General features: G+C 43.0%; 1 protein-coding gene across 3 annotated transcripts; it reads left to right on the top strand.

Moving 5' to 3' along the window:
• The first annotated feature begins 37,658 nt into the window (after nt 1-37,658).
• On the top strand, nt 37,659-46,708 carry ZBTB18 (zinc finger and BTB domain containing 18). 3 transcript variants are annotated; one of them, XM_069234460.1, is made up of 2 exons: nt 37,659-38,237; nt 42,407-46,708. In XM_069234460.1, exon 2 carries the CDS (start codon nt 42,421-42,423, stop codon nt 43,987-43,989), a length of 1,569 nt encoding a protein of 522 aa, XP_069090561.1. In that variant the 5' UTR covers nt 37,659-38,237; nt 42,407-42,420; the 3' UTR covers nt 43,990-46,708. The 3 variants fall into 3 exon arrangements, with proteins under 3 accessions (XP_069090561.1, XP_069090562.1, XP_069090560.1); XM_069234461.1 differs by lacking the exon at nt 37,659-38,237 and adding an exon at nt 38,276-39,830; XM_069234459.1 differs by lacking the exon at nt 37,659-38,237 and adding an exon at nt 39,866-40,339.
• Nucleotides 46,709-72,089: the final 25,381 nt, after the last annotated feature.

Raw genomic sequence — 72,089 nt, 5'->3', positions numbered from 1 at the left:
TCTTTGGTGTTCCTGGTAGAGAAGCAGGAAGATAAAGGCTGGGAGTATCTGGAGCTCGGGTTCCATGGCGTCCTGATTCCTCGTGGGGTGTGTAGAGGTGAGCGTTTTCCCTTCCAAGTCGTGTTTCCGCCGTGTTTTTGTTTGCGGTGAATCCGCTCCGGAAAAGGTGGCGGATTGGCCTGTTGTAATACAGTGGGTGGAACCTTGTCTTCCGCCTGTCTGTTGCAGGTTACCGCCGCGGTGTTTGTTTGTACCGCCTTGGCGGTCGGAGTGTTAAAGTGGCTGTCTATGGTGGCAGTTTCCGTCATGGTCGTGATTCCAATTTTTTTACCACCGGCCTGTTGGCGGTTTTAACGCCGCTTTAACACCGACCGCCAGGGTTGTAATGACCCCCTAAATGCTTAACCTGGGATATCTGTGGCCTTAATGACAGATGTAAGGCACGCCATGTGCTAGCTTATCTCTAACAACATCAAATAGACATTTGCATGCTGCAAGAGTTGCATCTGACTGAAGGCACCATGATATGCTTGCGTAGGCTAGACTGAGGCATGCTATATAGCTTATTACTCCAACTACGCTCGGGAGTAGCTATCCTTAATTCAAAGGCCATGAGGTCGCAGAGATTCACTAGAGCGGTCCCGCCCAGGGACCGAGGACCACATTGAAGTACCCTCCCCATAATATTGCCCACAGTCCTATCATCTTGCCAGCTGCCATACCTCTGCAAAGAAGTAGGGGGTCATCTATATTTGGGCCGTACACTCAAATTAGTCTGATCCGAATGTCCATGTAGTGTCCCCGAGTGTAGTACATATCTACCCTGTTTTCACAGAAGACCTGACTTAAAAGCATGGACCTCTAAGGTTCAGTACCTTCCGCAAACGCTGCTCCAGTGCTACTGGAGTTGCACTCGCTGGATAGGGCTATGTGTGCTTTTGCTTGGTGTCTTCCATCTGGCGCTCTGCAGGATCAGGTGTTTTGAAAGGATGTCTGATCGGCTACAGCAGACTATTTTAAGTAAAACAAAGGGCCAGTATCCTCACAGTCCACTCAGCGGGAGGCCTTTAAGGTTGTCATACAGGGGTCTGCATTGAGGCAGGCGTGGGAGGTGCGGGTGCGGCGCGGCAAGCTGGGGTGTCTTGAAAGTGAGATTTGTGTATTAGAGCTTCACTACTTTGAGAATTGTTCTGAATCTCTCCTGGCAGAGATTAGAGGCAAGTTGGGGAAATACAAAAAGGCAGCCCAGAGGGAGGTCCACTACCTAGGCAAGAAGGCATCTGCCCGCGATATGGAGAAGGGGACAGAGCTGGTAAGAACTTAGCCAATCTCCTATGGAAGCCTTGAGGCAGTGATTATATTGTTGAGATAGATGATGACGAGCCGCGCAAACCCGTGGGAATGGAGGCTTACAGAGGGAAATGACTGCCTTTTTTTCCAAACTTTATACCCCTGCGCAAGATGCGTCACCTCTGGACCTCACCCCTTATGTTGATGTGGTGTAGCTGTTGTGGTTAGACAAGGATCGCCAGCGGTATATGGACGAGCCAGTCACTGAAGAGGAGACTTTTCAGGTCAAGAGGAAAGCGAGGGGGAGAGAGAGAGATGGGGGCAGGGGAAGATCCCAATGGCCAGGGGAAATCAGGAGAGTATGAAGATGGTAGCAACAGAGGCCATCCCTATGTATAACCTCTTCAGTCATCAGCTTTCAGCAACAGAACAACCTGTTTTGCCGACAGGTCATTCACTTGTGCCCTCCAGTGGGCGTTAAGGGTGCTATACTACAGTTTCTAAGAAAGACTAAACTCAAGCTATATTTTTGGTGGACAAGAAGATCTCTTTGAAGATAGTGTGTCAGGACCTAAAATAAGTCCACCCTTAGTCCCGTACAGCTGACATGCCCTCAGATGACCTTTTCTGCCCTCCCACAGATGACCATATCTGAGGAAGCGGTTCCTCGTAAATTGGAAACTATTTATAAGAAAAAGGGACACTTTAGAAACCAAATACCTTCTTACAAATTTAAAGATTTACAAAAACTCTCCCAGAATTAATCAGGCATAGGTAAGCCATCTGACAAGGGGGTAGGATTGTTTTTTTGTTTTTTTTGGCATCCTCATAAATAGCCATATGCAGACAAGATCAACCACATCAAATTCAGAACCAGGGTCTCAGCCTGGTGGACCACCTGGGGTCAGACAGCAAAAGGCCTTGGGGGGGGGCAGAGCTAATCCACCCCCAACTTCCAGGTTATTGGATCTTAAAGGCTTAATCATTGGACTCATACAAATACCAAGACTCAAGCCTAGTTATTTCCCACTGACCTCATGCCTACCGAGATAGTTCTTTAAAAAAATCAAAAAAGGGATCCCACATTCTAAGTGACCTGTCTGAGCCGTTACTACAGTCTAAATCAGAGATTCTCTTAACTGACAACAACCAATCCCTATGAGTGGGGGGGGAGAGCCTAGAGATCCACCTGATACATAGTTTCCGCCGGGCTGTCAGAAACCAAATAGAAAAAGAGATGCATCAAGGGCCTCTCCCATCTATCACACAGACTCCTCTCAGCGGTCTCGAATAACCCAAATACTACCACTGGAAGTTATCTCGCTAAGCCTATTTATAATAGATGAAATCGAGTTACACACTTGTTCCCAAAAAGTTTGGATCCCTGGGCACTGCCAGCAAAGATGTATATCATCTGCCTCCTCTAAATCACACTTTGGGCAGCTGCTCTTACCTTGGGAAATTATTTTAGCAAACTTTTTAGGGGTCCAATAGGCCCGATACATGGTGAACAAGTGGTTCCGTCGCGAAGGGGCAGATTTAACCACAGACCAGAGAATCTTCATAGAAGTCCGCCAGACATAAGGGAGATCAAGTGCAGGAAACACCAAGTCCCATCCCTCTGCAGAGGGTGGGCAAGATGCCTCTTCAGCTTGTATAAGTGCCCAATACCACTTGGAAACCTCTTTCTTTTGGCTCAATGGACCGGTAATTTCCTTCTCCCATCCTGTAGAACACCCAGCCTCAGGTTCTCCTTGCACCCATCCTTTAATATGCAGGTATTTAAACCTAGATAATTTAGCGTTGGTTACTTCAAATAGGGACTCCCAAAAGCTAACAAAGCCCCCACTAATTGTCCCCACTGCACAATTCCTCCCTCTATCAGTGGTTTAGCTAGTATATCCTGGAGACATATCGGAGTACCAGGAGAATTCCAGATTGGGGCCAACTCACTGTAATATGGGATACCCAATCTACTTCTTACTATATAGCAGATACTACAAGCATTAAAGAGAGTTTTAAGTCTAACCTTTTTGTGATACTTGGGATGGCCAAATTTATAAAGAAACTGCGTACCCTGGTCTCGGAAGCATCCTATCAGAGCCTGGAATCTGGAGGAGAGGTGTTCCTTATAAAGAAGTGATCTAACATTTTTCAGCTGGAATGCCCAGTAATAGAGTTGAAAATCCGGAAGTGCAATTCCCCCATCAAGCTTTTTCTTTCACAATTTTTTCCAAGCTATTCCCGTTTTTTTATAGGGCCAAATGAAGCTGACTAACACCCCCTGCAATTGCCTTAGCCATTCCTTTTTAAAAGACAGAGGGTTAGCATTAAAGATAAAGGTGAATTTTGGTAGTAACACCATCTTTATTAAGTTAGTTCTGCCTAGGATAGAGAGACGTAGATGGGACCATTGAAGGAGTAGCTTCTTTGTTTCCCTAAGATGATGCTCAAAGTTCACCTGGGCAATCTCTGCTAAATTCTTGGGGGTTGTGTGTGTGTATCAGAAGATCGTACGCATATAGAGCTTCCTTCAGGACCCAGCCGTGATAATGAAAAGGCGCAATTCTCTGGTCTGCCCTGATTCTCCTGGCCAGAGGCTCAATATAAAGATTAAAGAGAAGAGGGCAACCCTGTTGTGTCCCCCGTTCGATCTTAAAGTGAGGGGATAAGATACCATTAACCAGACCCCGAACTAATGGGGCCTTATAAATAGTTTTAATTGCATTAGGAAAATTGTCACCCAGGTTATTACGGTCCATACCCGCCTGCAAAAAGAGCCAGTTCACTCGGTCAAAAGCCTTGGCAGCATCGATTGTAGAGATCGTTAAAGGCTTATTATAGGTGGATGCAATATCAATTACAGCAACTAGATCATGGGTCAGATCCCCTAAATGTCGATTTCTCATAAAGCCCTTCTGGTTAACATGGACTAGATCACTGATCACTTTATCCAACCTCCGTGCCAACAGTTGTGCAAAAATGTTAATCATTATTAAGCAGAGAGATAGGTCTATAGGACTCACATTTTCTAGTATCTTTCTGTGGCTTTTGCATTAAAGTAATAATAGCTTCATTCCAGGAGGACGGAACCGGTGAAGAATCTATAAAGATCGAGTTCATTTGCTGAATCAGGATTTGGCGCAAGATCATCTTTCAGGAGTTTATATACTTCAGCAGGTATTCCGTCTGGACCGGGAGCCTTCCCATTTTTCAAACCAGCCATAACACTGTCTATCTCACAAGGGAGAAAGCATTGATTGAGGCTCAGCTTTTTAACTGAATCTAGCTTGGGAAGTGTGTCTCCCTTCAACCATTCTTGAATCGCCTCTGCTGAAATCACTGCGTCGTCTCTATATAGTCGAGAAAAGAACTTGACAAATTCTCCTATAATGTCTTGGTCTTCTGAGGAGGTTCTGCCAGTTTCGCCTAGTATCACTCCTTTAATCCTATTCATAATGTTATCAGACCTAGTCTTCCAAGCTAATAACTTGCCACAGCCTTCGCCATACTCAAAATGTGCCAGCTTGCTAGCTTCCCATCTACTCTTCACAATTGATTCTAGCAAGACCTCGAGTGAATTTTGGGCTTCCTGGATCTGATACTGCAGGTCTGCCTTCGTTGTTTGGTCCTGAGAGGATAGCCTTTGGGCTTGCAAAGTGTAAAGTTTATCCTCGAGAGTCTTTATTGTTATTCTGGTTCTCCTGGCTCTAAAGGCAGCATAGCAAATCAGTTTTACACTGATAAAGCCCTTATATGTTTCCCAAATCGTGGCTATTGAAGCAGAGCCTAAGTTGATCTAAAAAAAATCCTTGGAGTCCCTTTTCAACTTTAAAACAATATCTTCTCTCAAAAGGGAGCAATCTAGTGTCCATCTAGTGCAAGTACGAGAGACAGATAGACTTATAGCCAGCTGAACAACAGAGTGGTCCGAGAGATGGCTTGGCTGGTGGGAAACTACCATTAGGTTATTTTGAAGTTTAATGTCTATCAGAAAGAAGTCAATTCTGGAAGCATGCCCAAGCTTCTTATTCCAGAAAGTGAACTCCTTGGTTTGACCCATTCTGCTTCACCAAGGGTCAATCAGGCGAAAATGTTCCATCATATTGTGTCAGGAAACTCTCATGCTAGGTATACTGAAAGCCGGTCGAGGCGTAGACCTATCTAGGGAAGGATTAAGCAAAACAGTAAAGTCTCCGCCGGCAATTATTATGTTCTGAGCTCTTACGGTCAATTGCTCATAAAGATCCCTATGTGGGCCTGGATCATCCACGTTGGGACCATAATAGGATATTAAAGTTTATTGAAGCCCACCTAACTTAATATTTGCTAAGACCCATCTCTCCCTAGAGTCAGCACTTATGTCTGTCAGCTGACTTTGAACGTTATTCTTTACTATAATCGCAACCCCTTTCACATTGCAAGATTGATTAGTACAAGCAAAGTGGGGTATCCATCTTTGTGACTTAAGAATCCCCATCCACTCCTCATATCTTAAATGGGTCTCCTGCAGGAGAATGATCTGGCTATCAGACAATCTTAGGGATTCCAAGATTCTCCTTCTTCTACTGCTCACTCTAAGGCCATTCACATTCCAGGCCACAATTTTGAGTTTAACTATATCACCAGGGTGCACCATCATGTCTTACCCAGTTAATAAAAAAACTCGTCTGACCTCAACAGGTATACAATCGTGCAAGGACTCAATTTCTTTTTCTTTTTTTCCCCCATCTGCTCCCCACCCATTGTGACCTAAATTGAATCATTAAGGCAAATAGTGCTCTGCCCTTCCCCAAACCCTCCCTGGGGAACGCTCCTTGAAACCTTATTAGGTGGTTCATACTACCCTTAGGCCCCAACCCTCCGCAAACCGCTAGCTCTCCCCTTTTATCTGATTAATAAAAACCTTAGCTTCCTGGGGATCTCGAAAATTATACATTTTGTTTTTCCACATTACCCTCAAGGTGGCAGGAAACCTTAATTGTGGAGTAGCACCCAAAGACTTAAACTCTTGCATAGCCTTCCCCAGCTCCTAGTGTTGATCTGACATTGCCCTAGACATATTGGACCTTATTAGGAATGACCAGTCCTCATGCCGAAAACCTTGGACTTTGAGAGCTTCTGCCAGAATCAGTTCTTTTATTCGGTATGAGGCAAAATTAATCAGGACCTTTCTAGGTTTTTCCTTAGTAGGGTTCCTCTTGAAAGGGTCTCGGTGGACTTTCCGAGACCAGATCGTGGGTGGACACCGCCAGGATATGGTCTTTAATCAAGGATATTATAAAGTTTTTAATGTTGTCCCCTTCCATGCCTTCTGGAATATTCAGAATTCTGAGATTGTTTCTCCTTCAGTGATTTTCCAGAGACTCCAATTTCTCCCTTAGGTCCTTCTCACTTCGTTTCAGTGCTTGAACCTCATGAGAATTAAGCTCCACTTCTGCCTGTAAATGCCCCAATAGAGGATTTCATAGCTCCTAGTCTCTCCGTAAGATTAGTAATTTTCGCATCTAGACCATCGCAAAGCCCCTGGATTTTAGCTTAGTTAGATTCAGAGATCGCAAATTTGTCTCTAATTTCATTCAGTAACGACTGGAGGAGGGAATCTGTGCGTGCTACATTGGTTCTATCAGACTTTACCTCACACGGGAGCACAGAATCCCCCCCAGCTGTGTCCTGATTTATCTCCTGCATAACCAGAGAGTGCGGCGAAATCAGCAGAGGGTGTAGAGCTTCCACCAAGTTAGACATACTTGCAGGGTTGTTTACCAAAGAGGTGACTGTTGTCTGGGAAGCGCAGGGCTGGTCCAATATTTTAAAGAAAGACCTAAGGGAGGGGGTAACTTTTTGTCACCCGGAAGTAAAACTTGCAGTGATTTTAGCCTAAGGGGTTTGAAAGTCCTAAAAAGGCCCCCCCTCCCTCAATTCACAGGTCCGAAGGTATAGAAATGTTAGAAGTTTTACCTTTTGCCGCACGTTTACGTCTTGCCCCTGTTAGGGGATAATGCTGATGGGATTGCAGATGGAGCTGGGGGGGCCAAACCAGCCTTCAAGAGGGGCAACTTCTGCCCTCCTAGCCGTGTTATGGCCCCGGGCCCAGATTAGCGCCAGGGGGTCATGCAGGATAGCTGGTAGGGAAAGGCCTGACACGAGGGCAGCTCCCAGACATCGAAATCACCAAAAAGTAGCTGCTCCGAGGCTGGCTCGCCTCCTGGACCCTGATGCAAGCAGGGCAGAGCCGAAAGCAAGCCTATGCTGGCTCTGCTTCTGCTACCCCGGAAATTTAATCTGGCCGCTGCCCCTCCACACTTGTGGAGGGACCAGGCAGCCCGAATGCAGCGTGGGCACAACTGTAGGTCTGTCCCGATACGAGGAGCGCCCATCCGCCGTGCTTCAGGTAAGAATGAGGGGCAAAAGTAAAAAAAAAAAAAGGAGAAAATGCAAGAAGAGCCAGCAGCGTGTAGAGCGGAGAGCGGGGACCGCGGATGGCGCTCTAGCAATCCACCATGTTCCCTGCTGCTCTACTTCCCCAAGGGGGAGGGATTGTTGTGATGGATATGGCCAGGAAGCAATGAGCCAACCAGGTATTTCAGAATACTATCATCATCAGAAACAGGTAATCACCTCAGAGGCTTGAGATAACGTATGGAACACCCAAGCATTTAAATTTCTAAATAAAAAAAATATTCAAAAAATTCCAGCATTCTATTTGCTGGCTAAAGTTCATAAGGACTAGAACAATGCTCCAGGGAAAATGATTATATATGGTTGTGGATCTCTATTTGAACCAGTCTAGATCCATACACAGGACTCTATGGACTTCACCAAGAGATTCGAGGGGATGGAGTTTGATTCCTTCTAAGAGTTTTTTGTGACCTTGGACAGCCTTATATACCAACACCCCACTGGATGAGACCACAGCATTCATAGAGGAGGTTTCAGACAAAGACATATTGCCACATGATGTCCCCACAGGTAGACTGGCAGACTTGCAACTTTGTGTTTAAAGAACTCACTTTCAAAAAGGACCTTTCTTGCAGATAGATGGATGGCCATGAGTTATACCTTTGCCCAGAAATGTTGAACCTGTTTATGGCTTCATTTCAAACAGCCAAATGGTGCCCTTATACAGATGATATTTTTGCCATTTCATGTTTCCGAGAGTGACCTCAAAAATTGGTTAAAATATCAGTCAGCAGATTTTAAATTTACTATGACTGCTAATCACAACAAAATTTAATTTTGGGATATATCATGTTTGGAGGATGGTAGGTTGATGATGAGCATACACACCAAGCCCACAGATAGAAACACTCTCCTGCACTTCAGAAACAACCACCCCAGATCATTGAAAGAGAATCTCCCATTGAGAAACTTTTTGAGGATCCGCATGTATTGCTACATACACTACGTGCATGCGGCAGCACTACGTGCAAGGTAAACAGTGGTGCAGAGTGTGGACCATTGGCCTCTGCTTTCATTGGCCTTCGCTTCCATTTTGGTTCACGACTCCATTTTGTCGAGTCTGGTTCGGTGCGTAAGGCACTGTTCTGTGTTTTTCCACAAGCTTCGGCAAGCTGAAGGGTGGGGTGTTTTTCTGCTCAACTTCGCTCCATCTGCCTGGTACGAAGGGCGCTATTTACATTCCACGAGCTATCAGTTAGAACAACAGGGGGATGCGCCTGTACACAAGGAGGAATGCAAGCTTCACCTTGGAGTCTTCTCCTGGGAACTTGGCCCGTTCTGAGGAGACGTCTCGAAGGGTGAACAAGGTACCGCCGATTGCACAATTTGTAAAGGAGGGGGTCTTTTTCTAGAAAAGACTCCTGGGCGTTAGTAAATACTATAAAAGTTGGGGGCCTGGATGGGCTGGTTTAGGAACTCTCTTCTGGGTTGGACGCAACGCCAGGAGGACTGATTGTCCCGAACAGAGGCTCCCTGTGCTAGCTGATTTGGGTTCCCCAGCTTTGTGTACGGCGGAGGGATGCAGACGCTCTTTTCGGTGAAGCTTTTCAATTTATTAAGTGTATTGTGTGCGCGCGCGTAATATGTACTTATTCTTGCAGTCATTTTCATGCTATTGAGCATTGAAGTATATGGTGTGTGCGCGCGTAATATGCACTTATTCTTGCAGTCATTTTCATGCTATTGAGCATTGAGGTATATTGTGTGTGCTTGTATTATATGCACTTACTTTTGCAATTATTCACAGAGTGCTTATATCTTTATCATTATTCTCATGTTATTCTCCTGATGTATATATATATATATTAGTGTGGTTTAGTTTTGCTAGCTGAGAACTTGCCCCTTAAATAAACTTGATTATTCTACTTACGAAGGTGTTTGAGAGTGATTGCTTTACATTGTGCCTTAAAATATCCTGAAGTACATAGCTTTGATATTCTGAAGAGTAAAGCAGCACAAATTGGCGTAGTCGTTTGCAGGATTCGAGAAAAAAAAAGGGAAAATGCTTAATAAGATCAAAGCGAGCTCAAAAGCAGGTTCTCAGGTAGCAAATCCAGACATAGAAATACCGGGGTGGGAAACTGCCCCGTATAAACTTTTAGCTCAGGAATGGTCACGTTGTGCTGGTTTGTGTGAAAATTGGAATGCGTGTATGTTGAATGTGGAACCTGAAGATCTTCTTATATGTTTACGGAAAGTTTCAATTGACAAGGGAAGGGAGGTTTGTGCGTTGGGGAGGCGAGGCTGGATCTTGCTTTCTGCGTACCGAAAGTTGTATGAAAAATGTTTACAGTTACAAAAAGACCACGAGCAGCTGGAGAAGGAGTTAGTAGAAGCCCGAAATTCCTCTACCATGCTAGCTTGTCAAAATAAATTATTAAGTGATAAGTTGGAAATGTACCAACTGGTTGCAGAGAGAACGGCCGTTAGCGTAGCTAAATATAAACACAAGAAACGAAGAGGGAAAGTTAATAAAAAGAAGGTGCATTTAGCTATCTCTCAGGCAGGATTAGCCTTTGACCCTGAATTTTGGGATGGAAACATCTGGGATACCTCTGATTTTTCAGATGGGTCCGGGGGCGATGACTGCCAAGATGTTAGACAGGAGAAGACAGAGCGCAGGAATGTTGTCCGTGCGCAGCCCATATATCGGCGAAAGTTACAGCATAGCCCAGCTAATCCTGGAGGGGTGATATTGGATGCCCTGGAGGATTATACACAGCAAGAACTAAGTGATGTGATAGACAGATTTCGACAGAGGTCTGGGGAAACATTGCTTACGTGGTTGGTGCGGGTGCACGATATGGGGGGCCAGGGGGTCCAATTGGATCACGGCGACGCCCCGAGGCTTTGTGTGTTAAGTCCAGACCCGGTTATTCAAAATGAGTTTAGAACCTATCCAGGGAATGGTCCCATGACCAATTTGTTAGAGCTAGCTGCGCAAGGGTGTGCTCAGAAGTATCCGACAGAGTCAGACTGGCCGCCTAATGATAAACCTTGGTATACTTTGAGAGATGCAGTACAGAGATTGAAGGAAGAAGGGATGAAAACAGCTATCTTTATGGGTAATGCCCATGATTTGATGAATGGAATTTTAAGTGTGTCTGTGCGAAACCGGCTGATTAGGGCCGCTCCTCCTGCATATAAGCATGTCATCATGACTTTGTTAATTAATCAGACGGGTAACCCATTGTCTCAGGTGGTAGAAGCGGTGCGTGAGTTAAGTGATTTAGGAGAATGGGCTAAGCCAGAGAGGAATTCACGGTCTGAGAATCGTACTGATAACAACAGGGTGACAAGGCGAGACATGTTTCAGGCCTTGCTGCGAGATGGGGTGACCAGGAATGAAATTGATGGGATAAGCACCAAGGACATGTGGGAAATGTACCGCAAACGCGGTTTGGATAAAAAGGAGGGGAGCAGGAAAGGGAACAAAAAGGATAACAAAGTGGTGAACCAGAGAAAAGCAGGAGGGGAGGAGCGTGAGGGTGAAAAGAGAGAGAGAGGGAGAGAACCCCACAGTAGAGAGAGATCCCCAGAGGACGGAAATTGGGAGGAAGAGCACCGAAGCGCAGAGGGAACCCGGAGCAGGGAGAGAGACCGGGAACTGACAGGTTCTGGGAAAACTCGAGGAAGAGAGTGGGAGAGGGAGCTGGTAAGCTCAGAGAGGTTTCGAAGCAGAGACAGGGAGGAGGAGTTCCCTGAGAATTACCGCAAACTGTATCCAGATTTGACTTGGGCAGATTCTGATGTGCGCAGAGTGAAAATAGATTAGGAAATAGGCCAAACTCCGGTGCAGGGTTGGGCTCGCAAAGATAACAGACCTCATGTCAAAGTAGAAATTTATTGGAAACGTGGAAATGTTCAAAAAGTTCGAGCCCTCGTTGACACCGGAGCGGAGGCCACTTTGATTCATGGCAATCCAAGAAAATTCAGGGGACAGTACTTTACCATTACGGGATTGGCCGGAAAAGAAACCCCGGCAGTGCAGATAGTGGTTCCCATGAAAATAGGGGCACTTCCAAAGAGAGAATACACTGTCCTGATTGTGCCCATTCCCGAATACATTATTGGAATTGACATTTTGAAAGGGATGACCCTACATTTGGAAGATGGATGTTATCAATTTGGTTCCAAAAGATTTATATCAATAGCCGCCGCAAGGGTGGGGCTGTTGAAGATTCCTCCGGTAACACTTCCCCAAGCTACTAAGGTGATTCAAATGAAACAGTACAGAATACCGGGAGGACATGAGGAGATTAGCCAGACTATACATGATTTACTAGAGGCCGGGGTAATAGTTCCCATCACCACTGCGTGGAATAATGCCCTCTGGCCTGTTCGTAAAAGTGATAACAGTTGGAGGATTTGCATTGATTATCGCCAATTGAATAAACATACACCTCCTCTGACTGCAACGGTCCCAGACACCATTACCTTGATTGAGAACATACAGAAACACAGTGGGACTTGGTATGCAACCATTGACATTGCCAATGCCTTCTTTACGATACCAATAGCTACTGAGAGCCAGCCTCAGCTGGCATTCCAGTGGGCGGGGCGTCAGTACACCTTCTGTAGATTACCCATGGGGTATTTACATAGCCCCACTATCTGCCACCGGCTGGTGGCAGAGCATTTGGATGAAGTACCAGTGGTTCCTGGAGTGCAAATTTCTCACTATATAGATGACGTGATGATGCAGGGAGAGACGCAAGAACAGGTGCAAATTCAGCTAGACAGGGTGGTGGAACATTTGCAGAATCAAGGGTGGGAGATTAACCCCGAGAAAGTGCAGGGACCGTCTCAGAGCGTGAAATTTTTGGGCATTCAGTGGAATCAGGGACACAGAAAAGTGTTGCCAAAAGTGAAACAAAAGATTAAGGAATTCGCAGTACCGCGAAATCGGAAGGAAGCCCAGAGTTTTATTGGACTATTCGGGTATTGGAGACAACATATACCCCATTTGTCTCAGATTTTGGCCCCATTGTACAAAGTTACACGAAAGAAAAATGCGTTTGAATGGGGAGAGCAGGAGCAGCGCGCGTTTGAATTGCCGAAAGACGCCATTCAGCATGCTTTGGATTTGTGGCCGATTCGAGAGGGAGACATTGAGTTGAATGTGACAGTCCAGGGGCAGTATGCCAATTGGAGTTTATGGCAAAAACAAGGAAGAAAGAGGGTGCCCCTGGGATTTTGGACAAAGAAGTTACCTGAGGCAGGAGAGCGGTATACTCCCTTTGAGAAGCAGCTGCTGGCCTGCTATTGGGCCCTGGTTGATACTGAGCAAATTACACTGGGACACAATGTGATTTTAAGGCATGAAATTCCCATCATGCAGTGGGTGATGAGTTCCCCTAAAACTCATAGAATTGGACATGCGCAAGAAGCCAGCATTATAAAATGGAAATGGTATGTCCAGGACAGGGCACGAGCGGGTCCAAAAGGGACCGCCGTTTTGCATGAGCAGGTAGCGCAGGCTCCAGTGGAGAATTCCGAAATGTTGCATGATGTACCTTCAGTGTGTGAATCCCCAGTAGGGTGGGGCCAGCCGTTCGCAGACTTGTCTGCAGATGACAAAAAACATGTGTGGTTCACAGATGGTTCAGCAAAATATGTTGGAGCGAAAAGGCACTGGAAGGCAGTGTCCTATAATCCTGTTACCAAGAAGCTTTTGACAACTACAGGACAGGGAAAAAGTAGCCAGTATGCAGAGCTTTATGCCGTGTATCAGGCTTTAAAACAGGAGCTACCCGGAAAATGTCACATTTATACAGATTTCTGGTCTACCGCCAATGGGTTAGCTACTTGGCTTCCCACGTGGCATGCACATCAGTACAAAATCCGTAACAAAGAGGTATGGGGGAAGGAGTTATGGCAGGAGATCTGGCAAATGTTACCTCAAAGCACCGTGACTGTCTATCATGTGGACGCTCACTGTCCAACTGATTCATTAGACCGATGGTTCAATTGTCTTGCAGACGATCGAGCCAAGATTCAAGAGGCTGAAGTGGAGGCGCAGAGTTCTGATTTGGTGGGAATGGCTAAATGGGCACACCAGAAATGCGGACATCTTGGAGAAAAGGCTACTCACAGGTGGGCTGAGATTAGAGGGATGCATCTTCCCCTAGATTTGATTAAAACAGCGATCATTGAATGTCCCATTTGTCAGCATGTACAGCACAGACCGGTCCCACAGGTGGTGAGAGGCCAGCTAGGTAGAGGTAAATTGCCAGGACAGATTTGGCAGATTGATTACATTGGACCAATGCCAGTGAGCAGAGGGTGTCAGTATGCCTGCACTGTGGTAGACACTTACTCTGGTTATCTCATAGCCTTTCCCTGCAAGCGCGCAACTCAGCAGAGCACCCTGAAAACACTAGATCTGTTGATTCTGTACTATGGGGTGCCACTCCAGATTCAAAGTGATAACGCCAGCCACTTCAAGGGCAGACTAGTGCAGGACTATTGTGCACAACGCAATATTGAGTGGATTTTTCACATACCTTACTACCCACAAGCAGCGGGACTGATTGAGAGAATGAATGGGTTGCTGAAAGAACAATTGCGTAAACTGAATGATGGGACACTGAAGGGGTGGAGGGATAATTTGTATGATGCTTTGCAAATTTTGAACAACCGACCCCTAACAAATGCCGAGACACCTCTCATGAGAATGCTGACACCTGCTTTACAGATTAATCCGTTTACAACGAGCAATACCATTGTGTATTGGGAAACAGCTCCAGGAGCTTTGGCCCCATATCGAGCTACACCAGAATCTGCAGGACTTGACTTACATGCTTTACACATGCATCGATTGAAACCTAGAGACATCACTCTGATTGAAACTGGGGTGGGAATTCAGATTCCCCCTGAGCATTACGGTCTGATCGCCCCTCGATCTGGGCTTGCCTTGAGGGGCATCCAAGTTTTAGGAGGCGTGATAGATGCAGACTACCAAGGCGAGTTGAAAGTCATTCTTTTGAACAGTGGTGACACAGACCTAGTGGTGCAACCTGGTGATCGCGTTGCCCAAATTGTCATTATGCCGGTTTATGGAGGTGTTGTTAAGAAGGGGAGCGCCCCAGCTCTTCTCACTGTGAGAGGCAAAGGAGGGTTCGGATCTACTGACAAGAACCCAGGGGCCAAGGTGTGGATTGAATCCCCAAATAACCCTCCTCAACCCGCTGATGTCATCGCCACTGGACCAGACAATGTCCTGGTAGTTATGCGACCTGGTCAAGACAAATGGGAACATGTTCCCGCTGACAAATGCTATCTGCGAGAATGATAATACGTGTTTTGTCCTTTGTTCTTTTCAGATCATCCTGTGGAGTGCCTGTGCCATGAGTGTGGTGTATGGAGCCCGTTCGGGAGACTCCACCGGGGAGCGGGAGGGGCTCATAGCCCAAAAATTCAACCGTCAGCCGCAGATGCCAACGCTGCTGCATCAACCGAACAATGTTTGGATTCATCTAGCGCAGGAAGTGCTGAATATATCTCACTTCTGTATGAGTAACATGCAAAGCGTTCAAGATTTGATTACCACTTGTCTAGTGGCAGTGCCCACTCCTGCTGCTGTATTATTACACATCTTTTACAATACAAACCAGGATGGAATGGTGGATGTGAGTGACGTTCGCTCCCATCTGTCACTCTATGAGTACTGCCGTCACTGCCCGGAGGTGGGCAGGCGGTTGTGGAGGAACATGACATCTATACTCACGTTTAACATCTCAAATGGGGATGTGTGCTATTCATTGACCTGTGATCCTATGAAAATAGGTAAATGTGCTCAGCTCAAATTGGAGAAAAGAGACAAAAACTTAACTGCTGCACAACGGACGTTGTGCCACTCAGGGACTGACCTAACCTGTTTGAATGTAAATAATTCGATGTTTTGCCAACATGTGGTGCCTGCTGCCAGCCACATTCAAAATGTTAAGTTGCCTAAAGGTTGGCTCTTTTCTTGTGGTAATCTTTCTTTTACTTATATTCCAGCCAATCTAACCGGAGGGCCTTGTGCCTGGTCACGCTTAGGCTTTCTCATGTTTCCTATGGATACTGCTCTACACCCTCGCTATACCAGAGACACTATTCAATTACCTACGGACTGTGATTCTGAAATTTCATTGCTGTCCAAAACAGAATATGTTAGTTTAGCTGGTTCTATCGTAGGGGTGCCAGGACTTGCAGTATATAATACCAGAGTTATTAATAAACTTGCATGTTTAGTAGTCAAGAATATTAACTATACATCAGCTGCCTTAGCTGAGCTGTTATTAGATGTACAGGGAATTAGAAGAGCTGCTTTGCAGAATCGCGCTGCTATTGATTATTTACTGCTTAAACACAACCATGGCTGCAGTGATTTTGAAGGATTATGTTGCTTCAATTTATCCGACCACTCCATATCAATCAACTCCCACATAGAGGCCCTGCATAAGTTGGTGAAGGGGGTGCAGCAGGATGTTGACAAGGGGTGGTGGGATTGGGCTTTTGGATGGCTGCCTAATTTAGGCCAACTGCGTTATATCTTTGGTGTAATCATTATCATAACAGTTATTTTAATTTCATTATGTTGTTGTATTCAGTGTGTGCCTAACCTTCTATCTCAGTGTCGCCCAAGAGCATTGCCATTTCAGCTTATAGGATATACTTAGTTGTAAGTTGGCCAAATGGTCCAAGGGTGGAAATGTATTGCTACATACACTACGTGCATGCGGCAGCACTACGTGCAAGGTAAACAGTGGTGCAGAGTGTGGACCATTGGCCTCTGCTTTCATTGGCCTTCGCTTCCATTTTGGTTCACGACTCCATTTTGTCGAGTCTGGTTCGGTGCGTAAGGCACTGTTCTGTGTTTTTCCACAAGCTTCGGCAAGCTGAAGGGTGGGGTGTTTTTCTGCTCAACTTCGCTCCATCTGCCTGGTACGAAGGGCGCTATTTACATTCCACGAGCTATCAGTTAGAACAACAGGGGGATGCGCCTGTACACAAGGAGGAATGCAAACTTCACCTTGGAGTCCTCTCCTGGGAACTTGGCCCGTTCTGAGGAGACGTCTCGAAGGGTGAACAAGGTACCGCCGATTGCACAATTTGTAAAGGAGGGGGTCTTTTTCTAGAAAAGACTCCTGGGCGTTAGTAAATACTATAAAAGTTGGGGGCCTGGATGGGCTGGTTTAGGAACTCTCTTCTGGGTTGGACGCAACGCCAGGAGGACTGATTGTCCCGAACAGAGGCTCCCTGTGCTAGCTGATTTGGGTTCCCCAGCTTTGTGTACGGCGGAGGGATGCAGACGCTCTTTTCGGTGAAGCTTTTCAATTTATTAAGTGTATTGTGTGTGCGCGCGTAATATGTACTTATTCTTGCAGTCATTTTCATGCTATTGAGCATTGAAGTATATGGTGTGTGCGCGCGTAATATGCACTTATTCTTGCAGTCATTTTCATGCTATTGAGCATTGAGGTATATTGTGTGTGCTTGTATTATATGCACTTACTTTTGCAATTATTCACAGAGTGCTTATATCTTTATCATTATTCTCATGTTATTCTCCTGATGTATATATATATATATTAGTGTGGTTTAGTTTTGCTAGCTGAGAACTTGCCCCTTAAATAAACTTGATTATTCTACTTACGAAGGTGTTTGAGAGTGATTGCTTTACATTGTGCCTTAAAATATCCTGAAGTACATAGCTTTGATATTCTGAAGAGTAAAGCAGCACACCGCAGCAACTGCACCACCAGGGATGAGTACCTCAAGAATAGTGACATCTTCTAGGACAAAACGGTTTCCATGGATTGCCCGAAGAAGTTGGTTTGTAACTCCATAAAAAGGGCATGGTATAACTCTAGCGTGACTCTCCTAATCATAAAGAAATGACCTTCCCTTAAACATGTATGCTTACATAAGACCCTAATGCCAAAAGAATTGAGAAGTTCATTAGATCCTATTGGAAATTTATCAGGCCTTAAATCCTCCAGACCTCAAGTTTTAATTCAAAAACCATCAGGCAACATCTTGCACATGCAGCCAGCAAAACCACACGAGGTGATCTACCAGGTTTATTAGGTTTACCACCTTTACCGGGTCATTAAAAGTGCACTACTTGCTAATTCATCATTCATTTTTAAAAACTGAACAATACTGGGATTACTATCATGCAAAAACAGTTTTCCAACGGTAATACCACAAATTTAGGGTATTGCATTTTATGCCCATTTAATAAATGTTATATTGGTCAGACTTAATAATAAGTAAAACATTGTACCCTACAGCATAGATCCAGGATACAGTGCACGACTCAAGGGGTCCTGTTGGTACAATGTTTTGAGAACCATAATCTCAACAAAAACTAGATTATATGGTCTGTGATTTGGGTGGCCATGACTGATGTAAGATGAGGGTCCATGCAAAATACCTTACTTCGAATGGAAGCAAAATTCATTGAAAGTTATACAACTGCTGTTAACTAGCTGAATGAAAATTACGAAATATGGTCTTCATTTTGTGTATAATGACACCACTCTACGTAGATTCGCTTCAGATTGTAGGTGTAAGGAAATGCCTCCTTGGCATGGTTACCCCCTGACTTTTTGCCTTTGCTGATGCTAAGTTTTGATTTGAAAGTGTGCTGAGGCCTGCTAACCAGGCCCCAGCAACAGTGTTCTTTCCCTAACCTGTACTTTTGTTTCCACAATTGGCACACCCTGGCATCCAGGTAAGTCCCTTTTAACTGGTACCTCTGGTACGAAGGGCCCTGATGCCAGGGAAGGTCTCTAAGGGCTGCAGCATGTCTTATGCCACCCTGGGGACCTCTCACTCAGCACAGACACACTGCTTGCCAGCTTGTGTGTGCTAGTGAGGACAAAACGAGTAAGTCGACATGGCACTCCCCTCAGGGTGCCATGCCAACCTCACACTGCCTATGTAGTATATATAAGTCACCCCTCTAGCAGGCCTTACAGCCCTAAGGCAGGGTGCACTATACCATAGGTAAGGGCACCAGTGCATGAGCACTGTGCCCCTACAGTGTCTAAGCAAAACCTTAGACATTGTAATTGCAGGGTAGCCATAAGAGTATATGGTCTGGGAGTCTGTCATGCACGAACTCCACAGCACCATAATGGCTACACTGAAAACTGTGAAGTTTGGTATCAAACTTCTCAGCACAATAAATGCACACTGATGCCAGTGTACATTTGATTGTAACATACACCCCAGAGGGCACCTTAGAGGTGCCCCCTGAAACCTTAACCGACTATCCGTGTAGGCTGACTAGTTCTAGCAGCCTGCCACACACCAGACATGTTGCTGGCCACATGGGGAGAGTGCCTTTGTCACTCTGTGGCTAGTAACAAAGCCTGTACTGGGTGGAGGTGCTTCACACCTCCCCCTGCAGGAACTGTAACACCTGGCGGTGAGCCTCAAAGGCTCACCCCCTTTGTTACAGCACCACAGGGCACTCCAGCTAGTGGAGTTGCCCGCCCCCTCCGGCCACGGCCCCACTTTTGGCGGCAAGGCCGGAAGAGATAATGAGAAAAACAAGGAGGAGTCACTGGCCAGTCAGGACAGCCCCTAAGGTGTCTTGAGCTGAGGTGACTCTAACTTTTAGAAATCCTCCATCTTGCAGATGGAGGATTCCCCCAATAGGGATAGGAATGTGCCCCCCTCTCCTTGGGAGGGGGCACAAAGAGGGTGTACCCACCCTCAGGGCTAGTAGCCATTGGCTACTAACCCCCCAGACCTAAACAAGCCCTTAAATTTAGTATTGAAGGGCTCCCCAGAACCTAGGAACTCAGATTCCTGCAACCTAAGAAGAAGAGGACTGCTAAGCTGAAAAACCCTGCAGAGGAGACGGAGACACCAACTGCTTTGGCCCCAGCTCTACCGGCCTGTCTCCCCACTTCTAAAGACACTGCTCCAGCGACGCTTTCCCCAGGGACCAGCGACCTCTGAATCCTCAGAGGACTGCCCTGCTCTAGAAGGACCAAGAACTCCCGAGGACAGCGGCCCTGTTCACCAAAGACTGCAACTTTGAAACAAAGCAGCAACTTTGAAACAACTTGCGTTTCCCGCCGGAAGCGTGAGACTTGACACTCTGCACCCGACGCCCCTGGCTCGACTTGTGGAGAACAATCACTTCAGGGAGGACTCCCCGGCGACTGCGAGACCGTGAGTAGCCAGAGTTGCCCCCCCTGGGCTCCCACAGCGACGCCTGCAGAGGGAATCCTGAGGCTCCCCCTGACCGCGACTGTCTGCTCCTCAGATCCCGACGCCTGGTAAAGACTCTGCACCCGCAGCCCCCAGGACCTGAAGGATCCGAACTCCAGTGCAGGAGTGACCCCCAGGAGGCCCTCTCCCTTGCCCAGGTTGTGGCTACCCCGAGGAGCCCCCCCTTGCCTGCCTGCATCGCTGAAGAGACCCCTTGGTCTCCCATTGAACCCTATTGAAAACCCGACGTGTGTTTGCACACTGCACCCGGCCGCCCCCGTGCTGCTGAGGGTGTACTTTCTGTGTGGACTTGTGTGTCCCCCCAGTGCCCTACAAAACCCCCCTGGTCTGCCCTCCGAAGACGCGGGTACTTACCTGCTGGCAGACTGGAACCGGGGCACCCCCTTCTCCATGCGTTTTGGGCACCACTTTGACCTCTGCACCTGATCGGCCCTGAGCTGCTGGTGTGGTAACTTTGGGGTTGCTCTGAACCCCCAACGGTGGGCTACCTTGGACCCAAAATTGAACCCCGTAGGTGGTTTACTTACCTGCAAAAACTAACAAACTCTTACTCCCCCTAGGAACTGTGAAAATTGCACTGTGTCTAGTTTTAAAATAGCTATATGTGATTTATGTGAAAACTATATATGCTATTTTGCGAATTCAAAGTTCCTAAAGTACCTACCTGCAATACCTTTCATTTGAAGTATTACATGTAAATCTTGAACCTGTGGTTCTTAAAATAAACTAAGAAAATATATTTTTCTATACAAAAACCTATTGGCCTGGAATTGTCTTTGAGTGTGTGTTCCTCATTTATTGCTTGTGTATGTACAACAAATGCTTAACACTACTCCTTTGATAAGCCTACTGCTCGACCACACTACCACAAAATAGAGCATTAGAATTATCTCTTTTTGCCACTATCTTACCTCTAAGGGGAACCCTTGGACTCTGTGCATACTATTCCTTACTATGAAATAGTGCATACAGAGCCAACTTCCTACAGTAGGTAAACTTCCTCTGGACATAACAAATGGTCAATGCATAACTCATGTTTCAGTGGATTAGTATTATGATATCAATATCACATATGCACCTGGTATGGGTCAGGATGGCCTCATGTAAATATATGAATGAAATTAACTTAGACACACTATTTAGACATAGGCACTTTCAATGCTTTTGCCTTGCATAGGATGTTTCAACTAGGTATCTCGGTTCATAAGCCCTCTGCTGACACGACTGCTGTTTCCCATGAGCAGCCAGCATTAGTGAGTAGGTGTTCTTCTTTTCCACACCTGACAGGCTTTGCCCTTTCACTTTCTTAACTGCCTGCTTTGCTAATCCTCCACAGACTGAAGTGAATCCTATGATTACCCTCCCAGCATTCATAGGGGCTCACACATTGGCAACAGGTTAGCAGGAACAGGCTCTCCTTCCTTTGTGTTGACGTCCAGTGTACATAGATGATTTTAACCCCTCGGGTGCTGTGGAAGTAACAGTTACGTCCTGGGCAGCACCGCTCGGGTGGTCAGGACGTAACCATTACATCCAGACAGGGGCCCACAGGGGAAGCGCTAGCGCTCCCCTGGGGGCCTGGCACCCCCTCCCCTGAGAAGGGGTGAAAGGGGAATCGCTGGACCTTCCACCCCCACCTCCCCTTGCCCCCCGTAGCATCTGATGACGTCAGCGCGTGATCACGCGCTGACCTCATCCGAGTCTGCCACGCTGGAAAGGAGAAATGCAAAAGCATTTCTCCTCCGATCACGTGGAGGGGTCGAGAGAGGCATGAAAGGAGAGGAAAGGCCTTTCCTCTCCTTTCATGTCTCTCTCTGCATTTCTGATCCCTGACCGCGATGCGATCGGGCAGCAGAAATGCCACTAGACACCAGGGATTTTCTTTTTTTGCTTATGGCATAAGGAGAGCGGCCCCTTTTTTAGGCCATTTCTGCCCCCCCCAGGGGCAGATCAGCCTATTATAATTAGGCCGATCTGCCCCCAAAGGGGACAGAAACCGCTAGACACAGGGATAATTTCTTTTATTTTATGTATGTGTGGAGCGACCCCTTAGGCAAGGGTCACTCCTTTGGGGGCAAATTTACTTTTAGGCCATTTATGCCCCCTTGGGGGCAGATCGGCCTATTTTATTAGGCCAATCTGCCCCCACAGGGGCAGAAATGACTAGACACCTGTCAGGATACTTTAATTCGATTTCCTCAGAAGCAGAAGATAACTCCTCAGTCCCGACCCGAGCTACTCACAACGAATATTAATCCTTCGTGCTGAGTACCCCGGAGGGGGAAAGGGGAATGGGATGGTAGAGAGACTGCCACAGAGATGATGAACGCCAGTACTCAGTCTGCCTCTTCACATCTAAGATTGGATACAGCACCTGCAAGAGTCACAGCCGCAATTACTAGGGACATACAACATCAGTTTTTCACTTTCTACTCTCAACACTTAATTCTCTTTAATTCTATTATTTCTTCACTCACCCTGAGTTCTCTGTAGCCTTGCTTCTCTCTATAAATGATAGCTCTTCTTAAAAAAATGCTTATTACTGATTCTGGAAGAACTTCTCAACCTTTGTTAGAGATTGGTTTTATGTTGCTATATATATATATATATATATATATATATATAGTTGGTGATAATGAGTTCTTCAAATCAGCTGATGTTATTTAATTTCTCCTGTCTTATTGTGACTTCTGTCAATACTTGTATTTGTAAATGCTTGTTTATTAAAGTTTGTTTCTCCTTTCTTACTTCGACATTTGTTGATAACTTGTATTTGTAAATGCTTGTTTATTACAGTTAGTTTCTCCTTCCTTACTTCGACATCTGTCGATAACTTGTAGTTGTAAATGCTTGTTTATTTAAGTTTGTTTCTCTTTTAAACTATATTTTGGTTTATTACCATTGAATTTGTAAATGCTTATTTGTTAACAGTTCGTTTCTCCTTTAAACTTGGCCTTCGTTTATAACCTTGACATTTGTAGATACTTGCTCTTTTAAAGTTCGGTTTTTCTTTGACTTTAATATCTTAAACAAGAACCTTGTAAACATAAGATTAATTCAAACATTAACTCTGTAGCCTTGCCGACTTCCACGGGAACGGTCTACTATCAAACTCTTCGAATAAACCTTGACAATATTTATCCGTTTTCTGTAATATAATCTTCAAATGTAATTTTACCTCACAGGAGTTTCTGTTCTGAAGCGCGCTCTCTCTCCACACAGCTGATTCCTGTCAGACCTCAGTTGAAGTGCAAGGCTTCCAGCTGGAGAGCTCGTAACCTAGCAACCAACCGATTGCAAGACTAGAACTGTAACTAACCTTCAGGACTCACAGCGGCCATCTTGGATCTCATCTCTGCAAACCTTCTTCCAGTTTGGGCTTTGCTGTCTCCACTGAGGATATCTCTTTGCTTTTCTCATGCACTTCTTTGATTTGACTTGGCAAGTTTGTGTGGTCATGACAGTACTCCCCCTCAAGGAACAGTTCTCCAATTTAGGTTTGCTTGGGTAGGTTCTATGAAAGTTTCTCACTAATCTTGAAGCATGTACATACTCGTGCGGCTCCCAGGATCGTTCCTCTGGACCATAACCTTTCCAATCAATTAGATAATAAAGCTGCCCATTACGGATTTTGGAATCTAAGATTTGATTGACCTCATACTCTTCTGCAGAGCTAATCTGGATAGGAATTGGAGGGGAGTTTTGACGTAAATTTGGAGGACTGTTCTTTAACAAGGAGACATGGAAAACAGGATGTATCTTTAGATGAGCTGGCAACTGCAATTTAACTGCCACTGGATTGATCATCTTGTCAACTTTGAATGGGCCTATAAATCGTGGCTGATATTTGCGATTTCCTTTGAGACGTAAATGACGAGTGGATAACCAAACTTTGTCTCCTTTCGAATAAATGGGTCTCTCTCTTCTTTTTCTATCAGCCTGAGTCTTATATGAGTCTTTTGCTTGAATGATGTTTTTTCTAGCCCTAACTAACGTGGTCTGCAAATCCCTCACCATCTCTTCTACTGCAGGCACTGAATCATCTTCTTTACCCAACATTACATTAGGATGTCTAGCAAGGTTCAGATAAAAGGGGGTGAACCCAGTGGTGGAATGAACAGCATTATTGTAAGCAAATTCAGCTGCCCACATCAACTCGGGCCATTCCTTCTCTTTATCTAATAAATTGAGTCTTAAATACTGTTCTAACTCTTGATTCACTCTCTCTGTTTGCCCATCGGTTTCAGGATGGTAACTGGTAGAGTAACGAGAATCAATTCCTAATCTTTTACTAAAGGCCTTCCAAAAGCGAGAAACAAATTGGGATCCCCTGTCTGAAACTAGAATTTTTGGGATACCATGGGCGCGTACTATGTGTTGTGTAAACAACTGTGCAACCTGTGGGGCTAGAGGGATTTCTTTCAAAGGAATGAAATGCGCCATTTTAGTGAAAGTGTCTACAAAAACTAGGATAGTGTTAAAACCTTGGCTACTAGGGAGGTCCACTATAAGATCCATAGTAACAGTATGCCAGGCATGGGGTGCAGTGGGCAAAGGTCTTAACAGACCTTGTGAAGCTGTTCTATTTGATTTCCCTCTTTGACATTTGTCACAAGTTGACACATATTGTCTTATCTGAGTTTTCATTTTTGGCCACCAAAATTCTTGTTGTATTAGATTTTGAGTCTTTTGAATTCCTTTGTGTCCAGCCAATTGATCGTCATGATAAGCCTGAAGAATTTTTTCTTGCAGCTCCACAGTCGGAACATACAGTGCACCTTTAAAGTATGGCAAACCTTTTTTGATTTATCTTCCTTGGCCTTCTTTGGACCACTTCAGCATTCCTTCGAATGTTAAGTTTTCTTGAATTTATTTGGTTACATTTTCATACAATATGGCAGATATGAACTTCTCTTGTGGAATAATCAATTCTTTTTCTGGAGGCTCTTTAACTGCACCGGTATCAATTCGAGATAGAGCATGTGCCTTCCCATTTACTTTTCCTGATCTGAAAGTGATAACAAAATCAAAGTCTGCAAAATATAGGGACCAACGCAGTTGTCAGAGTTTGAGCTGATTTTAAAAACTGTAAATTTCGGTGGTCCGTGTAAACGGTCACTTTATGCTTAGCTCCCAAAATGTAATGCCTCCACTCACGAAAAGTTTCTTTGACTGCCAATAGCTCCTTATCCGCAATTGAATAATTTATCTCTGGTGGTGTTAATTTTCGAGAGAAATAGGCCACTGGATGTAATTGACCTGTATCTTTATGATGCTGGGAAAGGATACCGCCTATGGCAACATCTGAAGCATCTGCCTCCACATAATATGGCTCATCTGGATTGGGGTGGAGCAAGATTGGAGCTGAGACGAAGGAATTCTTCAAAAAATTAAAAGCATTTTCAGCTTCTTTTATCCACTCAAACTTCACTCCTTTCTTCAACAATCGAGTAATGGGTGTAACTGTTTGAGAAAAATTGGATATGAATCTTCAATAAAAATTTGCGAACCCCAAGAAACTCTGGATCTCTTTGACATTGCAAGGAGAAGGCCAATGTTGCACTGTCTTTATCTTGGCAGGATCCATACTAACTCCTTCTGGTGACAAAATGAATCCTAAGAACTCAGCTCGTTCCACATGAAATGCACACTTCTCCAATTTTACATAGAGATGGTTTTCTTGCAACCTTGTGAGGATGGATCGAACATGGGAAATGTGCTCCTGTAGATTGTCGGAAAAGATTAAAATGTCATCTATATAAACCACGGCAATCCGGTCGAGGAATTCTCATAATATATCATTAACGAAATGCTGGAAGGCAGCGGGAGCATTGCATAGCCCATAAGGCATCACTTGATATTCAAATAATCCGTATCGAGTCCGAAAAGCGGTTTTCCATTCATCCCCTGAAGCCACTCGAATCAAATGATATGCTCCTCGCAGGTCCAATTTGGTGTAGATTCTAGCATTCTTTACTTGATCTAATAAAACTGACACTAAAGGCAGTGGGTATCGATTCTTGATGGTAACCTGATTGAGGGCTCGATACTCAATGCAAGACTCCCATCCTTCTATGGTATGAAAAATAGTGGGGATGACACTGGAGATTCAGAAGGACGTATAAAACCATTAGCAAGATATTGATCCAAATACTCCTTTAAATGTTGATTCTCTGCTTTGGTCAATGCGTATATTCTGCTACATGGCAATATCGCACCTGGCTCCAGTTCAATTTTGCAGTCGTAGGGTCGATGTGGTGGCAATTTCTCAGCCTCCTTTTCATCAAAAACGGCGACTAAATCCTCATATTCTTTTGGGATTTCTGCTGTCTTTAGTGCACAGATCACTGAAGAGTGTGATGATAAACAGGCCGCTTGGGACTTGGTGGACACTTCCACTCCATCCTGAAAGCAATTCTCTTTGCAGTAGGAGGAATTCATCTTGATCGTTCTTTTGCTCCAATCAATTTGTGGATTATGTTCTGTAAGCCAGGGCAGACCCAAAATGAGTTGAAATTGTGGAGCATCTATCAAATTAAAGATTATCTGCTCCTGATGTCCACCAAAACCTTGCATCTGAATTGGTTCGGTCTCATGGGAAATGGGTCCTGAGGAAAGATTGGTTCCATCCACAGCTCTTACTACTTCCAAAGTAAATTTCTTGATAAATCAAATACCCATTTTACGAGCGTATTTGATATCATAGAAGTTGCCCGTAGCTCCAGAGTCTATCATAACTGAGATCCCTTGAATTTCCTTCTCAAGGGTCTTAACTGATACTGTTTGTACCAAATGTGGCGCTGCGGTTTGTAAGGTATTCGGCACTCGTTGATCTAAAGGAGTTGTCTTGGGTTCTGCTTTCATCAGGGCAACTCACTCTACTGATGAAGCTGGCCTTTTCCCGACTGAAGAGCTTTGGGTTTCTTGGGACAGTTTTTAACAAAATGCCCAGATGCACCGCAATATAAACATAGTTGATTCACTCTTCTTTTCTCTTTTTCTTCCTTAGATAAAGGACCTCGGATGGAACCAATTTGCATTGGTTCTTCTATCGTTATCCCTTCTCCGGCTCTCGTATGATAATTTCTTACACGGCCAATTCTCAGGGGAAATGGTCGATACTCTCTTCTCTTTTCTGCTCTTCGTTCAGTTAACCGGTGGTCAATCTGTAACACAAGATCAATTAACTCCGAAATTTCGGTGGGTCTATTTGGAACTTGTGCTAAGGCATCTTTCAATTCATCTCTCAGTCCACGATAAAATATGGCGGCTCTTTTTGACTCCGGCCAGGCAGTCTCTACAATGAGTTTATTGAAATGAGCCAGATGGGCTACTAGATCTTTATTACCTTGCCTGATTTCCAGTAGTTCATTGTCAGTGGCTTGAGCTGCAGTTCGCCAATCAAATATTCTTAAGAACTCTTCCTTGAAATTTTGTAAATTATATAAAACAGGATCATTTCTGGAAATTATTGGTATGGACCATGCGGCCGCATCTCCTGTCAGATAAGACAATATAAATGCCACTTTGGATTGGTCTTTGGAAAAAATGACTGGTCTACATAAAAAATGCAATGAGCATTGGGTCAGAAAAATCTGCGCCTTATTTGGATCCCCACCGAAGCGCTTGGGTTGAGCCAAAGGAATAATAGGGGAAACTGCATGAATTACTTGAGTGGATATACCTGCAGACTGTGAAGGGCTAGGGATTTGTGAAAACACAGATTCATTTGATTTAGCGGTGTTCCCTAACTCATTTATTCGCTGTTTTATTTGGACTGTTTCTTCTATGGTGTTATTTAATTGTTTCTGTAACCCTTCTAAAACGGTGGCTAATGCTTTTATATCAATTCCTTCTGCCATTCTGCTCAGGAGGAAATCTGTTTTTTCCCTAAAATTAGGGTGAAGGCACTTCAATCTGTCAGGATACTTCAATTCGATTTCCTCAGAAGCAGAAGATAACTCCTCAGTCCCGACCTGAGCTACTCACAATGAATATTAATCCTTCGTGCTGAGTACCCCGGAGAGGGAAAGGGGAATGGGATGGTAGAGAGAATGCCACAGAGATGATGAACGCCAGTACTCAGTCTGCCTCTTCACATCTAAGATTGGATACAGCACCTGCAAGAGTCACAGTCGCAATTACTAGGGACATACAACATCAGTTTTTCACTTTCTACTCTCAACACTTAATTCTCTTTAATTCTATTATTTCTTCACTCACCCTGAGTTCTCTGTAGCCTTGCTTCTCTCTATAAATGATAGCTCTTCTTAAACAAATGCTTATTATTGATTCTGGAAGAACTTCTCAACCTTTGTTAGAGATTGGTTTTATGTTGTTATATATATATATATATATATATATATATATATAGTTGGTGATAATGACTTCTTCAAATCAGCTGATGTTATTTAATTTCTCCTGTCTTATTGTGACTTCTGTCAATACTTGTATTTGTAAATGCTTGTTTATTAAAGTTCGTTTCTCCTTTCTTACTTTGACATTTGTTGATAACTTGTATTTGTAAATGCTTGTTTATTACAGTTAGTTTCTCCTTCCTTACTTCGACATCTGTCGATAACTTGTAGTTGTAAATGCTTGTTTATTTAAGTTTGTTTCTCTTTTAAACTCTATTTTGGTTTATTACCATTGAATTTGTAAATGCTTATTTGTTAACAGTTCGTTTCTCCTTTAAACTTGGCCTTCGTTTATAACCTTGACATCTGTAGATACTTGCTCTTTTAAAGTTTGTTTTTTCTTTGACTTTAATATCTTAAACAAGAACCTTGTAAACATAAGATTAATTCAAACATTAACTCTGTAGCCTTGTCGACTTCCACGGGAATGGTCTACTATCAAACTCTTCGAATAAACCTTGACAATATTTATCAGTTTTCTGTAATATAATCTTCAAATTTAATTTTACCTCACAGGAGTTTCTGTTCTGAAGCGTGCTCTCTCTCCACACAGCTGATTCCTGTCAGACCTCAGTTGAAGTGCAAGGCTTCCAGCTGGAGAGCTCATAACCTAGCAACCAACCGATTGCTAGACTAGAACTGTAACTAACCTTCAGGACTCACAGCGGCCATCTTGGATCTTCTCTTCTTGATTCTTCCTTTGAAATAAGCGCAAGATTACTCTGCAAACCTTCTTCCAGTTTGGGCTTTGCTGTCTCCACTGAGGTTATCTCTTTGCTTTTCTCATGCACTTCTTTGAGTTGACTTGGCAAGTTTGTGTGGTCATGACAACACCAGGGATTTTTTCTTTAATGCTTGCGCATAAGGGGAGCATCCCCTTGGGCAAGGGTCGCTACCTTGAGGGCAAATTTACTTTTAGGGCATTTCTGCCTATTTTTAGTAGGCCAATCTTCCCCAATGGGGGCAGAAACCACTAGACACCAGGGATTTTTTTTATAATACTTACACATAAGGGGAGCAATTCATTTGTAGGCCGTTTCTGCCCCCCCCCCCACCCCTTGGGGGCAGATCCACCTATTTTCATTAGGCCAATCTGCCCCGAAGGGATTTTTTTTTATACTTGCGCATAAGGGGAGCAGCCCCTTGGGCAAGGGCTGCTCCCCAGGGAAGGCAATTTATTTTAAAGCCATTCCTGCTCCCCCCCCCCGGGGGCAGATATGCCTATTATAATTAGGCCGATCTGCCCCCAAGGGGGCAGTAACCACTAGACACTAGGGATTTTTTTTAACATACTTGCGCATAAGAGGAGCGGCCCCTTGGGCAAGGGCCGCTCCTCAGGGGGGCAATTTATTTTTAGGCCATTTCTGCCACCCCTGGGGACAGATCAGGGGGGGCAGAAACCCCCAGAAACCAGGGATATATATGTTTTTATGTTTACTTTTTTAATATATATATGGGGAGAGAGCGACCCCTTAGGCAAGGGACGCTCCCCTTGGGGGCAAATTGTCTTTGGGCCATTTCAGATTGGCCTATTTTTATTAGGCCGATCAGCCCCCGGGGGGACAGAAACCACTACGCCACTAGGGATTGGTGTGTGTGTGTATGCATGTCTTTTGTTTGGGGGGACAGCCCCTTGGGCACGGGTCACTCCCCATGGGGGGGGGGACATTATTGTTGGCCATATCTGCCCGACCAGCCTATATGTGGGAGGCCCATCTGCCCCCGGGGGGGCAGAAAGCCCACCAGAGACCAGGGAAGATTTTTTTTTCCAAAATAAGAGGGTGGGGGTATGGCGATCCCCCCACCCCAAATAAATGGGGCCAGAGTTGTTCTTCCCACCGGTGGGCAGATGGCGCAATTACCCTGGATCCACTCACCGAGGGGGGGGGGGCAGAAAGCATACTAGATGCCAGGGAATTTAGAAAATGTATAAAATAGTGGGGTGGTGGCTACCAACCAGTATAGGCCTGGTTATGCCCCCACCCAAACTGAAGGGGGTAACAGTCTTTCAGCTCTCCCCCTGCAAACTAAAACATCTTATCCCTTGGCACACAAGAGCTCATTTGATTATTTTGGGTTTTAGTTTTACATTTGGGCCATGTGAGCTTGGCTAACTCTCAAAATCGTCCCCCTTGGAATGGTGAGGGCTGCACTTTTTGGACTTTGGGACGCTGCCATGTAGAAAAATCCACAAGATCTAGACACATCTGAAAACTAAACATCTGGGTGATTCCAGGGTGGTGTCCATCACATGCACCCCGCACCATTTTCTTACCCATAATGCCCTGCAAACCTCCATCTTTGCTGGAAATCACACATTTTGCTCACATTTTTATAATGGAACCTTCCAGAATCTGCAGGAATCCACAAAGTTCCTACCACCCAGCATTGTCTCATCTATACCGATAAAAATTCTGCTGCACTTGTCAGCCTAAAAATGTTTTTTTTCAAACTACCCTTTTGGACCCGCTTTGGTTCCCCTCAATTTCATCATGTATTTGGGTCTTCCCTGTCACAGGCACTTGGCCCACCTACACAAGGGAGGTATCATTTTTACCGGGAGACGGAGGGGAACATTGGGTGGTAGGAAATTTGTCCCTGTGCAGTGATCCCACAGAGAAATGTGGGAAAATTTGATTTTTTTAGCTAAATTTTAAGTTTGCTGACGATTCTGGGTAAGAAAACATTGGGGGATCCACGCAAGTCACACCTCCCTGGATTCCCTCGGGTGTCTAGTTTTCAGAAATGTCTGTGTTTGGTAGGCTTCCCTAGATGGCTGCTGAGCCCAGGACAAAAAACGCAGGTACCCTCTCCCTCTCGCCCACCCCCACAAAAACAGGCAGTTTAGGATTTGATAAATTTGATGTGTCCAGATAGTGTTTTGGGGCATTTCCTGTTGCGGGCGCTGGGCCTACCAACACAAATGAGGTGCCATTTTTATCGGGAGACTTGGGGGAACGCTGGGTCGAAGGAAATTTGGGGCTCCTCTCAGATTCAAGAACTTTGTGTCACCGAAATGTGAGGAAAAAGTGTTTGTTTAGCCAAATGTTGAGGTTTGCAAAGGATTCTGGGTATCAGAACCTGGTGAGAGCCCCACAAGTCACCCCATCTTGGAATACCCTTGGTGTCTAGTTTTCAAATATGCACAGGTTTAGTAGGTTTCCCTTGTGCCGGCTAAGCTAGAGAACAAAATCCACGGCTAGGCACTTTGCAAAAAACAGGTGCTTTCTTTGGAAGAATGTGAGGTGTCCACGTTGTGTTTTGGGGCTTTTCCTTTCGCGGGTGCTAGGCCTACCCACACAAGTGAGGTACCATTTTTGTCAGGAGACTTGGGGGGAACGCTGGTTGGAAGGAAATTTGTGGGTCCTCTCATATTCCAGAACTTTATGTCACCGAAATGTGAGGGAAATTTGTTTTTTAGCCAAATTTTGAGGTTTGCTTAGGATTCAGGGTTAACAGAACCTGGTGACAGCCCCACAAGTGACCCCATCTTGGATTCTCTGAGGTGTCTAGTTTTCAAATATGCGCAGGTTTGGTAGGTTTCCCTAGGTGCCGGCTGAGCTAGAGGCCAAAATCTACAGCTAGGCACTTTGCAAAAAACACGTCAGATTTCAATGTGAAAATGTGATGTACCCATGTTGTGTTTCCTGTCGCAAGCATTAGGCCTACCCACGCAAGTGAGGTACCATTGTTATCGGGAGATGTGGGGGAACACAGAATAGCAGAACAAGTCTTGCTCTACATTTTTTCCTTCCAAATGCAAGACACTGTGTAAAAAAAGATGTCTATTTGAGAAATGCCCTGAAATTCACATGCTAGTATGGGCACCCCGGAATTCAGAGATGTGCAAATAACCACTGCTTCTCAACACCTTACCTTGTGCTCATTTTGGAAATACAAAGGTTTTCTGTATACCTATCTTTCACTCTTTGTACTTCAGGAAATGTATTGCTGTATACCCGGTATAAAATGAAAACCCATTGCAAGGTGCAGCTTATTTATTGGCTCTTGGTACCTAGGGTTCTTGATGAACCTACAAGCTCTATATATCCCCGCAACCAGAAGAGTCCAGCAGATTTAATGGTATATTGATTTAAAAAATCTGACATTGCAGGAAAAAGTTACAGAGTAAAACGTTGAAATAAATGGCTGTTTTTTTACCTCAATTTCAATATGTTTTTATTTCAGCTGTTATTTTCTGTAGGATAACCTTGTAGGAGCTACACAAATTACCCCCTGCTGAATTCAGAATTGTGTCTACTTTTCAGATATGTTTAGCTTTCTGGGATCCAGCATTGGTTTCATACTCATTTCTGTCACTAACTGGAAGGAGGCTGAAAGCACAAAAAATAATAAAAATGGGGTATGTCACAGTAAAATGCCAAAATTGTGTTGAAAATTGGGTTTTCTGATTCAAATCCATCTGTTCCTGAAAGCTGGGAAGCTGGTGACTTTAGCACTGCAGCCCCTTTGTTGATGCCATTTTCAGGGAAAAAAACACAAGCCTTCTTCTGCAGCCCTTTTTCCCATTTCTTTTTTTAAACTACATTTTCACTGTATTTTGGCTAATTTCTTGGTCTCCTTCAGGGGAACCCACAAAGTCTGGGTACCTCTAAAATCTCTAGGATGTTGGAAAAAAGAGGACACAAATTTGGCGTGGGTGGCTTATGGGGACAAAAAGTTATGAGGTCCTAAGCGCAAACTGCCCCAAATAGCCAAAAAGAAAAGGCCTGGCACTTGAGGGGAAAAGGCCTGGCAGTGAAGGGGTTAAAGTGGTCCACCAGTGGTATCTTGTGTCGGTTGTACAAGGTACGTGTAATTCTGTGTAAAGCACAGCTGGTCTCCCTTTAGATACTACACGATTGGTGTGCAGGTGAGTCCCTTCTGTGCATTTGGTTTGCACATGCTCTAGTACCTGGCTGCACATTTGTCAATAGGTTTTGGAGACTGGTGTCCCAAGTCACATCATCACTATTGGTGGAGAGGGGGTGATATTCATATAGAATATATATATTGACTTGAAACACGTTTTTTTTTTTTTTTTTTTAGCAGGGGAGCACATCATGGGTATCTAGCATGTTTTATTAATAATTTAATACATCTTTAACTTTATGGTAATAGTTATTTTATCGTTTGTTTTAGTTAACGTGCTGGCACTTCAACTTGTTATTGTCCTAAGGAGGCCATTACAAATAGGCCGAAACGTGTCAACACATGACCACAGAAGCACAAAAACATACTTCTACAAACATAAAGGATATATACCATATGGATATTAAATGACAACTCTTGGGCGTTTATATACCTTCAGGACCTGTTGCTGGGTGACCAAGAGGCTGGACCACATTGTGAAATCGAAAAGTGGATGCCCATGCATCAAATAACTAAGAAACAAGGATAGTGTATCTGGACTCTCTATGACTAGATACATTTTTTCATTGATTAAATAAATGTTCTAGACTGCATTGCAGAACATGCTGTATTATATTTAGAGATGCTGAAATGCTTTGATGGATAGATACGAAAGGAATTGTACAGCACTATCTGAAATAATATTGTTGGCTGAATTACAGTGCATGTCCAATAAGATGGCATTCTTGTTGATCAAATAATTTGTGATTTTTTTCTCTAGAGAATCTCTTTTGCAGCAGACAAATGCCTAAGATAACACGAAAAATATAAATTTACTAAACATTGAAAAGTAGCTAGACCATTACAAGTATCGAATGGCACAACTAAATCTCCAAATGCCCGTATGTAGGATTGAAAAGGCTTTTCCTTTAGTCACCTGCTTTAAGGGAGGTCATTTTTTTGTTATTCTCAAATTCAGCTATGTGAACACGTTTTTTGTACAAACATGATCTAAGAGTACAGAAATCAGGCATAATATATCTTCTTATGGTAATTACATTTAGTTCTCAAAGCCACACAAGGTTCTAGGTCATCGTTTGATTTTGAAACAGAAAAATAAAAGGTGGTCATGCCATAAAAAGAGAAGGTTGTATGAATCATTTGACTAGGGTTTCCTCAACAAATGTTAAGAAAATCAGATTGATTTCTAGTCAAGCCATATACTTGGCAATGTGGAATCGTAAACACTCAGTACTACCTCAATTGAGAAATCATATGCCCAGTGAAGGATTAAGCAACCCGGACCTTTTTCACTGAACACATCCTAATAATAAGCATTTATTTCAGGAATTGGTCTTAAACCTCTTGAGTTAAAATAGAATATCCCTCCAGGGGATGACTCAATGAACAGAAACCCCCTGGAAGTAGTGATTTTTATGAAAATCTGAAGTGAAATGTATACTTGATGAAATGTAATTAATATCTGGATTATGTTGGCATAGCCATGATGTTTCCATTACAATGTAAAAAGTAGGGGTGTCAAGTTCAAACAAATGTTCTCACAATTTCCAAAATATGTTGCTAATACTCGATTTGTTGATCCTTTGCATACTTCCCAATAGATAAAACAAGCGTTTGCAACACAGTGGGTCTTGCGTCTGCTCGAGTTAGAGCTATTATCATTGTAAATTCCTAACTGGACTTTTCTTCCTACATAAATTGAAAATTAAATTAAATCAGCTGACACAAGCGAGCTGATTCAAAAAGTGCCACGTCTGCCATAAACACAAAGGAAAGCCACAAAAGGAAAAATAAGTTTGCTCGCAGTCAAACTTATCGGAAAAAGAGCAATTATCCATGTAACAGGGTCGATGGCCAAGGCTGTAACAAAACAGCCCCAGGGAGGGACAAACGTAGAGCATTTACAAATGATGACAAAGAATTTTTGAGAGGCCAGCCCAAGAACCGAGTGATAGGGGTGGGGCGTGGTTAAAAGACCACATATGGATTACAACACCTCAGAGCGCTTGTACGCTCGACCTAAAAAGTACCATTGAATCCCTTCATGGACTCAGGCTTATCTTTCCTTCTCGTAGGAATTTCATGTAATTCTGCAAACTGTAAGTCTATTAAGCAGGCCCAAGTTCCTAAATCAATTACAGCCAAATGTTCTAAAGGTCCAGCAGGAGTGCCTAATTTGACTTTCAACAAGAAATGATCCATTGTATACAGGAAACACCCGTTTTTAGCCTGTCCAGATCAGACATGGTCATTTTCCATCCAACTGTGGATAGTTAATGAAAAAAATACCTTACTTTAAGGCACTAAAGGTGCAATGTGTTTTTCGTTCAGTAATTTTTTTTCCCTGGACAATGGCTTACGCATATTTCCATGAGCTTTTCTAGTGGCATAGTAGAGGTGGTTTCAGCAGTACTGTATGTGACTATATCTTCTGAGCTTTGTGATAAAGTCAAACGGCCAGATCAAAAACGGTGTTAAGTGTTCAATGAACATGTTATACTGCTGCAACCAAGGACTCCGGTTCAAAATGATTGGGGTCCGCCAGACCTAGTGTCTTTAGTGAGATGGGATAAGGTGAAAAAGACTTTGGCAGCATCATTAGAAAACTGCATAGGATGTGACAAAAACGTAGATTACGGTGTGCCAAAAGGGACTACAAGCATTGAGGATCTCCTGTAAACTCTTCCAGTGGAACAGTCCCGGAAAATGCATCGTTAAAACCGTAATGCTTGGAGGCATGCGAGTGGTTCAGTAAATAGGACTTTTCATTAACCCCATTTTCTATATAGTTTGGATTTCTATTACAGCCACTACAATAACCTGTTGCGGAGTGTGATCAGAACTCATGCCGACAGTGCGCAAGTCTGGCGAACTGTCAGGTTTGAGGAGCTATGTCCCTCGGATTCTGATGACCATCTGCTTCGCTTCCCAGAACGTGGTTACACCAATATGCAAATACTAAAGTAGAACAAAACGCTCGAGGAATGAGAAATAGCATGGTGAGGGAAAAGGAGGCGCCCAGGACTTCGCAGCCTTGTCTTTTGGGATTCTCTCTGGGTTTTTCAATACAGGAGTATCACAGACTAGCACACTCCAACGGCTAGTGCTCATTATAACAATTATGTATATATGCATATTGGCCAAATGAACAACATGTACATATTTATCTTGTTCAGACTAATAAACTTAGTTTGCATACCACCGGCTTGAGGCTGCTGGCACCCTATGCCATCGACTGAAGAGGGGAGCGGGTGCAAAGAGGGGCAACAAGTCCAGAACAACACATTGCATGGCTTAAACTCTTAGCCGTGACCAGGGCCACTGGATTTATGCGATTATGCAAGTGTAGTTCCACATACTAAAAGATCTGCCACACAATCCATCATCTGTTGAATAATCTGCCGATTTTTTTTAAAAAAAATGTTTTTATCTTAAACAGGTTTAAATTGGCAGTACTAGGGTTAATTTTGTGCCTAGACTGCGTCGATGTGTAAAAATGGCAAAATAAAGACTGTCACATAATGTGCTGCATCATGCCACACAATTTGCCTTTACTTACTGCATGATTTGGGGAACTGTGCGGTATACTTTGGTTCTCCGTATAATTCCAGTGGTCCTGGACATAAAAATGGCCTCAACTGAAAATTATAAATGCAAGTGAAAAAATAAGACCCAGTCATGTAACGATACTAACCATATTAAGGGAAACAAGTTAGGGAAAGCAGTGACTAAAATAATAGTTACGGCACTGCAGGGAAACGGCAGTCAGCTTTCGGAATCAACGCAACTAAAGTGTGCGTTCACACACAATTTATAAAATGCATATGCCTCATAATACTGGACTCCGATTTAAATCTAACGAAACGCACCTGGATCTAAAGATCATATTGAACTATCACTTCCCTGCCAAAGAGCAACGGCTCAAACGCTGTCAGTCGCAAACCATACTCGCACCTAAACTGTAACAAAATCCCGCCGCTGTAGGGTTATAACTAGGAAACCCGAGCGAAGAAGCAGTACTACTCGTGGGCCAGGTTTGGGTTTCACGGCAACTTAATAACGCATTACAAACACGCGCGGAAAAGAACCTCTGCCTCACGAAACGCCGGCAAAAAACAGAAATCCAGGAAAATTGAAAGGTCCCCTTCCAACGCGTACGAAAAACACAGATCAACTGAGCTTCACACGCTCGATACAACACCCGCTGGCTAATAATCCCTGCCCAAACTCTACTAGTTCTGTGAGCCTTTGGCACGCCCATGCAGGATTTCCATTGGGCAGTTTAGCGCCTAGCATTTGCCCGTTGCCGCCTTGTTCGTTCTAAGCTGCTTGTGATTAGATGATAGCTGCTGTCCGTCACGCTCCCGGCCAGGCACCTTCTGCGGTTGGGGGAGGTGAGCGAGAGGCCGGAGAGTGATCGCTCTTGCCCCCTCCCCCCACCCCTGGCCTGGCGCTTCCTGCTGCGGTTGTAACACTGGGGACGCCGGTAGGAAGCGGGGAGGGGGTGGGAAGCAGCGACAGCTATGACACAGTCAGTAGGTCTGGCTTGGCGCCCTCATAGAGACCAGAGGGAGGGGCCGTGACCGAGGGGGTAGAAATAAATAAACATCTGTCTGCTGCAGCCAACGGACGCCTCTCGACCCCACCACCCCCGCCTCTGAGTCGTTCACTGGCGTCCCTGGGCGCGTGCCCCCAGTCAGCTGCTGTGCGGCGCGCGCGCTCGGGATGGCCCGTCTGCGGCGCGCGCCCCCAGCCGCTGGCGCCCGTCGCTGCCATGGAGAGTGGCTGAGGGGGAGGGGGGCAGAGTCTGGAACAGCGCGTCCCTGACCCGCTCGGGTTTCCAGCGGCTGGGACCCCAACCTGTCGTGGAGAGACGAGGAAGGAGATGCAAGGAGAGAAGCCCGAGGACACCACTGTATCCGATGGCGTGACCGCACCCCAGTGTCCTCAGCCCAGGTGTGTACCTGTGACATCTTCGTAGAAAAGGGGCCACCCAATATAACGTAGGGGCGCAGCAGGGGGAAGGGGAGAAGTGTCACTAGTTATCGTAAGAGTTATTTGAATGTGGAGGTATAGCCTTCGTTGCCCTTCACTCTTGCACGAGCCCTGCCACCAACTCCTGGCTCTCTTTTCTGTTTGTGTCGCCGCGGCTTCCTTGTGCCTCTTCCACCTGCCTCTTCTCCCCCGCCCTCCCGCACAGGTGCTTTGCGGCCCAGACGCCTGAAAGTTTATGCCTGTTGTTATGGAGTCTGGATCTGCTCTTGTCTTGGGCCCAGAACCTCCTCCTGCACACTGGCCACCGAAAGCTGTGCACCTGCCCCACAAAGGCTATCCTCAGCGGGTCCACACAATTTACTTTGTGATCGAAGATAAAATAATGTTTTCGCATAATGTTAATAATCACCCAATCCGTTGATCATCGTTGCTGATTGCCGAGAATGGCTAAGAACGAAGCAGGTGTAATACTTGAAAAACCCGACGTCCCGCAAACTTTTAGGAAGGATGCATTCACTGTATGCGGTAGAAAACAAATGACTGTCCATACAATTACTATTACAATCCTCGTACCCGAGGGCACACACTCATCGTGTTTTTCCGCTGGTGTAGGTTAATGTGGAATATACCTCCTTCCCAGTCCCCTGAGGACCCTTTGAGGTCCTTTACCGGTTTGTGAGTTTGGAGCACATGCGTGTCAGGCGCTTGCAATACTCTTTCATCAGCCGCCCGGAAGACAACATGCGCCCAGAGGCTGTGCATGCCCTCTTCCTCTTGCTGTGGCTGTCTTAATTTTCTTTCCCCGACAGAAGGCACATGTGATTTGCAAGAAGTTAGGGAATGGCAGGCGAGGCAGCATTGTTGAAAAATTAAACTAACCTGAAGTTACTTTCCTGTAAATATATAATGCGAGTATCTAAATAGTCCAACGCATAGAATAGCAGATTGCATATAGCACGTCTTGTAGTAAATGATGGCCCGGAATTCACGGACATTCTTAATCATTGTCGTGAAAGCCAGTATGAAGCGATGATGTTCATGCAATGTAATTGGTTACAGTTTAATCCCTGGCAACACAGATAGGAGTACAAACTGTAGGCCTAAAAAGAACGCGAAATACAGACAGATCTGCTAGTGGGTGCACGTGGCTCATTACGTTTGAAATGTCCAGGTAGAGGATGATACAATTACAGCTCCCACCTTAGATTCCTTGGTCTGGGTTAGAGACTCAAACTATAGCGCCCCCTTCCGCCTCTCACCGGTGCGCTGCCTTAATGGAGTGCCCAGGCGTGGGGTGTTAGTATTGTGGATTAGAAGCTCTGCTCACAGCGGGGTCACACTAAGTCAATTACACAGACAGTTGTTTGAAAAAACAGTGGCCAACCAGGGGGAGGTCAGGCTTTAATGGATAAGCCAGTCGGATGTGTTAGCGACTGGTATATTTGGTTAGTCCCCCAATAAGATGACACGAGGCTGCCCACGCTCGATCTGACTTCTTTAATCCAGGCTCACGAATTGAGTCTGGCGCTTTCTTCGAGCACAGCAAATAGACTGGTCAGTAACTGCATTTTTTTCTATCACTGGCCTTGCGAATGCTCACATTAACCTGTTCTTTTCTTTTAAGACGCTGATAAATAGTGAAGTCCAATACCGCTCAAAACGCAACATCGAGGACTTTCGTTGTGAAAAGTTAGAATAGGGGAAACTTTAAAGAATATTGTTTTTTTTCTGACAAAAGTTCTCATAAGAAGGAGCTAGTGGCAGCAGCGCAGAGGAGCGGCATATGGCATTAAAAGGAGCACAGCTGGAGGTAGCATTTCCATCTGAACATGATGTCAGAGCAGCTGACAGCCTGCCATCCCTCAGCCTTTTATTCTAACGCGCAGACAGGGAGTTAGTGTGTGCAGATCAGTGTGGGGAGAAGGTATCTCATTCCTCTCCTAACATCATCTCCACTTTGCATCTGTCTCTCAGTCCGACCTTTTTTTTTAATACCGATCTAACAGACCTGGAGCCAGCACGACTCAGAGGAGTGGACCTAATCAGGTTTATGTATACTAAAGGTAAGACTAGCTTGGGGATGCAGTTTGTGTGTTGTGGCGGTTTGTTAAACTCGGTGACACTTGCATTAGTTTTTAACTGGGTTTTAAGAGAAACTATGTTTTTTTTTTGTTTTTTTTTTTTTTTAACATCTAATGCAAATGGACATGTCTGCACATGATGGCTGAAAGACTTTTATTACAACTAATCGCCATGTGCTCTTGTATTAAACGCCTCTTATGAAACACGTGCCCATTTCATTGTTGTAATTTAAATATACTTTAAACGAAGATGGGATTGCATTTCTTTTGTGCATATTTTACTGAAAAACTTTCAAACTAATATTTTAGTTTGAGTAATTTTTATTTCCCGTTTCATTAAAATGTTTGCAAGTTGAGAAACGGATTTTACTTATATTTTCACAGTCCATCCTTAAGAAACGCATGCTAATTTTGTATTTTTTTCCAAAAATAGTTTGCGAGCTAAAGCTGTTGCTCCCGAGGCATAGTTTTATCAGATCTCGCTTTACTGTATTATTTGAAGGAGTTTTTGTGTAAGTGACTAATTTAGACCGTGGATACGAGCAGCCTGAATTGGCCAGACAGCTGTAATCGCACTCCTCTATTCTTAATCTCTTTATCTGGGCAGCAGCTGCCATATGGCCAGAGTCAGCTGGATCAGATGTTTATAAGCTTCCTTCTTCGTCCCTCACTGTCCTTTCAGCCTCCTAATTTGATCACAGCTACCTTGTGAGCTGCCCTCCAATCTTTATTTTTAGCCCTCTTAAGGATTAGGATTGATGTGGGCTGTGGGGCACTTAAAGTGATTGTATTGTAAATCTTCTAGCTTTATTTGAACGGTAGTTGCTTTACAGACTTTATTAGGCCATGCGTTCTAGAGATTCAGCATGGTCACCAGAAAACAACCTGTCAAATCCAATTGTAAAGACTTAACTTGGAAAAGTGTACATTTTGCGACGACTCGTGTGGACGACCAACTTTGCAAGTGAGTAATCTTATTTGGTCATTTGCACCATCTGGCTGCCTGTACCTCCTCTGCCCTTCACTCCCTCGAATACTTTGTGGTCGTTTGAGTGTGGTTTAAGGTACAGTGAGCAGTTTTGTCAAATATGAGCCAAGGAATAGCCCATTTATTTCCCTTTGGATTTTGCAAGTGTACAATGTATGAAACGCCATCCTAAGGAAAAAGGCACTCATTGGGCATGTCAGAATTATATAGCACGCCCGATATATGCTTTCTCAGAAATGTATAAAAACTGTTTGTTATTGGTTCAGACACTCTCAGAAACATATAACCATTTTTTGTGGCGTTTTCTGTAACCAGAGAAAGGCTAAATACTTAATCTGATTCCTAATGCATTTTCTCCTAGAATAAACCACTTTTACCATAAGTATTTTAGTCGTCGTAACTTCTGTACTTTTGCTCTCGATCATTCTTAGTGAAGTTGCATGTGACCCTTTGGTTTTGACCAGAAAACGTTGATGTTCAGCAGAGTTTGTACTACACGTAATCTCATTCGGCTTGCTTTTTTGTCTGCAGTTGCCTTGTGGTGTAGATAATATACTTGTTGTCCATGGCGTTCAAAGTTTGTTAAACGTTCAGGTTCTTAATTTATTTTGATTGAAATCTACCAAAGGAAGGTACATTCGCAAGGTACTTAGAAGCTGTACATTTCTTCCTAAAGGAGCCATCTATAGTTACAAATATGTCACAACCTCTTTCAAATTGTAAATAATGGATTTATTTTTTATTTCACAATTGACATGTTACGTTTTGAAAGGTGTTTATTGGTCATGATTTACTAGATATTTATAGGACCAGTCATACAAGTGTAGCTTTAACCAAATTGTTAAAGATTAATGACCAGGATGCCACTTTCCCCTGCAGATTTTTAGAGAATCCTGTTTTTGGATTAATGGTTAAATTTGGTGTCTTGGGTTAAATAATTTCACGTTTTCCAGTTTAGGACTCTATTATAATGTTGTAAACCTCTTTCAATACTAAGTAATAAATTGTGCAGACTTGCTTTAATGCTTGAGAGTTAAGTATCATGTGTTTCTGTTTTGCAGGTTATGAAGACAGCATGGAGTTTCCAGACCACAGCAGACATTTGCTGCACTGCCTGAGTGAGCAGAGACTTCAGGGCTTTCTTTGTGATTCAACTGTTTTGGTAGGAGATGCCCATTTTCGAGCACACCGAGCTGTCCTGGCGTCATGCAGCATGTATTTTCATCTCTTTTACAAGGATCAGCTAGACAAAAGGGACATTGTTCATCTGAACAGCGACATTGTTACAGCCCCAGCCTTTGCGCTTCTCCTTGAATTTATGTATGCAGGGAAACTCCAGTTCAAAGACCTACCCATTGAGGATGTGCTAGCAGCTGCCAGTTATCTCCACATGTATGACATTGTTAAAGTCTGCAAAAAGAAGCTGAAGGAGAAAGCCACTACCGAGGCAGACAGTACAAAAAGGGAGGAAGACACCTCAAGTTGTTCAGACAAAGTGGAGAGCCTCTCAGATGGCAGCAGCCACACGGCAGGCGAGCTGCCCAGTGATGAGGATGAAGTAGAAGATGAAAAATTGAGTATGCTCCCCATCAAAAGAGACTTGACGACTGAGCCTGGGAACATGTGGATAAGATTGCCCTCGGACTCCGCAGGCATTCCCCAGTCTGGCATGGAGGCTGAGACACACGTAACAGCAGCTGCAAAAACAGTAGCCAGCCCCTGTAGCTCAACAGGGTCTTTGTCCCAGAGGTCTGTCACCTCCTTGAGGGATCCAGCAGATGTTGACTGTGTACTAGACCTGTCTGTCAAATCAAGCCTTTCAGGACCTGAAACCATGAACAGCTCTTATTTCTCATCACAGGACTTGGTGAGAAACAACCTGGTGCATGTGAAGGTAGAAAAAGAAGCTTCATGTGAGGGGAGTGATGCTTGTAATAACGACTATGACATGGAACATAGTACAGTAAAAGAAAGTGTGAATATCAATAATCGGGTACTGTATGAAGCAGCCCATCTAGCTCCCATCAGGGAAGATTCTGTCTTAAGGGAGCTGGATCGGGATGACAAAACAAGCGATGATGAAATGATAACTCCAGAAAATGAGAGAATCCAGGTAGATGGAGGTATGGAAAACAGTCTACTCCCTTATGTCTCTAACATTCTTAGTCCTGCTGGCCAAATTTTTATGTGTCCGCTTTGCAACAAAGTCTTTCCTAGCCCCCACATCTTACAGATCCATTTAAGCACGCACTTTCGAGAGCAGGATGGGATCCGTAGCAAGCCTTCAAATGATGTCAATGTCCCAACCTGCTCCTTGTGTGGTAAGACTTTTTCATGCATGTACACACTGAAACGCCATGAGCGGACTCATTCAGGTGAAAAACCATACACTTGCACTCAATGTGGCAAGAGCTTCCAGTACTCTCATAACCTGAGCCGCCATGCTGTAGTTCACACACGGGAAAAGCCACATGCCTGTAAATGGTGTGAGCGCAGGTTCACACAGTCAGGAGACCTTTATAGGCATATCCGGAAGTTTCACTGCGAGCTGGTGAACTCTTTGTCTGTTAAGAGTGAAGCACTGAATTTACCCCCTGTCAGAGATTGGACCTTGGAAGACAGTTCTCAAGAACTTTGGAAATAAAATTGTGTAAATATATAAAGTAATATATATATATATATATAAATCATATGTATTTGTGGTACGGTCTAAAAGCAGTCCTGTTTCCATAACCAGAAAGTTAGGATATTTACTTCTTTGCACTTTAGGGCTGCATGAACATTTCACTTAATCAAAAGCACTGAATCGGTGAAACTATGAGAACTGAATGAACAGCATGGATAAACTGCCTTTAGCTGAGTATCGAGGAACCACAAAAAGCATTTTCCCAAACAATACACACAAGAAACGTCTTTTTACACAATGAAAAATGACTTGGCCAGCTTTGCATGTCAAAAGGTTGTCAATTGTTTTTCACAATTCCTACTCTTTTTAGTTTTAAAACAGTACCTGCTCCAAGTGCCTCAAAACCTCAGTTACTAGAAGACCACATGTTGCAGCAGATCTTTTCCATTTATTTAACTTAATTTTGTCGATAAATATTTTAAAGTTCAGAAATTGTTCTTCAGTAAAATATTCCCATGCAGTTTCAGCTCTTGTGAAAGGGTGACTTTTATAGTGTCCTACGGGAAAACATGGTCAGCCTAATTCATGTTTTCACGTGATGGTATTACAGCAGTCTGAAGAACTTGGAAAAGATAGATGCCTCAACATGGTGTCTTTATGACTACATGGGATGCATCATTTCTTATAATTTAAAAACATATAGGGTTAAGGAATCCTTAGTAAAACTGCACTTGCCTGCTAACAAAGGGCTAGACTAGTCATGGGGTGAGAATAACATTGATCAATTTACCTGAATTTGGACTTTTAGATTAAAATTTTACTGGGCGAAGTGGTTAAAAAAAAAAAGAGACACAAGTGCGTGACTGGTTTAGGATTTTGAATAGGGATTTTCAAAACTAGTGAATGATTCTCTTGCTTAAACCACTGACAAAGTCATAAAATTGGCAGTTAGAAGATTTTGTTCAAAACCCTTTGAGCAGTACTCTTGCTTCACGGTGAGTCGGATTTCATAATGTTATATATCCTGTTAATCTAGGAATTTCTTCCATTTTCTTTCCCCCCAAAACGTTTGACACATTATAAAATTGACTGGAACAGACTGTTGGAAACCTGAATGCTTTTAGACCAAAATGGGGGGAAAAATAACAAATGCTGGACTATCCGTTTTTAAAGTGAGCAGATAATTTAAACCAATAACAACTGCTTGAATAATTCTCACAGGAAAATTATTATACACTCTAGAGTTTATTGGCAGTTTGATGTTATATGAAGGCTTTGCTTGAGATGAAAATGGTATCACTGCTCATGCAGTGTTAAGCTATGTTTAAAAATGTGAATCACCGCTCTTGTACACTGTAATTGATTATTGGGGAGGGGTTTCAAAAATTGGCAAGTTGTTTTGATGCTCTTAGTTGGGTCTTGATAAGTACTTATTAAGGCTACAGACATGCATGAGTTACCAGTATATATTTTGTTTATTGTTTGCATTGTATAACTTTAAGAGTGAGTTTAAAATTATTTAATTTCCTAAAGTAAAAACACCTTTCCACGTGGTGTTATGAAGAGTAAGACAGATGCACTGGTTTTATTTAATTTGTTTTTGGGTTTATTATGTAATTTTTACTTTTCCGCTGTCCTTAACTAAATTCGAGCTGTTTGCCGAATGAACACATATTTTAAGCTGCAAGTTTTAATTGGATGCACGCATCAGGAGAAATGTAAATGTTTACACACTGGCTTAAGTGTGCATATGCAGTATGCGTTTTTTTTTTTTGTTGTTGCAAACTCGAACCTCTAATTGCACAGAAACCGCTTCATGTCAAACTCTGGGCGTGCATTTGTTCTTGGCTGAGCATTTTTGAGAAATACTACTGCACAAGCTGACAATGGGTTGGCTCCTTTCTCCCTTTCTTGAAAAGATTCTCTGGAGCGAACAAGTCCATGACGAAGGACTGGAAAACTTTGATATGCATGGGGAGGGGTGGGATTAAATTGAAAAAGGGAGGCAGAGCGTAGGGCTTAACAGCATTGCGTGAATGGACGTTTCAAACGTGTGCTTTTCATAAGCAGCACACAGTCTGAAGACATTCTGCAGTGTTTTGTTTCCCTGTCTTGCACTTATAAGGTCTACCAGAGTAGCATGGAAAACTTAAACGTTTTTGTTATGTTTTACTCTTGTTTAAGATTTGATCGCCTTAACTACTGTAAACACCGCCTATGTCGGAGCTCAAGACATTGAATGGAAAATCTAATTTGCTGCTGGACCGTATTGGACCGATTTGATCAGTTGCTGGGTGAATTTGCTCTAGTGGCATTCAGAAACAAAAAAGCTGTGAAAATGGCCTTCTGAGCATTATCTTTTCTTAGTTACTTGAAGAGTTTGTTGATCTTTTTAAAAAGATTTATGTTCAGTTGTACTTTTTTTTTTTTTTTTTTTTTTTTTTTTTTTTTTTTTTTTCTTTAAACCCAGAAAAGACAATCAATGTCCAAGAAGACTTCAAACACGTCTTTTGAATTTTGTTATTGTGGTCTTGGAGAGAAATTGCGTTTCCTCCCATTAGTTTGACATTCTTCCATTGTTTTAAGAATTAGACTTACATGTAGCTTTGACAATCACAGTATGTTTTATTTTCCTGAGAATGGAATAACTTATAATGCTGTTTAGTTTTGTATTTTTGGTGTGTTTTGGTGAATTTCTAAACTGTGTGCTAACTGCAATAAATTATGATCTCAAACATGTCTTTGTCCGTTTTTGCTTGAGTGAGTGTCTTTATACTAAATAATGAATATCAATGTGCAATAGAAGTGCAACTATTTCCACTCCATTTCAAGCTGTACAATTACGCCAGACAGTAGTAACTTCCAAACTAAGATGCAGTGTTGAACCGTGATCTCTGACTGTGTAATTATGGATGTTTACACATCATTCACTTTTATTCTTCTTGAGGAAATAAATGTAGCACTGATGCATGTGCTGAAGTAAGTTGAATGATTTTTTGCAGCAATTTTCAACCTTCTCAAGCATAACTACTCTGCCACAGCTATAGAAGTCTCCTGACGCTCCCAACTTGATGCAGGCAAGATCAAAGATTTAATTTCTGTGAATTTTACTTTGCCAAGATGTATAGTTTGCACATTATTAGAAGTTTATTCTTCCTTCTCTTTTGTCTCACTTCAAAGAAACAAGTAGCAGCTCTTTTCATACACAACCTAATACTTGACCTAGCACTCAAACCATTTAATTTGTCGTACTTGATTGAAATGCATTGTATTGCATGACCATTCTACCTAAACTACTATGTCTCCCAACTCTTCCTTAATATTCCACATCTTTAAACAACAAGTTCTTTAAAAAAAAAAAAATCAAGAGCTTAAGAATAAAAAAACAAAACCACTCATTCGGAGAAAACCAAAGTTTTAGGACCACTGACAGAAGACTTCTCTGGATACCTCTTTATTCTCATAAATGTTTGCATTTTGTTTCGAAAGTCAGGACTTCTTTGGTACATGGTGGATTACAAAGATTGCCAGTAGTATGCAAAAACATAAATTAGGCCAAATGCAAAATAAAAACGAAATTGAGCACCACAGTCTTGCACATCTCTCAACGTTAACACATTTTTGTAAGCATCTGTCCTGGCATCAGAGAGAAGATTCATAAATGTCTCTCAATCTTTGTGTATTATAAAGATCAATATGACACAGTATTTTGGCCATTGTTTACATTTAGTGTTAAAAGTAGTGCACTTACGTTAAAGCATCATTAAGATGGAAAGTTAAGCGATTGCTCTATGATTTGTGATCAGCAGTTTAATCGTTTGGCCGTGCAGGCATGCTACACGTATGCAACTACACCTTTTTAGACATATATAAAGGATTCTGCATAGTTGGACTCTGTTTAGATGCTAACTTTGTAAAATAAGGCTCACCATGCAATTTTGTGAATTTATGTATTCCCACCTCCCCTATTTGTGAGTAACTTTAATTTATAAAGCCCTAGTGTTGATCTTTCAGGCATTTCTGAACACTAGGCTGATTATCGCTGCCTTATTTCTGCTAGAGAATGGTTGTTCAGAACTTCCATATTTTTGAAAAACAAAGCTTTTCTTCTTGAAAGACATCATTGATGCATAGAATAGTACTAATCCCATAGCTTTAATGTCCATATATTTTATAGATCACATACCTTCCTTGAAGTATTCTCGTGTCAGTGTATTTGTGCCTTCAGTTGTTATTTGTTTGCCAGCGATAATTGATGGGGCTTACTTCCACTCCTCAACAATCTCCTTATGCTTTATGGAAATTATCAACATTTACGTCTTTTGAAAATTGTTTATTTAATGGTGACTTAAAGAGTGTATGGTGTTTTGTACATTCGTGGGTTACTTACAAAGCATTCTCAATACTCATATAATATAGCTCTACCAAAAACGAGTAAGTTGTATTTCATTTTTAATTATTTTGTGATCCTCGCCACGTGTTCTCAAATTTAACCCCTTTAAAGATTCTGCTTCATAATAAATGCTGTTCCCTGACCTGTGTAAACTCCACAGGAAAATTACATTTTTAATAAATGTGATAATACCTTCTACGTTCCTTGTCTATTGCCTACATTTCTTTGTAGCTTTCTACAGAAAGGATTGCAAATGTTTCCTCAATCATTCCTGTTTATTGTGACAACAGATTGTCAGTAGAACTACAGGCTGTTGGTTCATTACAAAATATTCATTGTTTTAACCAACCTAATTTTCTAATTTGCATATTAAACCTATTAAATGGAAGCATGAATGAGCAACATATAAAAACAATCATTTAAAAGTGTGCTGTGCCAGCTCTGTATAGTTGTTTGCTATGCAAATCTGTAGAAACCACATGATTTGTGTCATTCACACATCTGAAGGAGAGTGGTTAAGATTTTTTTTATCCTTGGTGGCCTAACAGAGTGGACCAACATCAACAGCAACATTTTGCGTTCCTTTTCAGAAAGATAGTGCAGCTTGACTTGGTGTACTGTGCCAGCTTTTATTGTTAGCCTACTTAAGTTGCATGTCCTAGACTCATAAATGTCCAAATATGCATTCTGATGGATTGCACAGGGGGTTGCAGAGTATCTCTGGGAATTTTCTAATGATACAGTAAAACTAACTGTACCAAAACAAATATAGCAATTAGGACATGCATGCCAGCAGAGGATTTTCAGTACTTGGAGTTCCTCAACTAACCTGTGAACTCAACAATCCTAACGGAACTGCCCTGGTTGTCATTGGGCATGGAATTCCATTTTAATTGTTACTTGCCGACACATATGACTCTTTATCTTACAAACAGGTTGATTTGCAGACTTGTATGTCACTGAATCTGGTGCCCGCTTGCATAGAATGCTGTAGCTGTTCGTGTATATATAATAGGTGGCTTTATGACTTTCAGGAAACAGCCACATACGCTGTTGTTCTGTAGGCCTTCTTATTACGCTGAAGCACCCTCTTGAAAGTTCATACAGATTTTTTTTTTCTAATCTTTTTGTGCAAATTCAACACTTCAGTAATTGACTCTTTTTGGAGGGGGGGGGTGTACTTGGTAGCATTGGAGAAACTTCCAATAAAATAGATAGACGGTTACTGTTGCTTGATGTCGCTTAAACATTTCAGAATGGAAACTGAAGAAGTAAGTGCAAACGTTTATGCACTTGAAAAACTTTCTAACCAAAGTAGCGATCATACTAACCCTGGATTTGTCTAGTGTTAGTTGCAACATTACATTCTTTACTGGGTGCGTATTGTAAGGAGCGCTATCCTAAGGTTGTATCAATGTTATTCTGTTTGAGCGAACAGCCCCTGTGAGTTAAAAATTAACGTCTTCTCGTTTGGTTTCCAATTGTGTGGGGCTATTAATTGTGACCCTCTTGAACTGTTTGGGCATTCTCTCGTATGGCTGAGTTCGGCGCTAAAAAGTAATGTTATTGTTTTACAGTATTTGAAAACCTGAGTTTTAAGCCTTCAAATATCTGACTGCTTGCAATCTACTTTAATTGTGCCAATAGGGATCTTCGTGGGCACGCAGATTTGATATTTTTTGTACAAGTCCGTTTTACACGTGTGTGTGTGTGTGTATATATATTATTCCTATGCATACGGCTCATTACATTTAAAGCTGAGTCAGAACAGTGCGGTTCTTCCAGTAAATTCTGTTTTATTTTGTATGATTTGCGAATAGGCCTTACTCCTAAATTAATTTCTTATGCTGTGCTAATTAATTCCTTGCTTGCACAGAGCAATTTTTTTTCTTGTAGGATAGCAATCGCAATACTGCTTTTAGTGAATATTGGTGTTTTGTTATGTTCGTGCCCGCCTTAAAATAAGGGAATGGTATTAAAGTTGATAATTCTTTTTCGTTTTTTTAATAGCAAAATAAACTTGTTACTTAAAACTAGGATACGAAAAGTTAACCGTTTGTTTTAAGAAGGCCCATAATGTTTAGATTGTTTGTGCATTGCAACAATGCCTATGGCAGGGAGCAGTAGACACGCTCGAACACTTCAGAAATAAGACATGTAGATGAGGAAAGCATCATAAACTATGCACGTGCAAATAAAAGAAACACGATTTGCTCCTGAAAGTAATGTTTGAAAGCCAAGGTTTTACTTAACCAGTTCATACTTAAGTAATAAACAGTTGTGAAATTAATTGGCTTGAATGAATCTGATTTTTCACAGTAGCATATATGATCTAACATTTCCAGCTGCCTGCTGAATGATGCAGTTTGAAGGGTTATTCGAATAACCTTTTCTACAGAATATTAACACAATATATTTTGTATTCTAGGAAATCTAGCAGATGTGAAGTATGGCTCATTTTTCCTGAGAGCTTTAGTAAGCTGGGAATAGATCTGTCATGCAATTTCAACTAATGATTAAAAATCGGAGACATCATACCCTTTGTTTGAGGAAAGGTACGCACAGATTTGTGTCATTTCTGCACTAGACGAAGGTGCAGTTTTGGATAAAGGTAAAGGATTCATCACACATAAGGAGTGTAACAACTTTTCTTATCGTTATTTCCAGTGGTTTTCACTTATCCCATAACTGTGGCGCCGAGAAATATCACCAAAATCCACTTTTGGCGCTAAGGAAACAGATTTAAGTACACTTAAATCATTACTATTGGTTATGTTTATTTAGGTAGGGAAATCATGATATGTACAATGGCATAATTTTATGAGCATGTTATGCCACAAGAGTTTGTGTATGTCATGCAGCAGCTTGTTTGAGTATATTATTTCTTTTTTTTTTTCTTTTAGTTACACTGCTTGCTGTGGTCTCCTAACACAAGTATTTCATCTACTCAAACTGCAAATGGTGGCAGGCAAAAGTGATAGCAGTAAGTGATGCATTGTCATACCAGAAGAGAAGGGAGCAGCAGTAAAATATGGTGTCTAATTGTTTCTTTTAGCTAAGCTGTTGGACGATTCTTTACATTTACATCCAAAGGTTTTGAAAAAAGAACATAGCCCCTAGCTCTAAACATCAACCAGTGGAAGGAGGAACCAATTGTAAAATTATGGTCATAAGGTCAGAAGAATCTTTCAGAAATGCAGAGGCAGTCTCAAGAATTGACCGTGCGTTGTAGCACGCAACAGCACAGAGGGACGAAAGCAGCAACCCGATGTAGTGGACCCTTTTTGGCTGCTAGTGTATGATCACTTCCATAGTAACGTGCAGTACAAAATCACCCAAAAAGTGTACCCTACACATGGATTAACTTTGCATGGTAATATTCAAAATGAAAACTGCACTCTGTAGCAGGCAGCAGGTAAACACTAAATTTACAAACAGGTTATATATAATCAAACAGCTTTTCCCTCTTGTGAAACTTGAGGCAGTGAGTGACTTTTAAATACCTGAGGTTCTGCATTCAATTTAGAAGACATTGGTTTTCACAGAAATGCAAATGTATGTGTGCTTGTTTGTGACTACTATCTTCTTGCCATTAATTTGCTTTAAGAACTCAGTGTAAGTAGGCACCAGTGCCACTTGTGTAATTTCCATACAACAGTATTTTATCCCCTTATTTTCTTATATTTCAACAAAGGAGTTGTTTGTGACACAAATTTAGGTTTTCTGAGTTGCTTTTAACTTTGGTCTGCTTAGAAATTAATTGGAAGTGGCAACTATAAGGGTGACTTTTGCGTGCCTGGGAGCTGTTCCTTGTATGTTACCTATTTTAGCACCTGCAGTATATTTTCGTGAGCTCTTTCTAGCCACCTAGGTTTTACAGGGGTGATGGAGAACCAGGTGACTTGTGGTAAGCTGTGCTTGTCAGCATACACATTTGCTTTGCAGGCTTTGTAAGTTTTCAGGAACCTGAAACTGTGTGCTGACATTTCTGGTTTGTTCTTGAACACCCAGCCCAGACCTGTGTTTGAATTATTACAACTGCTATTATGAAAAATGGAATTGCAGCCTTTAGTGCAGTGATCGTTTTTGTAGCTTCAGCATTTTGCCGCATATTGTGGCATTGAGAACAGTTTTCTGAGCATGTTTAGCTTCAAGCCCTTCAACCCTATATTTTGTGGCACACTGCACTTGCTTTCTCTTACTTGATGTATCTTTCCACCACTACTAGTGTTATTTGCCCACTTTCGTCTATACCGTCACTGTAGCCACAACAGGCGAACATATGAACCAGCGGGCTTTTAGCAGTATTTGTCTAGTTGTCAACAATTTAACTTTTCTCATTGCCTGCCAAGCTTCTGTGCCCCACATAATTACATTGCGTTCTAGAACACAGACAGTTGTTTGATACAGTCATTTAAAAGTTGTGTTTTTGGTAGATCAAAAAAAGATAAGAAGTGACCCTGGTAAGCACTAACACACCGACCTCAAGAAGTAATTATTCAATACTGGTCGGTTCCATGCAAGTGTAGAAGTGGTCTTAACTTTAAAAGAAAAGATTTACGCTTGAGATGCATAAGACGTTGGGATTTCATGACTATCTTGAAAATATTGCAAACTAACCAAATACTGCTCTGGGGTTACATAGCTACATATGTAAGAGGTAAATTGGCTATTTATAACATTAAAACATTTTTGGCATACTAAGGAAGACTCAATCCTACAATTATGAGTGCAAATTAGCTTCCTTGTGTTAAACAGAATATTGAACTTAAAGAAGGTATGCACAATTTTTAGGTATATTTTGTAAGGCACTATCAAATGCATATTGTCATTGTTAATTGTATTTATATAGTGCTTACAACCCCTGATGAGGTGTTGAAGCACTTTCCAACATGCTCCATATTAGCAAGTTTACGTTATTTCCTTTCTGCATTAGTTGTGCTCTTGATTTCTTGTGTGTTCAGTAGAGTTTCGACTAGGGATAGAATGATGGGAATGGATCTGAATGGAGACGCAGTGAGTTGTTTTTGTAAGTAGTGATCGTGTGTGCCTGTTAGTTGGGTGACATGGCTAAAAAAGATGCTTGGTAGTTCATAGTAGTCGGAAAGGTTTGTGATGAGTCCGAGAGAGGAGGGATTGGCCAAAGGCGATTTTGTTTAATATAAAACAACTGAAGTTACCTTAGGCATACAACACTTGGTAAGGTTGTATTGGCTGGAGAAAACCCCTCTGTAAGTACTCATATGTGCACAGAAGCAGTAATATTTACATGGTCTGAGGTGTACAAGTATGTTGTGGAGTGGTATGCAAATATTTACATGACATTTTTCAGTGTCTTTGTAGCGGGCATTTACTTTTCTGTATATGCACCTATATGTACATAGAAGCAGGAATTGGCATTATCTGAGGTACACCGCTCTTGTACGGGTTTGTGCGTTAAAACCTGGCATGGCAAATTATTGTATAAGCTTTTATTTCCTTTTAAGCTATTTAAAATTTGTGATCTATTTTACATCGAATATTTACTGTTCTACTAATTTTTCTAGTTCTTTTTTAAAATGTTATGATACCTATAACTTGATCATGTTGGGCGTGTTTGATAAAACGCATTGCCCTGAAGGAGAAATGACTGAATTGGCAAACAAGACAGTTGCCATGATTTACCAGCTGAAGAATTTTATAGCATCAAATCAATGCAGTTGTATGTTCAACCATTACATATTTATTTCGTTTTTCACCTTTTTGGGAATGACTGAGTTGTATAACTATGTATGTGAGACAATTTAGAGGGTGTTCCTTTTGGGTTTTTAGAATCCATTGAATTGATATTGAAGTTATTAGCAATGATATAAAGTTGTATTTTATTGGGTACCTGTGCCATCCCCCATTCAGGGGACCACCAGGCAAGCATGGATTTCTGGGTTTTAGCTATAGGGACTGCAGTGGTTTGCCACTGAAATTCTGAGGGCTGTCCAGCTATAGCTCTGCAAACTGGGCCAAGTGCATTTTTATTTAGATTACCAAAGGTGAGCAGTCAGAAGTGACATAGGCTAGTAGTCTTGAGGTGCTTGTGCTCAGAGTGCACCATTCAATTAACAGTCCAATAAAGTGAATATCCAACTCATTGTCTTTACACAAATGTAAGTACTTCATTACCCACTTGTAGTTAATTCTACTCGCTTCTAGCAGTAAAACACAAATTGGTGATCCTGGGAGCTGTTTAGGCAGGAGGTGCAGTCCTTGCTCCTCTACTGTTCCCAAGTTCTAAGGGGCTTCTCTCTCTTTCTTAAAAGGTGGTGGGGTGGCAGTAGTAGTGTCCATCAGGCCCAGGTGCAGAATAAACAACCCCAAAAACAGTATGGGGGTCATTCTGACCCTGGCGGTCATGGACTTTGGCTTGGAAGTTGGAATGACCCCCTATGTGTGCTCAGTCTATTCGTTCTTACCCAGCTGTGGGTAATTCTTAGTTTTCCCGAGGCTGGCCTACCTGCTAACAGGGCCCCATAATGATCTTCAGTGTCTGCTTATCAGACACTGAAAATCGCGACGGGTGCCACTGCACCCGTCGCACCCCAGCAACTCCGCCGGCTCCATTCGGAGCCGGCTTCATCGTTGCTGGGTCTTTCCCCCTGGGCGGGCGGCCGGCCTTTTGGCGGTCACCCGCCTGCCCAGCAGGAAAGTCAGAATGACCGCCGCGGTCTTTTGACCGCAGTGCGGTCTTCTGGCGGGGGAACTTTGGCTTGGAAGTTGGAATGACCCCCTATGTGTGCTCAGTCTATTCGTTCTTACCCAGCTGTGGGTAATTCTTAGTTTTCCCGAGGCTGGCCTACCTCTCCAATGCTTTGGGGACATCTGCGCAGTCTGAGTAGTGGTGCACTGGGAGTCAGTCTTCAACCTCTTCAATGTCAGTGCTTGCTACATTTGGTGGCGCATGGGCTCTAGTACTTACGGTGCATGGGAGAAAGGAGGCAGCAGTTCCGATTTGGTGCACTCCTTACTGACCATTGTCAAATGTCTGAGGAGTCTAGATTTTAGTGACATGCCAACACTTGGGTTGGGTGGACATTAATGTGGCTCCCAAACAGGCCTTGCAACACTGATGTGGGCCAAACAGTAATTTGGCAGTAGCAGTCCGGATCGCTTAGCAGATGCAGCTCCACATGGGCTGATCTCTGAGAAGATGTAGCCCTGCATGTTCCAGACATAACTTCACCAGTTGCAGCCCATCACTGGCCAATCTTTGGGCAGAAGCAGTCCACCTAGACCAGTCTCTGGGCAATGGTAGAGTTGAATTGCTCAGAGAGTCTTGGCATCTTGTACCCTCCCTGATTGCTTTCCGGCAGTCTTCTCTTCTGGGTGCCACACAGCTACTAGACACACTACAACTACTACTTTCAGGACAATATCCACCATTGAGGGGTAGGCCAGGCTTATTTTCCCTCTGAGCAGTTAGGCAACCTTCCATGTTTTTTAAAGCGGTTACACAGCTTCTCCAGCAAAAGATCCAGACTTAAATGATCTCTCAGCCCTGGAATACTATCCGGTAGTATTCAAAGCAGCCCTGTGAGTACTCTTGGAAGCACTGCGGTTGTTGGTCATAGGAGACTTGGAACATTTTTTTATTTTATTTTATTTTTTGTTTTTTTAACACTCAACAAGCAGAGGGTGAGGATATTGTTCTGCCTGTTGTCCTAAACTGTAGAAACAGTGAAGACTGGTGGTTCTTTCAAGTGTCTTTCTGGGCTTTTTTTTCACACACAGCCTTTGTGTAGAGGGACACTTCTCAAAGCAAGGTAGTCTCCAACTTGGAGCACCCACAAGAAGGAAACAAAGAATTCTGAAGTTGCCATTTCTGGCTGTTATCAGCCCAACAGAAAGAGTAATGTGGAAAAGACAAAAGGCTTCAGTCCAACCCTACCATCCACCAAATGGCAGTGTTCATAAGGACTGATCTGCAGTCCTTGCTGACCAAAAGACATCATAGAATAACTTAGGGAGCCCTGTTTCCTTTCCCCTGACTTCAGGTCTTCCCTTTTCAGTTCAGACTGTAAGCAGTACACCTCCACTGTCCTGGAGCACAGACCTCACATTCATCTTGTGAAAGGCCAGTTATCCAACAGAATGTTGCTGCTTTCTGTTTGACTCACTCACAATGCATGTACCACACAGAATACACATATCAACATGTGTAAAATACAGTTTAGGTGTTAGTTAAGTGCATAGGAGAACATTACATTAGTGGACCAGTAGGTCTCCACTCCAATGACTCAGACAAAAAGTTATTTTCACACTATTAATTTTGAAACCAAAGGATGCTGCCACCTCCTCTCTATGTACTCAAGCATTTGACAAGGGCAATACTCCATGATAATCAACTAATACCACATTCAGATCACAGGACCTACTCTTAGGGACGGGCCTGGGCCTCTGCGTGCACACCAGGACCAGTCAGGACGGGGGAACACTGCTATTTACCATGCAAGGGGCATTCTTGACCTAACACAGATAGTAACAATCAAAAAGTGTTCACTTCGCTTATGAGTAAGTGTTAAGATTAATATAGTTGTACTTTTGGAAATGCATTTATCTTTGTGTACGTCATGCAGCAGGTTGTTGGAGTACATTTTTGCTTTTTCGTTAGTTTGTTCTGTTACCCTGCTTGATGTGTTATCCTAACACAAGTATTTCATCAACACAAACTGCAAATGGTGGCAGGCAAAAGTGATATCCGTAAGTGGTGCATTGTCATACCATAAGAGAAGGGAGCAGCAGTAAAATATGGTGTCTAATTTTGTTTGACTAAGCAGTTGGATGATACCTTACATTTGCATCCCACAGGTTTTGGAAAAACATGGATTCTAGCTCTGAATATCAACCAGTAGAAGGAGAAACCAATTGTAAAATTATGATCGTAAGGTCAGAAGAATTGTGCAGACACGCATAGGCAGTCTGAAGAATTGACAATGCACTGTGGCACTCAACAGCATAGAGGAATGAAAGCAGCATTCTGGTGTAGTGGGCCCATTTTGTCTGCTAGTGTTTGGTCACATCCATGGTAATGTGTAGCACAAAACACCAAAAAGTGTACCTTACTAATGAATTAACTTTGTATGGTAATATTCAAAATGAAAATGACAACCAATAGTAGACAGCAGGTAAACACTAAGGGGGTGATTCTAACTTCGGCGGGCGGCGGAGGCCGCCCGCCGAAGTTCCCCCACCAAAATAACGCTCCGCGGTCGAAAGACCGCTGAGGGTATTTTGGGATTTGCCCTGGGCTGGCGGGCGGCCGCCAAAAGGCCGCCCGCCAGCCCAGGGCAAATCAACCTTCCTACTAAGATGCCGGCTCAGAATTGAGCCGGCGGAGTGGGAAGGTGCGACGGGTGCAGTTGCACCCGTCGCGTATTTCAGTGTCTGCTAGGCAGACACTGAAATACTTTGTGGGGCCCTCTTACGGGGGCCCCTGCCGTGCCCATGCCATTGGCATGGGCACGGCAGGGGCCCCCAGGGGCCCTGCGGCACCCCCTACCGCCATCCTGTTCCAACAGGATGGCGGTAGGGGGTGTCAGAATCCCCCATGGCGGCGCAGCAAGCTGCGCCGCCATGGGGGATTCTAAGGGCAGCGGTAAACCGGCGGGAGACCGCCGGTTTACCCTTTCTGACCGCGGCCAAACCGCCGCGGTCAGAATGCCCTGCGGGGCACCGCCGGTCTGTCGGCGGTGCTCCCGCCGACCCTGGCCCCGGCGGTCTGAGACCGCCGGGGTTAGAATGAGGGCCTAAATGTGCAAACAGGTTATAATCAAACAATTTTTCCCTCCTGTGAAACTTGAGACAGTGAGTGACTTTTAAATACTTGAGGTTCTGCATTTGATTGAGAAGAAAATGGGTGATGTTCAGCAGTTGGGCACTCTGGGTGGGGGAGCACAGCCATGTACTAATCTAGGTACATTCTTGACCCAACACAGATAGTAAAATATTAAAAAGTGTTGACTTAACTTATGAGTCATTTTTAAGATTCAGTCAGTCAGTTAGCTTTATTTAGGTTACAAACATATAAAAGCATGATTTCAAATATGCAATAAAGGAAAAAAGAACAAAAAGAAATAAATTATCTTACCCAGTTAAAATTGGTACTCATAATAATCAGACAAAACCCTAAAAAAATAATTCTGAAACTTAAAATCACAACATCGACAGAACAGCACGTCAATATGATACAGCCGTTTCATGTGTTAACTAGGTCACAACACTAGTTTCCTGCTTCTTGAGAATGATCAATTCCACAAGCAAAAATGTAGCTAAACTAATAACAACCGCCTCGCATCCTATAAGCTGGTCCAAGAGTTCCTATACCCAAAAGCACACAAAATGGAACAATCCACTTACTCCTTGGAAGCCTGTATGCCACCAAAAAAACCTAAATGTTACAGGACAATGAATTTCTTTCCCACATCAACAATCCCCCTACCGGATGGCCTCTTTCTTGAACTACAGCAGGACAGAAAAATCGTATATCCATAACGGTAGCAGGGGTTAGAAGACCAGGTTTGTTGAAAAGCACATATCATGCTCATAAACGTAAAGCCCCCCGTCAGGATCCGACAATTTCACCTTAATCCCAGCTAAATTTCAAGAAAGGATAGTCCACTGTTTTCTTCCCTTGCTCTGGGGGCCATTCTGGGGGCCTCCTGCAAAGCTGGAGACTGATGTAGGCCCCAGGCAGTAAGTCAGTCACAAGCTTCCAGGGAGGCTAATGGAGCAAATTTATTTGCAGTAGCCACACTACCTTGTCCATGGGGCACCCCCCCCCCAACCTCCCTAAACACAGAAAACCCTCAGGGAAGTAGTGCCAAACCGGCCCTGTTGAACCTATTAAAAAAAGCCAAGTGGAAGAGCTACAATGGAAGGTTGGAGGGAGGAGAGAGCCTGGGCGGTGAACTGAAGCCAGCACGCTACCAGCAATCTGGGGACGATTAAAATTGATAATACACAGTACCCTTCACATGATTTTGGTGTGATCACAACCCAGTTCACCCTTCTAACCATATTATACCACCCACCAACCTCCGTTCCATGCGATAAATGCAATTGCAGCCAATGCATGACCTTATTCCTAAACTGGTCAGAATCTTCAGACACCTCAACTTTTGATGGAGGCATGTTTCCCAAGATGACAACGTAGGGTGCTGCTTCCTGAGGCAGAGTGATGTGGGCCTAACTCGGCGCTGCAACTGCGACCACTCTACCCCCCCCCTCCCCAAGAAAGCTGTAGCATTTGGCACCAAAGGCCCCATAGTTGTCATAGGCACGGGAAGTGAACCCCGATTTGCAAGCCTGCCTACCTGGAGCCACTGTTTGTATCCGGTCCCCCTCACTGTGGTTCACAGTTTAACAGTTCCTGGGACCCTGCCCTGATCTGTGATATAAAACAAACTCTAGTGTCACCACATGGGACAAGAGGATGTGTAGAGCAGGAGCAAACTGATAATTCCCCCTACACATTGATGCTTGCAATGAGATGACTGTAGACTGAGGAGACGGGAGTTGTACAGACGTGGATGGCCCCTGTGTAATTGCCAATGGTGGCCAGTTAAAGAGGTTAGTAAGTTTCTGTTCAATGGCACAGAGCCTAGTAAGTAGTGGTTCCAGTTTGCCATCCAACGTGGCAATCAGTTTATTAAGAAAGGCTTCAAATGGAATATCCGTCTTTTCATACTCTGTTGACCCCATACCAATGCCAGATGGGAATGCAGAGGCATTCCCATGGGGCTTTTGGTCTTAGTATAGGGGTCTGTTTTTTTCCTCTTCCTTTCACCAGCTTCGCACTTACTCAGTGCCACCTCTTCCCTGACGTGTGGTACTTCGCGCAGTGGACCCCCCCGAACTCCACTAGTGGAGGGGAAGCAACTCAAAATTACAGTTCCCCAAGGCAACTCCTCCGGCCTCGATGCTCCTACAAAATGGATAGTCATTGACTGGGAGAGCTGAACGAGCCAAATCAGAAGTTGAAGGAGATAGCTTACGTTCAGCCAGTTCAATTTCTTTATTAACTCCCACAGCCCTTTGTAGAAAACAATCTGTGGTTGTGGGAGTGGGTGTACAAGGATTGGAAGAGCCTGCAAGCGGCTTTCTCCTTCCCATTATTCACCAGAGGTCAATATAAAGGCTCCTCAAGCCCAGGGCTGTCAAATAGGTGGCACAAAGGCTCAATCAATACAAAACAAAGCAAAAAAAAGAGAATAGAGTACGTCCTGAAACCAACATTGGGGAAAAAGAGGTATGGCTTAGCCCAGCCTTCTCCAGGCAATGATGGGCGAAGACAGGCCTAGTCTTGGCCTGGACATGCACCCAGGTGCCTCCTGTACAGTGGGTGTTCATCCTTGATTTAAAATTAAGATTAATATATTTTTGTACTTTTGGAAATGCATTTATCTTTGTTGTTCAATACATTTCTAGGAATATCTTGGATGCACTCCAAATTTAAAGAGCGGATAATTGATTCTCTCAATCCTTTAGTTATTATTTATACTATTGATGTTCTTAATAACAAAGGGAATTTGAATGTTTACCTTCAATTAGGTATTGTTATATCTGTGTGGGCAAGGATACTGTCTCTTTTTTTTTTAAAGATGTTTTTTATTGAGTCAAATACAAGAACATTAACTTAACATTGCCAGGACAGAGATAAGCAGTTGTGAATATGTATGCATAAAGAATATTGTACTTATAAATGCATATTAAACATGTAAATGAATTAGGCCTATACAGCAATATTGTATCAAAGACTCCAAGTTTGAATGAAGAAAGAGAAAGGGAGAGGGAGAAGAACTATAGGGATAGAAAAGGGAATCCAGTGATAGCCATGTGGAGAGAGAGGTAATAGACATTAGTTACAGCGAATGTAAGATGAAGTAAGTATATATAAGAAGAAAAACAGGAAATATATTGACATTTTTAAAAAGGAGGAGAAAATAAATTTCCTTTGCGGTGCGTGAGAGATAGTTACTTAATGGCAACCATAGCTGATGACGTTTGAAGAAAGTTCCTGTTGAATCAAGCTTGTAGCTGTCAAGTTTATGATGATAACATACAGAATTCCACCACTGTCTGAGAGTAATGTTCTCCGAAGATGTCCAGTTAGAAGTAATAATAGAGATTACAATTGAAAGCAAAAGGTCCACCAATTTTCCAAGAGGCCTGAATGAACTCCAGATATTGTCTATGCCACCCAAAAACAGTAATTCATATGACATTGGTAAGGGGATCTGAGCTATTGCTGAAATGCAAGACCATATTGAGGACCAAGAAGTAGATAGGGATGGACAAGAAAAAAACATGTGAAAGTCAGTACCCTGCTGAGTGTGGCAGTGCCAACAATTGTCATTTTGTGCAAGTTTGAGTTTGTAAAGGCGTACAGGAGTGTAGAAAAGTCTATTATAAAAAAATATAGGGTCTGCGTGAGGCTTGCAGTGCGTGTAGTGGAATGTATCTTATACCATATTCTATCCCATTAAAAAGTTGGCCAAACAACACCAAGATCTGATTCCCACAATGTCTCAATAGGTGATTTGAGTCTAGATGAAACAGACGTTCTTAAAAGTTGCTAAATTCCAGCTGCCCTAGGATAATTAGAAGTTACGATCGGGTGTGGAGATGATGCAAGAGAAGAATGATTATGATGTATAAGTTTATTGAGGGCCTCTTGGACCAGAGTAGAAAGAATGATATATTGGGATTTCATGCGAATAGGGAGATTATAAATTGCTCAGAGAGTAGTAAAAGGGATGAGAGAGTCTTTATGATATAACTGGGAAATGAGAAGAATACCTTTAGTCATCCAAGCCTTCCAACACAAGGTTTTACCTTGTTTCCTAAGAGAACTATTGTGCCAGATAGGACTGTTAAAGAATTGATTAATGGGGGTAAAATGCAAAATAAAAAAAAGGTTTAACTAAGTTGACTGAATGGGAGATAGTGCTGGGCAACCAGAATTTTGGGGGGTTAGACATAAATATAATGTGTTTATGGGAAAAGGGAGAAATACATGTTTCTTCCAAAGAGAACCATATCATCATTGAGTGTAGATAAATAGGGATGTATTTGCTAAATGCCAAAAGATTTGTGATAAGTTAAAAAGTCAGGAAAATTAACTCCGCCTTGTACTTTAGGAAGTTTTAATTTTGAGAGAGAGATTCAGGATTGTTTACCATTCCACAGGAACTTGGATAGAATGTTATCAATTGAACTAAAAAATAGGTTAGGTATCTTAATAGGAAGTATCATAAGGAAGATGTTAATGATGGGGAGAAGCATCATCTTAATGGTGTCCAAGCGGCCCCACCACGTGAGATATAACGGAGACCATTTCTGTGTGAGATCTACAAGCTTTGCAGATAAGATTTCTAAATTAGTCTTTAATGTATCCTTGAGAGTAGTACAGTACCATACTCCCAGGAATTTAATCTTAGGAGAATTCCAAGATAATCCTGCATCAAAGAATACAGAGCCAGTGCAATGAGCATTGAGTGGTAAGACCACTGTTTTGTCTATATTAAGTTTATAGCCAGATACATCAGAATATAAGTTGAGCTCATGCAGGAATGCAGGAAGAGAAGTGTCAGGGTGAGACATGAACAAAAGAATATCATCAGCATATGCCACAAATTTGATGTGTGCATTATTAATTTGAAACCCCGTAAATTGTTCAGACGTTTTAATTGGTATAGAAAAGGTTCGAGAGCCAAAATAAATAGTAAAGGAGATAATGGGCATCCCTGACAAGTACCCCTTTTAAGAGGGGAAAAAAGGAGATTGGATACCTTTTGTTATAACTGAGGAACATGGTGATGAATAAAGAATGGATATAAAATGCCGGAATTTAGTGCCTAGTCCATGCCATTCCAATGCCTTTGACAAGAAACCCCAGTAGACCCTATCGAAGGCCTTTTCCTCATCGATAATAAAGCTGCCAGAGGAATCTTAAGTTTAGATGCCTTGTTAATAATATTTTAAAAAGTACGGGAATTATCTGCTACATTTCTATTAGGGATAAAACCAGATTGATGAGAATCAATAAGGTCAGGTATGTATGGGAGTAAACGAAGAGCTAAAACTTTGGCATATAGTTTACAATCAGTATTAATTAAAGATATGGGGGGTCATTATGACCCTGGCGGACGGCGGAGAAGCAGCGGTAAGACCGTTAACAGGCTGGCGGTCAAATTGTAGCAATTATGACCATGGTGGTTACCGCCATGGTCATCCGCCGCTTCTCCGTTCCGCCCGCTAGGGCGGAGACCACCGCTGGGCTGCAGACCTGGGTCTCCAGCCCGGCGGTTGTCACTATACCGCCGGCGGTATTTGGACCCGGCTGACCGCCATGGATTTCATGCGGTTTGGAACCGCCATGAAATCCATGGCGGTAAGCACTATCAGTGCCAGGGAACTCCTTCTCTGGCACTGATAGGGGTCTTGTCCACCCCCCCCCCCCACCCGACTCCCTCCCCTACACCCCCCACCACTCCTGCCACCCCCCAAAGGTGGCAGGACCCCCCTCCCCACCCCGACCCCCAACATCACATCACTCATTCACACACGACACGCAGGCACCACCAACACATATACACGCACACACCGACATACATGCCAACATCCACACACACATTCAGACACGCACACCCACATTCAAACATACACGCACACAACCATACAGACATACACGCACTCATTCCCAAACTCACAACACCCCCGCAAGCATACACGCACTCACACACCCCCTCTACATACACACACGCACACCCCCATGCACGCACACAACACCCCCCACCCCTAACGGACGATCGACTTACCTGGTCTGTGGATCTTCCGGGAGGGGACGGGATCCATGGGGGCTGCTCCGCCGACACCACACCGTCAACAGAACACTGCCACGCCGAATCACAGGACGTGATTCGGTGGGCGGTGTTCTGTTGACATGGCGGTGGAGGTAGAGCAACCTCCACTTCCCCGCCGACCGCCAGTATAGCTGTTGGTGGCTCTCCATCCGAAAAAGGACGGAGAGCTGCTAACAGTCATAATACGCTGAGCGGAAAACCGCCACCACTGGCGGTCTTCAGCACGGCGGTCCCTCGGCGGTCTTGACAAAAGACCGCTGAGGTCAAAATTACCCCCATGGTCTATAATTTTTACATTCAGTCGCATCCCAATCTTTTTTGAGAATAAGACAAATCATGGCCTCCATAAATGAGCCAGAAGTAGAACCTGACATTATAAAGTGATTAAGTAATTGAAAGAGTTTGGGGAAGAGAGTCTTAGCAAACTGAATTCTACTGTGAAGCCATCTGGGCCTGGAGCCTTACCCTTGGGGAGAGATTGTAAAGCTGTATATAGTTCGGTAAGTTGTAGGGGTTGGTCTAAAGATGAGAGGTCAATCTGCAATGGGTCTCTTGGTTTGAGATTAGAGAAATATTGGTTGAGAGATTCAACTGTTGGTGTGTGTTCTGGAGTGTACAGGTCCTTATAGTAAGAAGCGAAACACAATGCTATGTCTTTATCTCTAAAGTGTTTAACACCATTGTTATCTGTGATAGATTTAATAGTTGTTTTTTCTTTTCTTTGTTTCAAATATCGAGCTAGAAGAGAACCAGCTTTATTGTTACCACCATAATATCTGGCATTTATTTTCAGGAGGGTGCAGCATGCTTGTTCAGTGGTATATTGGTTAAACTCCATTTTAGCTGAGACTAGTGCTTCAAGATGTGATTTACTAGTTTTGTGAGTATAGTATTCATGTTCTAGGGACTTTATATTTTTGAGGATAGAATTCGATTGTTGTTGAGCAGACTTTTTTTTTGAGTGAGCGTAACTTATGATGAAACCCCTAGAGGCTGCTTTGAATGCATCCCACACAAAATGAAATGATAGTTGACCACTATCGTTGATGTGGAAGTATTCTTCTATAAACTTACTGTAGGAAGCGATAAAAGTAGCATTCAAAAGTAGAGAGTTATTAAACCTCCATGAAGATGTTTTAGAACAATTAAGAAAAAGATCAAGGTCAGTAATCACAGGTGCGTGATCTGAGATCAAAATAGTACAGATTTCAGAGCTGACCATATGTTGCAATAAACCTTTACTCAGAACGATATAATCAAGCCTAGAATGGGAATGGTGGGTAGGAGAATAAAAAGAGTATTCCAAGAGGTCGGGATTGCATATTCTCCAGGAATCAGAGAGAGAATGCTGTAAAATAAAGTGTTTAAAAGCTTTGTGGGAGGCATGTGGAGCGAAACGTGACGTGGAACGTCTGTCCAAAAATGGTTCGAGAATTTGGTTGCAGTCACCACCTATTAGTAAATTGTTTGAGGAATGTTCAGAGACAATATGTGAAAGATTCTTCCAAAAATTTGGATCTGGATGTGTGGGGCTGTATATATTTAGGATAGTAAGAGAAATATTGTCAATTGTAAATGTAACAAGTACCCAACAACCTTCTGTATCTTGATGCTGTGAAATTATGGTAGGTTTGAGAGATTTATGACAGAGTATAATTACCCCATTTTTGTTTGTGGTGGAAGGGGAGTAGAAAATGTCCCCCACCCATTGTTTTTTAAGCTTAATTGCCTCAGAGTCGTTGAGGTGATTCTCTTGCAACAAAGCAATGTGGCATTTCAAACGAGCTAGGTGAGATAAGACACGCTGACATTTAATGGGGTGTCTAAGCCCCTTAACATTCCAAGTAACAGTTCTAAGTTGCATAACAAGAAGTATTAATAAACAACTACTGTAACAAGGAAAAAACTAGGCATATCAATTTTGCAAAAGCAAAGAAATGGGAAAGAAACAAGATAGTAAAGAAAAAGAAAAGGAGGAAGATGACCTCCAGAAGTTGTATATACATGGATGTGGCAATACAGGGACTAAAATCCACGAAAGCTAAAGAAGAGAAGATAGAAAGTGAATACCCCGAAAAGTAGAGGGACAGCGGAGAACCTGAAAAGACAGGCAAGAGTGGCTTTAGCACAAGAAAAGTGATATTAGATAATAAAACATATGAATGCGAGTTTCATGGAAGAAAAAAAAACATACAAACAAAAAATTTACCATTCAGGAGAACAAATAACGTAATAACTACAGTAAAGGAGTGTGACATGAAGAACAATAAAAATCACAGCTTACCAGTGGAACGTGTAGGAGAACAATTTGGATGGTGAGAAAGTGATACGGTTGGGAAAGGAACATGAGGATTGCACAAAGAACACTATCTAAAAAATAAATAAGAAAATAAGAAGATGCAGAGAAGGAGAATACTAAACATAACCATTTGTATTAAACTGTCCAGAAAAAAAAGGACATTAAAGACAAATTAAATTATATCTTCAAGTACTTGCAGATGGTCATAGTTCCATTGCTTCTGTTTTGTGTTGGTTAATAAAAGTTTGTAGTGCCGAAGGTTCCTCGAACGAGTAAGATTTTTCCTTGAATGTAATTTTGAAAAGGCATGGGTGAAGAAGACCATATCAAATATTCAAGGATTTGAATTGTGGACGTAAGTCCAAAAACTGTTTGTGATGTGCGGCTGTAGCAGGAGAGAAGTCTTGTGTGAAAAACACTTTATGACCTGACCATAGCAAAGAGCCTATCTTTTTGGCTTCCAAGAGTATTTGCATCAAGTCAGTAAATTGGAGAAAGAGAATAATAATGCCTCTAGGATGTGCACGAGGGCCAGTTGCAGTCTGTGGACCTAAACGATGTGCCGGTTGGATAGAGAGGGGAGAGGTAGAAGGCAAGCGAAGAATTGAAGGTATTGCTGTTTGAAGGAATGCAATCATGTTAGAGCCTTCCGAACCTTCTGGAATCCCAAACAGGCGAAGATCATTTCTCCTATTTCTATTTTCTAAGTTTTCAGTAAGCCTTTTAAGTTGAGCTATGTCCTTGGAGATCTGAGGATTGACAGTGTTTCAATCTTCAAGGTTACTGACTCTCTGTTCCAGAGTACAAATTAGTTGTTCTTGTTGGGACCATTGCTCCTCAATACGTTGCAAAGAGGCATTAGTTTCCATTATAAAGGGCTTTAATGCACGCAATTCCTCCATGACATCATCTAGAGTAAGATGTGTAGGTGAGTTTGAGGGTGAATCAAGGTCTTTTTTTGGCGCGCTTGACGGAGGAGGTGTTAGACGGTTTTTTTCGCAATTGCGCCAGCAGTATGAGATGAAGAGGCGCTATCCTTTAAAAAGTCTGTAGCACTATCCATTGTTAAAGCTGATGGTAGAAAAGATTTAGTTATATGTGTGCGCACCACTCGAAGAGTATTATTAGACTTGGAGGAAGAGGATGACTGGCTGCTCTGAGAATTATGTGGTCTCCCCTTAAAAGCCAGCAGCAATTTGGTAATAGGAAGCCAGCAATGTGAGGTGATGGTGAAATTATAGTATGACGAGAAGCTGCTGTGAAAAGTTTCCAACAACAGAGCAAAATATAATAAAAAATATATAAATAGAAAATTCAAAATTATTCTCTCAGAACAGATCTGGCAGATTACCACAAGAGCAAAGCACTTTACTGCACATAGTCAAACAATTGGTGACTAGTTTCAAGGGAACCTTCTGAAAAGGAAAAATCCCCTCCGTCAAAGGAAAGCATTTACTATGTTATGAAGAGCAGTTTGAAAGAGCTCCTTGACAACAAGAGCTGCCAGTGAATACTGAAAGTTGAAAACCTCAGCTAAATGTGTTTGAAGAGAGAGGTCAAAAGTTCAGCTGGCTGTCAGAAGGTAATAAATATTCTATTGCAGAGGAAATTAGATTTGTAGAATGACATCCAGGTAAGCAGTTAAAAGTCAAATAGAAACATCTCTGTGAAAGTTTAGGTTTGTGCAGAGGCTTATGGAGTGAAACATGCAGATAAATAATGACCTCAGGCCCTCACATGAAGTCTCTGAAATTACTTCAAAACTGATGTCTCTGTAAGATAAAGGCATATGTATGCAGCCAGAGCTCCAGTGCTCAAAAATGCTGGATAAATTAATCATTTTGATGTGAAAACATCTTCCTTCCTTCCAGGAAGTGCTGAAGCCTCATGGAACTCTAATGAACAGCGGCCATCTTGTGTGACCTCCAGCCACGCCCCCAATTGCTTTAGAATACTGTCTCTTAGTTTAGGAGATAACCCTGTCTAATCTACTTGGTACATAGGAGTTTCACCTGGTGTGATGGAGGCAGACGTGTGAAGACCAGTTTTGGAAACTGGAAGTTAATAATATGAGAGAGGTTAAAAAATGACAAGAACATTAATTTGTAAGGGTGATAGATAGGTGTACAATGAGCGGGGTTATGATTGTTATTTATTGAAAGGTAACTCACAGCTTTCTCAGAACAAGTTGCATTTTTCAATAGGTGTATTTTCCCTACCTGTCATTGATTCAGTAACTCAGTAATGGGGAGAATAACTACAGTTATGTGTCAGAAAGTAACTACTGACCTATTAGAGATCAGTTCAAAGGACTAGGAAATGACCCTAAAGCTTTATTGCACCCTGTGCACCTTTCTTCAAGAAAATGCCATGAGTGCAATTACAGGGATATTTTCCCATATGCCAGACCCTCTACAGCTACCCACTGTTCACACCTGGGCACCTAGTACTGCTTTAGCTCTGCAGTCTTAATTGCAGCTCTGCAGTCTTAATTGCAGCTCTAAGAATGTGTGCTGGCTCCCTTTCTTGCCCTTGCAGTGGTGTGCAATAGTAAGAGGGTGCAGCCTCACAATGGCATCTCTCTCCTGGCCAGTGCTGTTTGGCCTCCACGTTAAAATGTTAAAGATGCCACAATTCAAACGCTTAAAGGTGCAGCACATTGCAATGGGGTGCAGTTTGCTGTCTTTGGGAATCTTTTAAGCTTAGTGCTGAGGTCCCTCGCTGTTCATCCCATGCTTCCCCATGGCTGCCACTTTTTGACCCATGTCTGGGGTTAAGGAATGTGAACGTTCAAAGGGAAATCACAGTTGAACCTTTTTTTTTTGTTGTAAAAATCAACACAATGAGTCGGCCTTTACTTTTTTTTTAACAAGCTAATGTTAAGTTGTGTGGTGGAAGGGAGGTTTGACTGCCTTGTTTTGTGGGTACAACAGCAAAGATGGGAACCCTTTATATTTCTTAATATTCTAAGAACAAAACTGGCATTTTCTTTGGTAACTGCAGAGGAGTTCAGAAAATCTTGACTGGTTATTTAAAGATCTCTACCTTGATTTAGAAAGCAAAATATGGTTTTCTGGTCCAACATCCTTTTTTGCCTTGCCTGTATTAAACAGTGTAGGGAAAGTACTATGTTCAAGCCTTGTTCCATAAAAGTTATGGAGGGATCTGTCAGATGCCTGCCAGTTGCAGACACACCCGCTACCACTTGTCCGGTCTCAGGTGTATGTCAGACACTGTAAGGATGCGGCAAGAAGGGGCTGCTTCTACTTGCGGAGCAATTGTGATGACTGGTCAGTCAGTGAGCTGACCCGATCTGTTACTGCCATCTCTTACCCTGTATTTGTCCCTCTCACTCACTGAAGGGTGCAGAACAGTACCTTGTACTGGTACCTGGTTTCCACACGGAAAGAACGACCTGACAAAGGTAGTAACGTGGGGCAGAGACAGTTTGTAAAGGAAATGGGATCCAGAGGCTGAAGCAGAGCTTTCCTCAATAAGGGCTCTAGCTTACCAAAGGGAGCCTACGAGGAACCTACTGGTGGACCTATGGATTGCAGCATCCTCCATTAGAGTTGTATAAGGACAGACCAGAGAGAGAAATGGGGTGCATGTTATTCCAGGACCAAGAGCTGACCAGGTCTTGTCTTTTCCTTGAGTGAACCTTTTGGGTGGGGCTATCCCAGAAGGAAATGCATCAAATTGCATTTTTCTAGTTGAGGTAGAGAAGGGATGGAATGGAAGAAATGGAGAGAAGGGGTGATGTAAAAGAGTGCAGGACAGAGAGCTAACCAGGTTCTTATCTTTTTCTCAGGACTGTGGTGAGTCCCTACTTTGAATCTGCAGTTTTATGAAGGAGACGGAGACACAACTTGGACCCATAATGGATTGGAACACAGACACTCTTATCAGGGGACTGTTATGGACTTCGGTGCAGTGTCAGTATGAGAATCCAAAACCCTATGAATAGTGACAGTAAAGATATTGTTTCATTTCACCTCACTCTTACTGTCCATAGTCCTTCGAAACTCAGTGGGAGACATTGCCCTGTTCTCCATTTATCACAGAACTGCCCGGACGAGTCCCAGTACTTGCAGTCCTTTGTTTCTTGAAGGGTCGGTTAGGGAATCAGTGTATGTGTAGGAGCACAATCAGCATTTTTATTTCCACCTAATACATTTGTGGGAGAGACAATGCATATGCCCTGTAAACCTTGTATCACAAGTAAAGCACATGTTATATACTTAATAAAAGCATGTACCCTGCTTGGAGACCCACAAGAGCCACATTCCATCTTTGAAGAGTCAGCTGCATTTTTATTGAAGACAGATCACAGGATGTATGTAGTATGAGGGGATTTCAATGCATAGCAAATGAATATGAAATAAGAATGCTAAGAAAGTGGGAGAAGATTGTAGAGTATTTGCTTGGAAATGTACTAGAAGTGTAAGGACTGACAGAATAGAAATCGCGCTCACCTCGTGATCTAGAGCTGAAATTCAAAGCACTAAGGGATCCTGTAAAGGAATGTCCTGCTGTATCAGTTCCCATCTTTGCCACAACATACTGTTGGAGAAAGAATGATAGATCCTATATTCTTCATATATAAATCTGAAAGTGAATCGAAAATGTAAGCAGTGTTCGAGGACAACAAGTGATTATTAATTTATTAATATAAGCCTTAAAAGTCAATTGTCCTCGTCAAACATGATGGCGAGGAGGAAAGTGCTAAGCAGGAAAGGATTGTGGTGTGTGACCAGGAAATTTAACCCCTTCTGTACGTCGAACAGCAGGGAGCCATCTGACACTACAGTGCTCTTGTGCGTCAGACAGCTCCCGGCTGTCCGGCCACATTGCACTTGAAATCCCTCTGGTGCAAGCAGCAGAGGAATTTCCTTTAGAAAGAAACAGCCTCGGAAGATGAGGGAGAGCTTCCCCATTTCCCCAGAGGCTATTTCTTTTGTTTCAGTGAAATGACGATCAGCACGCACGTCACCCTGACGACATTTCCCTCAAAGAGAAATGAGCTAATGGCTCATTTCCCTTTGAGTGCCTCAGTGCACAGCCTCAGTCCCCTGAGCATCGAGGCAGATGGGAAGAGTATAATTGGAAAGGGGATAATCTCCCCTTTCCAGTGGTACCCCTCCCTATTGGATCTCTGCTTGGGGATTTCCCGGGGAGGGCGATCCCCAAGGAGGGATCCACCCACTAGACACCAGGGATGGGGAAGGGGCCCTTTGAGGTAGGGCTTTTGCTCCCCCTATGTTTTTTGGGCATTTACAGTTTTTCTGCAACCACCGGGGGCAGAAAGCCCACTTGAAACCAGTTTTTTTTGTTTTTTTTATAGGAGTGTGCACTTCCCTAAATGGGCATTTTAATGCCCTCTTCCATCCCCACAGGGGACAGATGGCAACAACAGCCGCTATTCTTCCCCCTCCGGGGGAGGACAAGGCGCACTAGACACCAAGGATTTTTTTTTATTCACCTATGGGTGGGGGCTGCCCAGAATGGTCATTGCAATGCCCTGACCCCTCCC

The sequence above is a fragment of the Pleurodeles waltl genome, chromosome 5 (assembly GCF_031143425.1).
Source record: "Pleurodeles waltl isolate 20211129_DDA chromosome 5, aPleWal1.hap1.20221129, whole genome shotgun sequence".
In the NCBI taxonomy this organism is placed as follows: Eukaryota; Metazoa; Chordata; class Amphibia; order Caudata; family Salamandridae; genus Pleurodeles; species Pleurodeles waltl.
This window is presented reverse-complemented; position numbering and strand designations above follow the sequence as displayed.